Raw genomic sequence first — 72,089 nt, forward strand, 5'->3', positions numbered from 1 at the left:
AGACGAGGTTTCCATTTGGTTGATACCATTCCATTGACTCCATTCCAGACATTATTATGAGCCGTCCTCCCCTCAGCAGCCTCCACTGGTAAAGGCTGTAAGGCCATTGGAAATTTGGTAGAAGGTGCTCTTTGCAAAGGGTGGACTATGACTGGCATTAAAACAAAAAGTATAATGTCCACAACTTAGTAAGTGAAAAATGTAGAAAAAATAATAATTGGGCTGACTTTTCACATCAAGGCATTTTTGAAGGGGGATGATGTAAAAAGCCTTTATTGTCTTGTCATTTTGGTTTGTCATGTTTTTATACGGTATTATAAAAAACAGAACCCGAAAGTGTTTGGGTTTGGTACAAGCCTTCATTAGGGTGTAAAAGGATCAACAAGTTAATCTCTCCATTTTTTTTCAAGAGTGCCTTGATGAGGAAAAGTAAGACCCACAATAAATGTTCCGTCATTTTCAGTTTACTAAGTGGTGGATATTATCCACTTTGTTTTTTGGCCATATTTTGTGGAGTATTTGGAAGTTATATTGACAAGTATAGGTTAGAATATGAGATGGGGAAATAGATAGGAGAGACCACTGCCACCAGGGGCATACCTGGTCATGGCGGGGGCAGCAGGACAACCACTACAACATCCCTCGGCACACATAGAGTAGGAGGCCCCTGTGACATGTGACCTGATCAGGGAAAACTCTGTGTCCTAGTCATAGGCATGACAATTAACTAGCTGAATGATGCATACAATCAACCCATTTACCTGTGATTATAATTTTGCTTGCATTGTGGCTCAGTCTTTGCCAGTATGGAGTATAGCTAGCTGTCTCAGATAAAGCCCACCACTCCACCAGGAAGCTGCTTAGTGATGGGGACTCTAGAGCTGTCCATCGTACCTCCAGTCTGAAATCATCCAATGCTGTGACACTGACATCCACTAGAGCCGTGGGTGCTGGTGATCATACCATCAGTAAGTTATACTCTCATTTTACAGAGGATATGCATTAGACACAATACAACTAAAATGATGCAAAAGTTTCTGGGCATTTGTTCAAATTCATATCAATATATACACTGCCACACAATGCTATCGTCTTAATATGTCGCAATGCTATTGACGTCAATGGTCAAATAGAGTCAGAGTCTGTGTACCTGTGTCCGTGGTGCTGGGGATTGTGATGGTAGCTGGAGGAGAGATGCCGGCAGGGTTGGACATGCTCAGTGTGCAGGAGCAGCGCTCAGGGGGAAGGGTCAGATGACAGGAAGTGTCAGACACACTCAGGGCATTGCAGTCCCATGTATGCAGTGCATTCTGGGAACCCTCAGTACAGCAGGATACGTTAAACCATGGGACTGAGCATTTCACTTGACTCCTGGGTGGGGACTGCAAGACACACAAGGACAACAACAACTCAAACTGAATGTTTATAGAAGAAGGGTTAGGGTTTCCATATAGACACTTTACAATGGAATAGACCTGAGAGAGCAGAATAACTAGCCCTAGTGTCACCTCAGAGAAAGTTGGTGGGAGGAGCTTTAAGAGGATGGGCTCATTGTAATGGCTGAAATGGAAATGAGTCAAACGTGGTTTTCATATATTTAATGTGTTTGATACCATTCCATTCCAGCCACTACAATGAGCCCGTCCTCCTATACCTCCTCCCACCAGCCTCCCCTGTGCCACCTTACCTTCCACAGCAGAGTCACTCGTCTCAGGTCTGCTCCACCTACAAGCTGAACGGTCCTCCATAGCTGAGGGACAGTAGAGGGTGCTAGAGGGGAGAACACAATCAGACCTCACTAGTATCTAGAAAACACTCCTAACCACATCCATTCAAAAACCTTGTCACACATGTAAGGTGATGTATAAAAGATTCATGGACAATAATGTGCTCATTTAAGCAGACAATTTCTGCTCTTATCTACATATGATTTATGGTCTGCCCAGACAACATTTCCCACAAGCCTGTGGAGCCAAGGAGGAAGCACACTATGGCCAACTTGGCTTGGTTTTCATTTTCACCTAGCGTGTGACTTTTAAAGGGGCAATCTGCAATTTAAACAATAACAAAGTGGCCACCAGGCTTTCTTTAAACAATTGAGTGATGGGGCTGGAGAAACGTAACCACTCTCAAATTCATAGACAAGAGCTATGGACTGACTAGAACCAATTTTTTAAATCATTTTACTCCAGTGCTAGCCTCCCTACACTGGCTTCCTGTCAAGGCAGGGGCTGATTTCAAGGTTTTACTGCTAACCTACAAAGCATTACATGGGCTTGCTCCTACCTATCTTTCTGATTTGGTCCTGTCGTACAAACCTACACGTACGCTACGGTCACAAGACGCAGGCCTCCTAATTGTCCCTCGACAACAGCTGGAGGCAGGGCTTTCTCCTATAGAGCTCCATTTTTATGGAATGGTCTGCCTACCCATGTGAGAGACGCAAACTCGGTCTCAACCTTTAAGTCTTGACTGAAGACTGATCTCTTCAGTGGGTCATATGATTGAGTGTAGTCTGGCCCAGGAGTGTGAAGGTGAACGGAAAGGCTCTGGAGCAACAAACCGCCCTTGCTGTCTCTGCCTGGCCGGTTCCCCTCTTTCCACTGGGATTCTCTGCCTCTAACCCTATTACAGGGGCTGAGTCACTGGCTTACTGGTGCTCTTTCATGCCACCCCTAGGAGGGGTGCGTCACTTGAGTGGGTTGAGTCACTGATGTGATCTTCCTGTCTGTGTTGGCGCCCCCCTTGGGTTGTGCCGTGGCAGAGATCTTTGTGGGCTATACTCGGCCTTGTCTCAGGATGGTAAGTTGGTGGTTGAAGATATCCCTCTAGTGGTGTGGGGGCTGTGCTTTGGCAAAGTGGGTGGGGTTATATCCTTCCTTTTTGGCCCTGTCCGGGGGTATCATCGGATGGGGCCACAGTGTCTCCTGACCCCTCCTGTCTCAGCCTCCAGTATTTATGCTGCAGTAGTTTATGTGTCGGGGGCTAGGGTCAGTTTGTTATATCTGGAGTACTTCTCCTGTCTTATCCGGTGTCCTGTGTGAATTTAAGTATGCTCTCTCTAATTCTCTCTTTCTTTCTCTCTCTCTCTCAGAGGACCTGAGCCCTAGGACCATGCCTCAGGACTACCTGGCATGATGACTCCTTGCTGTCCCCAGTCCACCTGGCCGTGCTGCTGCTCAAGTTTCAACTGTTCTGCCTGTAATTATTATTATTTGACCATGCTGGTCATTTATGAACATTTGAACATCTTGGCCATGTTCTGTTATAATCTCTACCCGGCACAGCCAGAAGAGGACTGGCCACCCCTCATAGCCTGGTTCCTCTCTAGGTTTCTTCCTAGGTTTTGGCCTTTCTAGGGAGTTTTTCCTAGCCACCGTGCTTCTACACCTGCATGGCTTGCTGTTTGGGGTTTTAGTCTGGGTTTCTGTACAGCACTTTGAGATATTAGCTGATGTACGAAGGGCTATATAAATAAATTTGATTTGACCATTAACGATATCAACATTATAGATTTAACCATGTTTTGAGGATATACAGTGTTTGTTTACAATTACATAGTTTAAGGAGTTAAACAAGCTTATATTTGGGTTCTTATGGGGTTAGTTGAACTAAGCTCATGAGGCATAAGTTAAATTCGTAAAAAATCTCTGGGTATATATCATTAATTTAAAATGCAGTTTGCCCCTTTCATGTGCTAAGGGGAAGCTACACTGCCACTAACTCCCTCTCCAACCAACGGTCATGAAATGATCATGAATACAACTCTTCAGGGATGGTTGAATTTCCTCTTCCCTTCATTTGAATGTTTTTGTTGACTTTATTTAACTAGGCAAGTCAGTTACTTATTTACAATGACAGTCTACCCCAGCCAAACCTGAATGACACTGGGCCTATTGTGCACCGCCCTATGGGACTCCCAATCACAGCCGGATGTGATGCAGCCTGGATTCAAACCAGGGACTGCAGTGACGCCTCTTGCACTGAGATGCAGTGCTTTAGACTGCTGCGCCACTCAGGAGCTAGAATGTACTAGAAATCAACTTCTGTTCTAGCTTAACAGGTAAAATGATTCTACATGAGTAATTTGAAAAGCCACACAGATCTATATGAGGGGAATAGGAGGAACTGGGGTTTATCAACAGTTTTAGATGTTGACGTGATAAAAGATATTCCCAGATCATTGTTCCTTGAATGTTTCATAGTCCTAGGAACAAAGCACACTACGCTGACAATATAATGTTCTACTCTACATCCCTTCTTTTCTTTTTCTACTAGAAAGCACATCAAACTCTCTCATGTCACATGGTTTCCCTCTCCTCGCTTTCTTTTTTTCTTATTTTCTTTTTCCTAAAGGAGTAGGGCATTGGAATCCATGCTGCAGCAGTATACAGTGGGCTCCAAAATTACTGGCACCCCTGACTGGCAATGCACAAACAATACTTAAAAAATATAAACAATATAATTATAGAGATAAACTCAAAATACCAACATGTGAGAATACTGTACTTTATTAATGTTTCAATGGAACCCACCAAAATAAATGATTGATTTAATAAATAATCTATGACCTCCAAATCAAATCATGGCACCCTTAAAGATTATTGTAAATAACATCTACCAAAATTAAACCTGGAATTAAATTCCACTTATTTAAGTTTATCTAAGTCTTAAGGAACTACGGTGCCTTGCGAAAGTATTCGGCCCCCTTGAACTTTGCGACCTTTTGCCACATTTCAGGCTTCAAACATAAAGATGTAAAACTGTATTTTTTTGTGAAGAATCAACAACAAGTGGGACACAATCATGAAGTGGAACGACATTTATTGGATATTTCAAACTTTTTTCACAAATCAAAAACTGAAAAATTGGGCGTGCAAAATTATTCAGCCCCTTTACTTTCAGTGCAGCAAACTCTCTCCAGAAGTTCAGTGAGGATCTCTGAATGATCCAATGTTGACCTAAATGACTAATGATGATAAATACAATCCACCTGTGTGTAATCAAGTCTCCGTATAAATGCACCTGCACTGTGATAGTCTCAGAGGTCCGTTAAAAGCGCAGAGAGCATCATGAAGAACAAGGAACACACCAGGCAGGTCCGAGATACTGTTGTGAAGAAGTTTAAAGCCGGATTTGGATACAAAAAGATTCCCCAAGCTTTAAACATCCCAAGGAGCACTGTGCAAGCCATAATATTGAAATGGAAGGAGTATCAGACCACTGCAAATCTACCAAGACCTGGCCGTCCCTCTAAACTTTCAGCTCATACAAGGAGAAGACTGATCAGAGATGCAGCCAAGAGGCCAATGATCACTCTGGATGAACTGCAGAGATCTACAGCTGAGGTGGGAGACTCTGTCCATAGGACAACAATCAGTCGTATATTGCACAAATCTGGCCGTGGAAGAAGGTCCTCTGGTCAGATGAAACCAAAATTGAACTTTTTGGCAACAATGCAAAACGTTATGTTTGGAGTAAAAGCAACACAGCTCATCACCCTGAACACACCATCTCCACTGTCAAACATGGTGGTGGCAGCATCATGGTTTGGGCCTGCTTTTCTTCAGCAGGGACAGGGAAGATGGTTAAAATTGATGGGAAGATGGATGGAGCCAAATACAGGACCATTCTGGAAGAAAACCTGATGGAGTCTGCAAAAGACCTAAGACTGGGACGGAGATTCGTCCTCCAACAAGACAATGATCCAAAACATAAAGCAAAATCTACAATGGAATGGTTCAAAAATAAACATATCCAGGTGTTAGAATGGCCAAGTCAAAGTCCAGACCTGAATCCAATTGAGAATCTTTGGAAAGAACTGAAAACTGCTGTTCACAAATGCTCTCCATCCAACCTCATTGAGCTCGAGCTGTTTTGCAAGGAGGAATGGGGAAAAATTTCAGTCTCTCGATGTGCAAAACTGATAGAGACATACCCCAAGCGACTTACAGCTGTAATCGCAGCAAAAGGTGGCACTACAAAGTATTAACTTAAGGGGGCTGAATAATTTTGCACGCCCAATTTTTCAGTTTTTGATTTGTTAAAAAAGTTTGAAATATCCAATAAATGTCGTTCCACTTCATGATTGTGTCCCACTTGTTGTTGATTCTTCACAAAAAAATACAGTTTTATATCTTTATGTTTGAAGCCTGAAATGTGGCAAAAGATCGCAAAGTTCAAGGGGGCCGAATACTTTTGCAAGGCACTGTATATTGAGCCATTAAATCACTTCCTGTTTCACTAGGATATAAAAATAAGGTAACACACATGCAGTATCCCTCTGTCATCCAACACCATGAACGAAACAAAAGAACTAGCAGTTCAAAAGATAGATAAATCTGGTAATGGCTACAAGAAATATCCACAAACGATTGAATATACCACTGAACACTGTCAGAGCAATTATTATTTTTAAATCTAAAGATACGAAACAGTTGAAAACCTCACGGGTAGAAGACGCAAATGCATTTTGCCTCCCAGGATGGGGATGAGGATCGTGAGAAAAGCAAAAAATCCCCAAGAATCACTGTGAAAGAATTGCAGGCCTTGGTGGCATCTTGGGGTCACCAGGTTTCAAAAAGCACCATCAGACGCCACCTCCACAACCACAGGCTCTTTGGAAGGGTTGCCAGAAGAAAGCCCTTTCTGACCCCAAAACACAGACGCAAGCGCTTGGAGTTTGCCAAACGTCATTTAAATCATGACTGGAAGAAGGTGCTCTGGTCAGATGAGACCAACATTGAACGTTTTGGTCAAATACAGCATCAGCATGTTTGGCGTCGAAACAGAGATGCATACAAGGAGAGGCACCTCATACCCACGGTGAAATATGGTGGTGGGTCAGTGATGTTTTGTGTGGGTCAGTGATGTTTTAATTCCAGAGGTCCAGGGGCACTGATTAAGACTGATGGCATAAGGAATTCCACCAAGTACTAGGCAATTAAGGCTGGAAATCTGGTTGCCTCTGCCAGAGGGCTGGGACTTGGCCGTAGGTGGACTTCCCAAGAACACAATCACCCAAAACAGACCTCAAGATCCACACAGAAATGGTTCTGTGACAACAAAATCAATGTTCTGCCATGGTCATCTCAGTCGCCAGACATCAATCCAATCGAAAACCTATGGGCTGAGTGGAAGAGGGCAGTTGATAAGCGCAAACCCAAGAATGTGAAGGATCTTGAAAGGATCTGCATAGAGGAATGGTCCAAAATCCCTCCAAATGTGTTTCTTAACCTTGTCAAACATTACAGGAAAAGACTCCATGCTGTTATCCTTGCCAGAGGTGGTTGCACTAAGTACTAAATGAGGAGTGCCAATAATTATGAAACCTTGACTTTGGGGAAATGTATTTTGCATTAAATAATTGTATGATTTTGGTTGGTTCCATTGAAACATTAATAAAGTACATTATTTTGAGTTTATCTCTATAATTATATATTTTAAAGTATTGTTTGTGCATTGCCAGTCAGGGGTACCAGTAATTTTGGATCACACTGTATGTGTTTTCGGTCTGGAGGACACGGCTTAGACCACTAGATCTCTCTCTTTCTCTCACACACTCACTCACTCTCACCTGCCACCTCTGTACACTGCTGTTGTGTTGGGCTCCAGTCGCTCCAGTGGCTGAGAGTACTATTGTATCGGTAACGCATCATCACTGTATATAGAGTGGAGGCGGAGAAGAGACACGTTGAGGCAGAAAAGAGACCCTGCTCTCTCTCAGGTCTCAGGTCCACCTTCACTGTCTTGGGCTCAGGCTGATGGCAATATATAGGGAAAAAACAGATAACAACTTAACGCCAAACACCCGCTGAAGATATACATATATTATACATATCACACTGTATATATTACATAGTCCTACAGTAACTGATAGATTGGAGATGACAGTGGGCCACACACCTGCTCCTCTGTGCTGTACTGCACCTGGAAGACCAGAGCACCATTGGAGATATGTTTTCTGGTCACCGGAAAGCTGGTATTGGTAGTCCACTGCAGCTTCAGGCATCTGGGTTTGCCTCTCACTGCTGACACATTGGAGAGGACAGGGGTGGGCAGCTTCACTGGGGGGAGAAAAAGACAAAGGGTTAGATGTAAAGTAAGATGTGTGTAAAACATGTGCATACAGGTGGAGGATCTTAATTTGAGCCAGTTTGCTACAGCAGGAAAATAATCCTGTAGCAATAGGAAATGTGAATTATTATGTGGTTTGTAATTAATGGACATTGTAATTAATGGACAACTCAGAAATTTCAAAGCGGAACTTACAAACTTCAGAAGCCATTTTAAACTTAAAATAAACTACAAGGTTTACATTTCCAATATTCTCCTGCAACAGGGTGATCAAATTAAGATCCTTCATTCTGTATAGTCTATTGTATGACACTGTGTATTACCTGCGTCTATGGCATTGAGGCAGAGGCTGGGTGAGCTGGCTGTTGTGTAAGGGCTGTCGGCCAGGACCCTGATGCAGTAGCAGCGGCTCAGATAGGTCACGTTAACAGAGCAGTGGGTCTGGGTAACAGTCTGACACAGTTGGGACTGATGGATCACAGGGTCATCGCATCCGGTTCTGCAGGCACAAACACACAGGCATGCACACGCACACAAAATAATTTTGATTGCTTCCTGAATAGTTTCCTGCACAATGAATCTCCACTGTGTCAGCCTCAGAACAACCCAATCCGAACCTCAAATCACATTACACTGCAGTCAGGTGTTTCGCCTGATGTTGCCTGGTGATGAAATAAAATGATCTATATGTAAAGGTTCATGAGTACCAACTTTGAGAATATATTATTCTACAGATCTGTGTAATAAACATGTTACAATGTCATTTTTAAGTACAAACCAGGGAAATAACAATTACAAACTCAAATATGACTCACACATGACTCACACAATGATAAAGTTGAAACACCAGAATGGCTTTGGGTAGACATTAGGCAACTTATGCTGGGAGCTTTGCCATCAATATAACTAATGAACTCTATGAATTATATTTTAAATCTTCTCATTCAACCTGTGGTCATGGAGAAAACAAAGGCATGCTGATGTCAAGGTGTAGAGTACTCTTTGAAATAGAACAGAGGAAGCTGGTGGGAGGAGCTATGGGACGGGCTCGTTGTAATGGCTGGAATGGAATTAATAGAACGGTGTCAAACACATCAAACATATGGAAACCAGATGTTTGACTCTGTTCCAAGAATTCCATTCCAGCCATTACATTGAGCCTGTCCTATAGCTCCTCCCACCAGCTTCCTCCGAAATGTAATGAATCATTCTGTGGTTGCGCAACTGCTGGAATATGTCAGCCTGCCTTTGTTTACTTCAATCAGGGCACACTGCATGTTGAAGGATATATTGGCATTCAAGTACTGCCTCTTCCTCTGTCTAAGGGACCTCATACAATCACAAACATTAACTTGTGTCGTAGATGTTGTAGCACGTGTCTTACATGTTGACCTGCAGTGTGAAGCGCGTGTCTGAGGGAGAGCCTTGTCCAGGTGTCCAGTAGCAGGTCACATTGGAGTAGGCAATAAAGACACACTGAGGCTGGCTAGGGCTGAGAGGGAATTCTGCATGGACCAGAGGGGAGAGAAAGGATACAGGTGATTCAAAGTGTGTAGAAATAATGTTTAATTAATGCTCACATATGGAAACAGCACATTCAAAATCATCTGCTTTGATCTATGCTATTGCTTGCCATTGGCTGAACAAACCACAGTCTCAAATCAAATGCAATGTCATTTGACACATGCGCCGATTACAACAGGTGTAGGCAGCCCTTACAGTGAAATGCTTACTTACAAGCCCTTAACCAACAATGCAGTTTTAAGGGGAAAAAAGTGTTAAGGAAGTATTTACAAAAATAAACTGAAGTAAAAATGTTTTTTTAAATAACAGTAGCGAAGCTTTATACAGGGGGTACCGGTACATAGTCAATGTGTGGGGGCACCAGTTAGTCGAGGTAATTCAGGTAATATGTACATGTAGGTAGAGGTAAAGTGACTATGGATGGATAATAAACAGAGAGTAGCAGCAGCGTACAAATGGGGGTGGGGGGACAATGCAAATAGTCTGGGTAGCCATTTGATTATGCTGTTCAGGAATCTTATGGCTTGGGGGTAGAAGCTGTTAAGGAGCCTTTTGGACCTAGACTTGGCGATCCGGTACTGCCTGCCGTGCGGTAGCAGAGAGAACAGTCCATGACTAGAGTTGCTGGAGTCTTTGGCAATTTTCTGGGCCTTCCTCTGACACTGCCTGATATAGAGGTCCTGGATGGCAGAAAGCTTGGCCCCTGTGACATACTGAGCCGTCCGCACTACCCTCTGTAGTGCTTTGCGGTCGGAGGCTGAGCAGTTGTCATACCAGGCGGTGATGCAACCAGTCAAGATGCTCTCGATGGTGCAGCAATATAACTTTTTGAGGATCTGAGGACCCATGCCAAATCTTTTCAGTCTCCTGGGGGGGAATAGGCGTTGTCGTGCTGTCTTCACGACTCTTGGTGTGTTTGGACCAGAGGTCGACCGAATAATCGGCATAGCCGATCGGCATTTCCGATCAATTAGGGCCGATTTCAAGTTTTCAAAGAAATCAGTAATCAGCATTTTTGGATGCCGATTATGGCCGATTACATTGCAATCCACGAGGAGAATGCATGGCTGGCTGACCACCTGTTATGCAAGTGCAGCAAGGAGCCAAGGTAAGTTGCTAGCTAGCATTAAACTTATCTTATAAAAAACAATCTTAACATAATCACTGGTTAACAACACATGGTTGATGATATTACTAGTGTAACTAGCTTGTCCTGCGTTGCATGTAATCAATGCAGTGCCTGTTAATTTATCATTGAATCAAAGCCTACTTCATCTTCACCAAACAGGTGATGATTTAACAAAAGCGCATTTGCGAAAAAAGCACAATCATTGCACAAATGTACTTAACCATAAACATCAATGCCTTTCTTAAAATCAATACATATGTATATTATTTTAAACTTGCATATTTAGTTAAAATAAATTCATGTTAGCAGGCAATATTAACCAGGGAAATTGTGTCACTTCTCTTGCGTTCAGTGCAAGCAGAGTCAGGATATATGCAGCAGTTTGGGCCACCTGGCTTGTTGCGAACTGTGTGAAGACCATTTCTTCCTAACAAAGGCCGAAATTAATTTGCCAGAATTTTACATAGTCATGACATAACATTGAAGGTTGTGCAATGTAACAGCAATATTTAGACTTCGGTTTGCCACCCATTCGATAAAATACGGAAAGGTTCCGTATTTCACTGACTGAATAAACATTTTGTTTTCGAAATGATCGTTTCTGGATTTGCCCATATTAATGACCTAAGGCTCGTATTTCTGTGAGTTTATTATATTATAATTAAGTCTATGATTTGATACTTGATAGAGCAGTCTGAAAAATGATAATCGGTCAACCTCTTAGTTTGGACCATGACAGTTTGATGGTGATGTGGACACCAAGGACCTTGAAGCTCTCAACCTGCTCCACTACAGCCCTGTCGATGAGAATGGGGGCGTTCTCGGTCCTCCTTTTCCTGTAGTCCACAATCATCTCCTTTGTTTTGCTCACATTCAGGGAGAGGTTGTTATCCTGGCACCACACTGCCAGGTCTCTGACCTCCTCCCTATCGTTGTCTCTCTCAAGAAATACCAACAAATTATAGTCCTTTCTGATATACTCCTGGATATTACTGTGCATTCCTATTTAGCCTTATATATAATTTCTATGAAGTCATAGTGAGATTAGCTAATCTATTTTTGAAATTAGATCTATATCCTGAAAGCCAATAAAAGATTAAGAAACAACATACATAGTAATTACTCAAAAGGCAATACATTCCAAAAAATATTGCATTCCTCCACAACCAAGCTCTCAATTAAGGTCCTGAATTTGGGATAGTTCAGGATTTTGGCACACCAAAAATACTGACCTTGATTGACTATTAGAGTGATGTAAATTTGGTATGCTACCTCTCCACACGTGCTCTTGACACTGTTAAATATATCAGTGTAGGCTTGACCTCACTAACCAACCTGAAGTAGGTTGCAGAAATCTATATTATTAGTTCTGCAGGGTATACTACAAAGCAGGAGCAATAAGTTAGCCAGATAACTTTGATAAATAGCGAGAAATAATTGATGATTTTCCAGTTCAGTTAGAAAGCTAAACTTAGATATGTGTTTTTTGTTGTTGAGTCAATTAGAGATTGCCCATTTCAAGTTTATCTTTCAAAAATATCTGTTTTTCCCCCCAGAATATTTAGGCTAGTTAGCTGGCTAACTCCTTGATCCTGCTTTGTAGTATGCCAGGTATACTATACTATGAAGGACGCTAGATCTACTCAGGGTTTTCTAAAGCTAGACAGCTTCAATTAGCTTCACATTCCAGCTCAGGCACCCTCTCCGGCGCCAGTTGTCTCATCATTGGGGCGGCAGGAAGCCTAGTGGTTAGAGCGTTGGACTAGTAACCGAAAGGTTGCAAGATTGAATCCCCGAGCTGACAAGGTTCAAATCTGTTGTTCCGCCCCTGAACAAGGCAGTTAACTCACTGTTCCTAGGTTGTCAGTGAAAATAAGAATTGGTTCTTAACTGACTTGCCTAGTTAAAAAAAGGTAAAATAAATAAATAAATACAAATTATGCGCACCTGTGCCTCATGACACTCACTCGGACTCCATCACCTTCCTGATTTCCTCCTCTGTATCTGTTTTCCTCAAGTGTTATTGACTCTGTTTCTTATCTGTACGCTTTTCGTGTTTCTTGTTTTGTACTATGTTCTATTTGTTAATACATTTGCACTCCCTGTACTTGCTTCCCGATTCCCAGAGTATATGTTACACATCTGTACTACGACCGGTGGATACTGAACGCTGAACTCTTCATTAAGACAATGCTGAAACATGAATCCATGGGTGGGTCAGTGTCACATTTGTTACTAAATAAAAATTAAAGGAAATGTATCTTGCAAATTCAGCAGGCTATGGTGTAAAACAGGATTTTAGAAGTGGCATCTTTATTTTAATGCCGGACATTTTCCCCTCTCCTATCAATAAAATAATTGTATTAAATCATACATATGTATTAAATCATGCAAAAGTTTTACTGTGCGTGAAGTTCTAAATACATTTTGTCATTACTAAATGACAGCTGCACCACTGGGAGCATCTTGATTGGCTTCATCACCACTTGGTATGGCAACTGCTGTCAACGTTGAAAACACTGTATATAAAAGTACTGTGTGTGTGAGTATCCCTAACCTTGCCTACAGACAAAGAGCTATGAACACATTAGTGGTACACTAATCAGAGCCTTATTTGGCTCGGCAACAGAAATAAGGCTTGATGTGTAATGAAATAAACATTTTAAACAACAGGCGACATCCTTACAACAGGACACATGAATGTTCTTGCAACGTTAGCATGAAACATGTCCAGAACATTATCTTCTATTCGGAGAACATGGCAACCATGTTCTGTGTATGTTTGGTGGGATTTTGATTGAATATTCTCCTAATCCTCAGAACTGGACACATGAATGTTATTGCAACATTCCCATGAAACATGTCCAGAACATTAAAATCTTAAATTCTGAGAACATGTTAACCACATTCTGGGTAAGTTATATTTTACATTATGGGAAAAGTCTCTGTAAACATTCCTTGCACATCAAATGAACATTCTTATGAAAACGTTAGTTAATGACCTAATGAGACTCAAAGGAACGTTCTCTAAAGTTGTGGGAATGTTTGTTGTTAGCTGGGTAGGTACCAGCATGCCAATTATTACATGACCTAGTATTTAATCAAGATCTCTTAAATATGTCCTTTTTAAAAAACTTTCATAAGAGAAACAAGACTTGTTCCAACTTCCAATGTATGTTGATAAAACACACTAAAAAGTTATACAAACTCTCACCTGTAGCAGTGCAAATATTTAGTCCAATGTAAAGAGCCACAAGTGCTAGACTCCTGTCGTCCATCCTAGAGTTACGATGAATTCCTATGCCTCCTCCTGCTGTCACTAACGGTGTCCTCGGAGTGTCACACAACAGAGCTCTGAATATACAGTGAAGACCTGTGACAGTTCCAGGAACATAGCTCGTATAACGAGCCCCTCATACCAGTTATGACGATGCTCTTCAGCAATCTCTCATATTTCAGCAACATGCGTGCAATCAGCCGCTAGCCTAAACGTGATTGTTTGACAATCAGATTAAAACATCATAACTGGTAGAGTTTAATAAAAATGTATTAGGTCTAAATGACACATATTTATGACTATTTCCACAAGAGATCATATTGAATTAAGATATTACATATGGAAATATATGATTAGGCACACACAAAAATGTGGAGGTCCGGTACAGGGAAGAAATGAGTTATATTTTTACCATTGTTCATGAGTATCTTTAAAACAGGTTAACACGCCCCACAAACATTAAAACAGGTTATCACGCCCACAGACATTAGACAACTATACAGAAAGCCCTAACTTGCTGAAATAAAAAAATAAAATCAATGCTGAGAATAGTCAGATTAACCGATAACCGCTATGGACACGGGCATGGTGGTGTAGCTGACAGATTGAAGTGTTGGGAACCAAGAGGCTGTGGGTTCAAAAACCCAGGTGCGAACTGTTGAATAATAATACCTGTAGAAATGAACATGCACAAAGTAACAATCTTGGTCAACGTGTGTCACATATGTAAATTGAAAACACTTAAGTTAAAAGCACAGAAATGTACAGTAGATCCAGGCAGGGGCGTAGCCAGATTTTTTTGGGTGGGGATAGGCCGAGAAACATTTGGATAGCACAGTAACAATGATGCACACTCTAGCAACTCGTTCTGAATTTCGGGGCTCATAAGCGTGGCATTGCGAGGTAGCTCATTAAGCCTGTTTTGTATTTCTGAGTCATACTTTGAGATGAAATTGAAGATTTCTAAAAAGTGACCAATGATGATTGCCTCTATTCGGTTTCTCTATGCCCTCTGAGTGGAATATCCTGCTCTGCACACATTAGGACCATATCTATGACCTCTTTAACATGGGCACGGTTTCTTTCTATAAAATCCATGTTTGCATCACCATGTATTTGGTTCAACACAGTCCCACAACTTCTAGGCCCATGGTTCGCCTTGTAGGATTCAAATTTTGCAAGGGCACTAGCATGTCATTTGCTATTCTCGTGTTTGCAGCAAGCATTTCTTGTGAGTTTCCAGTTTGTAAATCCATCTCATACAAATCTGAATTCGACATGTCCCAGGAAAGTACCTACAAAACTTACAAGAAATTGCATTTTTTTTTTTACTATACTCAATCCACACGAACTGGTCATACCACCTTGAAGAGAAGCAGTGTGATTTGCCGTTTATCATACTTGAAGGGAACTTTGCTAGCTTTGGTTGACAGGCTGGTTCATCAACAGCAGACAAATCTGTCTGTGGACCTACTGCAGGTTCACCCCCACCCGCAGCATCAAGACCGAGAGGACACGGTGGGGTGGGCAAGCATGCCTGGCTCAACGTGGCATTGGCGGTTGTGATGGCGATTACGGTTGTTTCTATCCTGGGGCCACCTGTTAATGTCTCATTCTGGAGGCTATCGGTAGATTAATCCAAATTATTTTCTGGTACACACTCTTTTTCCTCCAGACGTCTTTTTTTTTTTAACCTAGCGATCGACATTTGGTTTGCCATTGCTAGAACTAATAAATTACCTTAGCTGGTGAGTCAATTCGAGTAAGCTAGCGTGGTAGAGCTTGCTAGTTTATGCGCTACAAAGTTTATCCACGCGACGTTGTTCAGGTAAACCACAGTATGATTTTTTATTTAACCAATAGTCGGAAGCCAATTTGATTGTTGCGGCCTATTTCTTTGTTACATTATATTATAATTACCCATAGAAAAATACATATCACATGCGTTTCTTTTAAACATGTAATAACATAAATACAAATAAAAATGTTATATTGAATAATACTAATAATAACTTTTTTGGGGTAGGCCTGAGATCAAATTGGCCTACCTGTGGCTACGCCGCTGGATCCAGGTGAACTTGAAGCCTGGTTATACCATAGGCATAGTAGAAAGGCCACTACTCTGGAGATCTGTTTGGGTTTTTCAGCTACTGGGTTATTTAGTATCGGTTCTATGTTAACCAAGTTGCTGCTGAATAACCTATACCCAAATGGTTATATACACAGTGGGTTATTCAACTACTATTATGGCACCACATAATCACAGGAATTATTTTTTGTATTGCCTATGTGGATATAATCTTGGTTAACCCAGAACTAGAAACTCTTGTAATTTGGTCAGATAAGTAGTCTGTCCATGAAGACAACATTGTACCCAAATTAATAAGTTTGATTCAAGTCTTGTGTGCAGTTTTGCACACAAGACTATGATTCAAGTACTTGTGTGTGTGGTCTAACTTTACCATCCTTTTGGGTTCCAAAAGTCCTCACAAGGAAAAAGTGGGGACATTTCACATTCCCCAAAAGGAAAAATGCTATTTTAGGTTTAGGGGTTAGATTCACAGGAGGTTGGTGGCACCTTAATTTGGGAGCATGGGCTCATGGTAATGGCTGGAGCGGGGGATTAGTGGAATGGAATCAAATATATCAAACATGGTTTCCATGTGTTTTATGCCATTATATTTGCTCCGTTCCAAATATTATTATGAGCTGTGCTCCCCTCAACAGCCTCCTGTGGTTAGATGTAGGGTTACAATTACTGTAGGGTTAGGGTTACAATTAGGGTTACAATTACTGTAGGGTTAGGGTTACCATTAGGGTTACAGGCTGACTACACCGCTCGTGTCACGTGCCCGAACGTTGCAAAATACATTTTGAAATCTATATTATTCAATTATTGCACCCACCCTGCTCGTGCGGGCCAATGAGCGTCTGCGTTGCCAAGGGCTAAAATAGAAGTCAGTTCTATTTGTGACACAGATCGCGCTGCAATTCCTGCCTCTCTTATCTCCTCATTGGTTATACCCACGTGGGTGACTGAAAGACGAACGAGGTCAGTGGTGGAAATGCACCTAATTTATGAAAGTTGCCAATCGCAAAATAAAGTCAAGAGAAGAAAAAGCCTAGAAAAGATGACTAGAAAAGATTTGGTTGACCATTTATGTGTGGATTAATTGTCGGAGTAGAGGACCTTGTGCATTTCAGGCAAAATAACAACTTGGTGTTTATATCACAGGACAAATAAGCTAGCAACAGCAAGCTAGCTAAATAGAACAAATTAGCTAGCAAGTGCAAGCTAGCTAGCTAAATTGCCATAAATGTTTTAATGCTTTTTGACATGTCCCCAAATTAATGTAATTGGTTCAGAGTTTATTTGATATTTTAATCTGCGTGTTGTGATCGTGTTTGCGTGGGGACAAAATACATTTATGCACGATGGCGCATGCGCGCAGCCAGTTTGGGTTCCGTGTTAGGCATTACGATTAGTGTCAGGAGTTAGGGTTGTGTTTAGTTTAAGTGTTAGGGGTTTAGGGAAAATAGGATTTTGAATCAGTATACATTTTTTGATCACTTGGATAGTAAAAAAAAAGTGTGTGTGTGTGTGCAATGACTTTCAATGTCAACATGTGTATTTTTAATAGATTATTTTTTGTTTTTTTACAAAATATAATAATTACAAACCAACATAAACAGAAGAAGTATGATATAAATGCTAAAAAATAAACAAAAGCTGTGTTTCTACTCCCTTTCCTGCCCCGATAGTCAACATCCAGAACCTTCTGTAAACGGTTGGAGAAAACACAGATCTAGAACAGCTTAGGTCAGAGCAGGGAGTAGAGGATGACCCCACCTATAAAAAATAAATAAAGACATGGAGTTTTACTGCTGTCAGGGCAGAGAGCACAGGGGACGTATTCTCTCCGGGCCCACCTGAGCAGGGGTTGTGAAGCAGGCAAGCTCTCTTCAGACTATGTGACAGCCGAGATCCTCTCGTGGCAGGATACTGTAGCGCATCACTGAAATCTGGGGACTGTATAGCTAGCTATATATCACAATCTCCATCTGCAACATTGTTAATATTGCATCCTTCTGAACACACACGTTTTGGGTTGATGTCCTTCAATGCCATTGGGCTTTTTCAATGACTGTTACCCCCAAAGTTGCATGTGTGATTCGGGGTAATATCCAACACTTAATCACACAACAGGAGTTGAGATACATGGAAGAAGCCAGAGGCTACAAAACCTGAGTAACTGTGTATTCAGTGACTTACCATCAGTAACATGTACAATAATGCGCAAAACACAGGCTAACGTGCCTATCATGGTTGTCAGGCAATTGTGAGAGTTTGGTTCTGTACAAGACCTTTCAAATGTCAACATAAACTAGAAAGAACACAAAAGTACTCCCATCACAAACTCTGTTTTCTCATTGCAAACCTTCCAAGACATTTCTGAACAACAAGGAACAAGAAAATAAAAACAGTGACAATCTCAAAAGCATTGTTTCATGGTATTCTTATACAGATCTTTCCTTTTAAACAGACTGTATACAAAACCTTCAGTTTCAGTTGTGGATGTTCAAGAGGTGGAACCACAGTGAACTAGGGAGACTGATCCTACCTAAGAGGTCCACAGTCAGAGTGGTGAAGAGACATACAAGTGCAGACTGAACACTGCTCATAGAAACAGCCTTTTCAGATCTGATAGCGGGAGAACATCTCTTGTGGACATACTGCTATAATATGACATCCAGGTCATGCTGTCTGTCTGCTGCTCAATGTTCCCAGGAAATGTTGGGAAATCAGTGAGGGATGTTACATCTGTCTCAAGTTCTGCTCTGGAATAGGAGGAGGCCACTGCAAAGAACATCAGGACAGTTGCTTTGGCCTTGGAGCTATCAACAAGCCCACCCGCTTTTTCAGTACCAACATTACCTAAGAATTCTCTAAGAACTGGGAACATCCCTGTAGAACGACTGGCCTTCCAGAACAGACAGGTAGGTAAGCCATTGTGCTTATGTGCAGTGGGAGTCCCCCCTAGTAAACACTATGATACAGGTATGCACATCTCCCTGTAAAAACATAGTTTCTCTCCTGGGGAGTTTCACACCAACACATGAGTAAGCTCTGGTCCAAGTTTACTTCAACAGGCAATAATTAGAAGTACAGACAACCCAGGTGTTATTGGAATGTTCTCCAGAGTAAAGACACCCTTCTTCCTCCCCTTACTGTGTGAGAGAGCGGGGGTGCTGGACGGGAGAGGGGCACAGGGCTGAGGGACACAGGTAACTGCTGATGGCCCCAAAGTCAGAAGTGATAGAGACTGAGGGGGCAATGGCGGGTGAGGTCTGGGGGATGGAGGGCAGGGAGAAATCTATCTGCAACCCCTGGGAGTCCCCATCCTCTGGCCCCATGGACAGGCCATCTGGAAGGAAAGGCCCTAGCTGCAGCTGGTAGAAACCAGAACCCAGGAGAGGAGGCTCCGCTGGGGGGCACGGGGAGCTGCAGCAGGGCAGTGAGGAGAGGTGGAGCTGGGCAGGGGGCGAGGTGGGACTGTGGCCCGGGCTGGAACAGTTCAGAGAGGGCTCCTGCTGCAGGTTCTCCAGAGGGTGGAGTGGAGAGAAGTGGCTGAACTGCTGCTCCCTCAGTGGGCTGGGGCAAGGAGCGCCACACAGCTCCAACACCTCCATCCCCATCTCAGCATCTAGACAAGCAGAGAAGAATTACTAAAGAGACTCGAACAAGCACTACCTCAACGGTAACAGACAGAGCACGTGGCACTAACAGGTTTCCATCCAACCATTTCATGCTGATTAATTACCTGACACATTAAAAAAACCTCTTGACCGGCCTGATGGATACAGCACATTTGCTGTGTAAAATTTCCCAATGTCGACAAAACAAAATACGCTAGACAAGGGTGGATATGTTTGTCTGTGAAATAAATTATGCGACAATTGTGGTGGAAACGCATTTATGAGCAAATGTTACGTTGTACTACCACCACAACGTGGAAAATCCGTTAATAGGGAGATTAAATAAGTTATGAACTTCATTAAAAAAAAACTCAACCATCGAGACACAATACCACATAATGACTAGCGAAAACATGTTTTAGAAAGTTTAGCAGATTTCTTGAAAATGAAATACACTACATGACCAAAAGTATGTGGACACCTGCTCAAACGAACATCTCATTCCAAAATCATGGGAATTAACATGGAGTTGGTTTCCACCCTTTACTGCTATAACAGCCTCCACTCTTCTGGAAAGGCTTTCCACTAGATGATGGAACATTGCTGAGGGGACTTGCTTCCATTCAGCCACAAGAGCAATAGAGAGGTCGGACAATGAGGCCTGGCTCAGAGTCGGCGTTCAAACCCCTCTTTTACGATACTGCTACTCTCCGTTTATCATATATGCAGAGTCACTTTAACCATATCTACATGTACATACTACCTCAATCAGCCCGACTAACCAGTGCCTGTATATAGCCTCGCTACTGTTTATAGCCTCGCTACTGTATATAGCCTCGCTACTGTATATAGCCTCGCTACTGTTTATAGCCTCGCTACTGTATATAGCCTCGCTACTGTATATAGCCTCGCTACTGTATATAGCCTCGCTACTGTTTATAGCCTCGCTACTGTATATAGCCTCGCTACTGTATATAGCCTCGCTACTGTATATAGCCTCGCTACTGTTTATAGCCTCGCTACTGTATATAGCCTCGCTACTGTATATAGCCTCGCTACTGTTTATAGCCTCGCTACTGTATATAGCCTCGATACTATATGTAGCCTCGCTACTATATGTAGCCTCGCTACTGTTTGTAGCCTCGCTACTGTTTATAGCCTCGCTACTGTATATAGCCTCGCTACTGTTTATAGCCTCGCTACTGTTTATAGCCTCGCTACTGTATATAGCCTCGCTACTGTTTGTAGCCTCACTACTGTATGTAGCCTCGCTACTGTTTATAGCCTCGCTACTGTTTATAGCCTCGCTACTGTTTATAGCCTCGCTACTGTTTATAGCCTCGCTACTGTTTATAGCCTCGCTACTGTTATTTTTCACTGTCTTTTTGACTGTTGTTTTTATTTCTTTACTTACCTATTGTTCACCTAATACCTTTTTTTACACTGTTGGTTAGAGCCTGTAAGTAAGCATTTCACTGTAAGGTCTACACCTGTTGTATTTGGCACACGTGATAAATAAACTTTTATTTGATTAATCTCAAAGGTGTTCGATGGAGTTGAGGCCAGGGTTCTGTGCAGGCCAGTCAAGTTCTTCCACACCGATCTCGCCAAACCATTTCTGTATGGCCCTGACTTTGTGCACGGAGATATTGTCATGCTGAAACCGGAAAGGGCCTTCCCCCAAACTGTTGCCACAAAGTTAGAAGCACAGAATCGTCTAGAATGTCATTATATGCTGTAGCAGTAAGATTTCCCTTCACTGGAACTAAGGGGTCTAGCTCGAACCATGAAAAACAGCCCCATATCATTATACCTCCTCTACCAAACTTTACCATTTGCAATATGAATCGGAGCAGACAGCGTTCTCCTGGCATCCGCCAAATACATATTAATCTGTCGGACTGGAAAATGATGAAGCGTGATTCATCAGTCCAGAGAACGTGTTTCCACTAGTCCAGGATTGAACCCACAACCTGCTCTATCAACTGAGCTACAAGGAACAATCAGCTCTTTACAAAATGTTATGGTTTCAGACTCAAAGTACAATATAACAAAGCTGGTGAACATGGTAAGCACATCAAGGTAAAGTCTACACTTGTTGTATTTGGCGCATGTGACAAAAAACATTTCATTTGATCTGTTATAGAATTAATAACATAATTTAAATAAAATATTCATTAAATATTTTAGGTTAAACTATTGTGAGGAAGCCAAAACAAAACTTTAAAATCTAACCCTCCAATGAGACTTTTCATGAGCCCTAAGTTTTAATTATGGTTTGGTAGATTTCCTGCAACTTCCTGACCTAAGAAGCATAATGCTTGTATTTGGTATTTAACCTTCTTATTTATTTACAATGACAGCCTACCCCAGCCAAACCCGGATGACACTGGGCCAACTGTGCGCCGCCCTATGGGACTCCCAAAACATTTTGTGTGAACTGGTTGAATCTGACTGCCTATTAAACACTGTGCACCCAGGACTCCAGTGGGGTTAGTATGTGCTAGGTAGGTCAGGCACAGTTAGAGTCTTTGCCCGGTGGCCCTGCCTGGTTAGAGTCTTTGCCCGGTGGCCCTGCCTGGTTAGAGTCTTTGCCCGGTGGCCCTGCCTGGTTAGAGTCTTTGCCCGGTGGCCCTGCCTGGTTAGAGTCTTTGCCCGGTGGCCCTGCCTGGTTAGAGTCTTTGCCCGGTGGCCCTGCCTGGTTAGAGTCTTTGCCCGGTGGCCCTGCCTGGTTAGAGTCTTTGCCCGGTGGCCCTGCCTGGTTAGAGTCTTTGCCCGGTGGCCCTGCCTGGTTAGAGTCTTTGCCCGGTGGCCCTGCCTGGTTAGAGTCTTTACCCGGTGGCCCTGCCTGGTTAGAGTCTTTACCTGGTGGCCCCATCTGGTTAGATTCTTTACCTTGTGGCCCTGCCTGGTTAAAGTCTTTACCTAGTGGCCCCATCTGGTTAGATTCTTTACCTTGTGGCCCTGCCTGGTTAAAGTCTTTACCTAGTGGCCCCATCTGGTTAGATTCTTTACCTGGTGGCCCTGCCTGGTTAAAGTCTTTACCTAGTGGCCCCATCTGGTTAGATTCTTTACCTTGTGGCCCTGCCTGGTTAAAGTCTTTACCTAGTGGCCCCATCTGGTTAGATTCTTTACCTTGTGGCCCTGCCTGGTTAGAGTGGCCTGTGTGCAGTGAGCTCAGGGCTTTAAGAGAAAGCGGGGCGTTCGTCTGCGACGGGGACGGCCCTCCTCCTCTGGAAAGCCATGCCAACACAAAGGTAGAAACACCACAGGCAAACACACAAACCAATGGGAAAACACAGATGCACACAGGTGGGATAAAACAATACATCAAAATGCTTCAAATCATATGTTCATGAATACAACACATCAAATTGAGGCAAACAATGTAATCAAGACAAATAATAATAAGACAAAGAGTGGGGTGGATATGAAATGGTGAGAGGGTGGATGGCATGTATGACTATTACTTATGTATCCAGCTAACTCTTGTTACCTCTTAAAACAAGCTGGAGTGTTTGTGGAGTGTTGGTTTCAGGTTTTTTTCTTTACAAACATGTTTTTTTTTTATTATTTGTTATATTTTTCTCTCTATCATCACTGCATTGTTGGGAAAGAGCTCTCAAGGTAAGAATTGCACTGTACTATACACCTTTTGTATCCTGTGCACATGGCAAATAAACTCTGAAACTTGAATGATCTGGGGCAAGGATCAAGGCCAGGGCTGTGGTATAGGACTGGGGCTAGAGAAGGGGCTACGGGCAGGGCTGTGGTATAGGACTGGGGCTAGAGATGGGGCTACGGGCAGAGATCAAGGCCAGGGCTGTGGTATAGGACTGGGGCTAGAGAAGGGGCTAAGGGCAGGGTCCAAGGCTGTGGTATAGGACTGGGGCTAGAGAAGGGGCTAAGGGCAGTATCCAGGGCTGTGGTATAGGACTGGGGCTAGAGAAGGGGCTAAGGGCAGGGTCCAGGGCTGTGGTATAGGACTGGGGCTAGAGAAGGGGCTAAGGGCAGGGTCCAGGGCTGTGGTATAGGACTGGGGCTAGAGAAGGGGCTACGGGCAGGGATCAAGGCCAGGGCTGTGGTATAGGACTGTGGCTAGAGAAGGGGCTAAGGGCAGGGTCCAAGGCTGTGGTATAGGACTGGGGCTAGAGAAGGGGCTAAGGGCAGTATCCAGGGCTGTGGTATAGGACTGGGGCTAGAGAAGGGGCTAAGGGCAGGGTCCAGGGCTGTGGTATAGGACTGGGGCTAGAGAAGGGGCTAAGGGCAGGGTCCAGGGCTGTGGTATAGGACTGAGGATAGAGAAGGGGCTAAGGGCAGGGTCCAGGGCTGTGGTATAGGACTGGGGCTAGAGAAGGGGCTAAGGGCAGGGTCCAGGGCTGTGGTATAGGACTGGGGCTAGAGAAGGGGCTAAGGGCAGGGTCCAGGGCTGTGGTATAGGACTAGGGCTAGAGAAGGGGCTAAGGGCAGGGTCCAGGGCTGTGGTATAGGACTGGGGATAGAGAAGGGGCTAAGGGCAGGGTCCAGGGCTGTGGTATAGGACTGGGGCTAGAGAAGGGGCTAAGGGCAGGGTCCAGGGCTGTGGTATAGGACTGGGGCTAGAGAAGGGGCTAAGGGCAGGGTCCAGGGCTGTGGTATAGGACTGGGGATAGAGAAGGGGCTAAGGGCAGGGTCCAGGGCTGTGGTATAGGACTGGGGATAGAGAAGGGGCTAAGGGCAGGGTCCAGGGCTGTGGTATAGGACTGGGGATAGAGAAGGGGCTAAGGGCAGGGTCCAGGGCTGTGGTATAGGACTGGGGCTAGAGAAGGGGTTAAGGGCAGGGGCTATGGGATAACCAGGGAAGGGGTTACCTTGCTTGTCCAGAGCTATGATTGGTGGATGTGAGGGGAGCTGAATCTGGGAGCACCCCTCCATCTCCCCAACCTCTCCATCCTGCTCTCCATCCTCCCTGGAAAACACAAAACAGAAGGAAATGGCTTGTGAAGGAAAAACCGTTCCAACTACACCTGAACTTGTCCAAGAAGAAAACAAATTTCCATTCTCAGATTCAAACCATTCTGTTATTGTTATGAGTACTGAACACGACCCAGGACTCCCAGCATGATATCAGCTAAACATATCAAACATCTCTAGTCTGAAAACAATGACAATGGGGATGTTATATTGAGATACACTACTTCTGCTTGTCAACACCTGTTATTTATTACATTCACCGTACAGTGCGTCTACACCTGGTACTAAAATGTGTCCGCTGTGTCCAGTGTCAGGATTTCCTTTTCCTCTCTATTTAAATAAGCTATTATTCTGGGAATGATGCCAGGCTAAGGAGATGATCATGACAACAACATGATGGTAGTGTCATAGTAGTGCCTGCAATTCTAAACTTTACTCAACTTGATGGTAGTATTTGCCAACTCAGGTGGCATTGAAATGGGGCTTGACTCTCAGGTCGAGACAGGGTCATATCTGCAGTGCTACTCACATGCTCCCTGACTGCAGACTGTACTTCTTGCGGCCCAGCTTAGTGGTCTGCTGGGTGAAGTACTCGTGGCGATCCGACTTCTTCCACATGTAGTAATACTCCACACACTCACCCACCGAACGCGTGCGTACCTGACATATAAACACAGTGCGGTTTACTGTTTGCTATGGTATGAATCAGTTTACTGTTTGCTATGGTATGAATTTTTTTGTCTGATCAATGGAGACAAGCAGGTTTGCACAGGCTATGCCAGTCTTGGCCATTACTTAAAAAAAGAGAATTTCAACTTTGTAGCAAATCAGGCTCGCCCCAAACCTGATGTTGGTAGTTTCTGTGCTGCTCACCTTATTGGCCTGAATGAGGTGGAAGTTCTTCCCATGAACTCGATAGCCATGTTCAAAGTTTCGACATTCCTCCTCGCTCCAGGCACACAGCTCCTCTACACAGAAGACAACAGCAGTTGTCTCTGAACAGACTTAAATGAATTGTTTTGGAGTTCTATTACAGGAGCTAACCACGTCAAGATGATTACTATTAATCCATTCACCCTTAGACCACCGCAGTGGGGCGGCGCACAACTGGCCCTGCGTCGTCCGGGTTTGGCCGGGGTAGGCCGTCATTGTAACGGACTTGCCTAGTTAAATAAAGGTTCATTTTTTTTTAAATCAAACAAACTCATCTGACTGCTTGATTTCCATTATCGAGCTACACTAAATTACCAAAAGTATATGAACACCTACTCGTCGAACATCTCATTCCAAAATCATGGGCATTAATATGGAGTTGGTCCCCCTTTGCTGCTACAACAGCCTCCACTCTTCTGGGAAGGCTTTCCACTAGATGTTGGAACATTGCTGCAGGGACTTGCTTCCATTCAGCCACAAGAACAATAGTGAGGTTGGGCACTGATGCTGGGCAATGAGGCCTGGCTTACAGTCGGTGTTCCAATTCATTACAAAGGTGTTCGATTGGGTTGAGGTCAGGGCTCTGTGAAGGCCAGTCAAGACCTTTCACACGGATCTTGACAAACCATTTCTGTATGGACCTCACTTTGTGCACAGGGGGATTGTCATGCTGAAACAGGAAAGGGCCTTCCCCAAACTGTTAACACAAAGTTGGAAGCACAGAATGGTCTAGAATGTCATTGTATGCTATAGCATTAAGAAGTCCCTTCACTGGAACTAAAGGGCCCGAACCACAAAAAACAGCATCAGACCATTATTCCTCCACTACCAAACTTTGCAATTGGCACTATGCATTGGGGCAGGTAGCGTTCTCCTGGCATCCGCCAAACCCAGATTTGTCCGTCGGATTGCCATATGGTGAGGCGTGATTCATCACTCCAGAGAACCACTGCTCCAGAGTCCAATGGCGGCGAGCTTTACACCACTCCAGCCGACGCTTGGTATTAAGCCTAAACCCGCATTAAGCCTAAAACATAGGCAACAAATGTAAGTTGGTAGATTTGTCAGCCTACACTGGAGAGGGCACAATAGGCTACATTTTAACCTACACTCTAGAGCTCTGCTACCTGACCCCCGACATTACACATTGGGTTAAGGGCCAGGTAGGGGCTGTTTTTTCAGCGATAACTAGGGTATAAGCAGGGCTCAAATATCACTAAATTGATCACTAACATTTTGAAGCTGAGCCATTTGCTTGTGCTCTGCTACGCAGTACAGAGACTAAGATCATAACATGGTGTCAGAAGTGCTTCAACCTCGTCAAATATAAAACAGGAGACATTATTTAACAGAAAATAATAAATGTTCCTTGAGTTGTCTGAGTTTAGAGTGACGAAAGTAGGTAACTGCGAACTGCTCTCTCATGACTCTTCATTGATGACTGAGCCATTGCTATGGATACTCACAGACTCAAAGAGCCATGAGCAGAGCGAGCTGCGCGCAGGGAGCGTGTGACAGACAGAGAAGAGCAGCTAATGGATTTACTAACAGGCTCAGGCTTACAATGAATGCCCAAGCAGGGCTTTACTACACCAGCTTGGATGTGTGCGGCAGAAATGCAGGATCCAAAACTATTTGTAGCGTTAGTCAAGATGACAGTAGGCCTAGGACAATACCAGTATCGCAATAACGAAGCAGAACGAACTCTCTGGTCCTTTAAAAACTTGCTGTATGTAAAATATTATGTGCTATAAATTGGAATATAAATTCATGTGATTCTGGATGACAACATTTATTTATTTATTCTTTTATTTTACCAGGTAAGTTGACTGAGAACACATTCTCATTTACAGCAACGACCTGGGGAATAGTTACAGGGGAGAGGAGGGGGAGGAATGAGCCAGTTGTAAACTGGGGATTATTAGGTGACGCGATGGTTTGAGGGCCAGATTGGGAATTTAGCCAGGACACTGGGGTTAACACCCCTACTCTTACGATAAGTGCCATGAGATCTTTAATGACCTCAGAGAGTCAGGACACACATTTAACATCCCATCCTACACAAAGGGCAGTGTCCCCATTCACTGGGAATTGGGATATTTTGTTTTTAGACCAGAGGATATAGTGCCTCCTACTGGCCCTCCAACACCACTTCCAGCAGCATCTGGTCTCCCATCCAGGGACTGACCAAAGCAAACATAATGATGTTTGTTTCCAAAATTAGGGCTGTTTTCCTAAAGAAGTTACACCCGCTTCATGTTTTGTTTTCTTGCCACGACACTAACGAGTATCGCGATACTGGTATCGTCCCGGCACTAGATGACAGATTCAAAAAGGTTTTCAGAGTAGGACTGCTGATATGAATATGATTACAAACCCTGAGATTTAGCTGAAATATTTGACCTAGGCAAATATGTGTATTTTTAAGTGGTTGGTAACAAGGGTTCGTGGTGGGTCTATCAAATAATTGCATTTCGAAGGGAAAGCAAAGATTAAGCTTCAAAGAAACCAAAGAAGTTCCACGGTCCCACACAAAATGTTTATTTTTAATTCTCTGAAATGTAGAATACTAGCATCATTCAGAGACTAAACAGCTGTAGAGAATTAACACACAGGGGTGGTTATTGAGTTTTAGAAACTGGGTAGTTTGAGCCCTGGATGCTGATTGGATGACAGCAGTGGTATATCAGACCATATACCACGGGTATGACAAAACATTTATTTGTACTGCTCTAATTACGTTGGTAACCAGTTGACAATAGCAATAAGGCACCTCTGGGGTTTGTGATATATGGCCAATATAAGGCCTCCCGGGTGGCGCAGTGGTTAAGGGCGCTGTACTGCAGCGCCAGCTGTGCCATCAGAGACTCTGGGTTTGTGCCCAGGCTCTGTCGTAACCGGCCGCGACCGGGAGGTCCGTGGGGCGACGCACAATTGGCCTAGCGTCGTCTGGGTTAGGGAGGGCTTGGTCGGTAGGGATGTCCTTGTCTCATCGCGCACCATCGACTCCTGTGGCGGGACGGGCGCAGTGCGCGCTAACCAAGGTTGCCAGGTACACTGTGTTTCCTCCGGCACATTGGTGCAGCTGGCTTCCGGGTTGGATATGCACTGTGTTAAGAAGCAGTGTGGCTGGTTGGGTTGTGTATCGGAGGACGCATGACTTTCAACCTTCGTCTCTCCTGAGCCACGAACCCACCACGAACCCTTGGGAGTTGTAGCGATGAGACAAGATAGTAGATACCACTAAATTGGGGAGAAAAAGGGGTAGAAATTCAACAACAAAAAAGATATGGCCAATATACCGCGGCTAAGGGCTGTATCCAGGCACTCCACGTTGTGCCGTGCATAAGAACAGCTTTAGCCGTGGTACACTGGTTACCACACCCACTCAGGCCTTATTGCTTAAGAAGACTCTACAGGGATCGTGGTTGCTTCACTGTCTGTCCTCAAATTTGAAATTCCAATGAATAATTCGATGCCGGCCTCACGAGTGGCGCAGCGGTCTAAGGCACTGCATCACAGTGCTTGAGCTGTCACTACAGACCTGGGTTCGATCCCAGGCTGTCACAACCGGCCGTGACCGGGAGTCCCATAGGGAGGCGCACAACTGGCCTAGCGTCATCTGGGTTAGGGGAGGGTTTACTTGGCTCATCGCGCTCTAGCGACTACTTGTGGCGGGCCGGGGGCACCTGCAGGCTGACTTCGGTCGTCAATTGAACAGTGTTTCCTCCGACACATTGGTGCAGCTGGCTTCCGGGTTAAGCGGGCGGGTGTTAAGAAACGTTGTTTGGCGGGGAATGTTATCGGAGGACGCATGAATCAACCTTTGCCTCTCCCGAGCCCGTTGAGTGTGCGGCAATGAGACAAGGTCATGATTGGATCGCAATTGTATATCACGAAATTGGGGAGAAAAGGGTAAAATACCAAAAATATAAAAATTTGAATAATAATTTGGTGCCATTAATGAGTCATTGATATGAGTTAATAGACTCTTGAAAGATTTGTCTAAATGAGGACTATAAGAGATCCGAATAAAATCAAAAAGAGTTGTTGTCACGAGTAAGATGACATATAACCTACTATATAGCAGTAATAAATGTGTCGTGGGCGGTCTTACCGCTGAATACTTTCACATTAAAACGCATTCGTCTCAGTGCCTCCTCTGGATTAAAGCTGCATTTCACCAGCTCATACAGAGCCTGAGAGATGGAAAGAAAGAGAAAAGAAAGCAAACAGTTGTGACAGAAGTCTGTGACCTCAACCACAGTATGAACTGTGCAGAAATCACTCGACATGCAAGCAAAGTTAATAGATTTACATGACAATCCAGCCCTACTAAGTCCCACTCTGTTTCTGCTTTACCACCCAGATTCAAGTTCATTCAGTCGTATGTACAAGATACATATGGAATACACCGTCCAACTAAATGATTACTGGGAGGTTCCTCCTCAACAATGCAACAACAATAAGAAATACAATTGAAGTCAGATGTTTACATACACTTAGGTTGGAGTCATTAAAACTACGTTTTCAACCACTCCACACATTTTTTGTTAACAAAATATAGTTTTGGCAAGTCGGTTAGGACATCTACTTTATGTATGAATGGTTAGCAGACAGATGACTTAATTTATAATTCACTGTATCACAATTCCAGTGGGTCAGAAGTTTACATACACTAAGTTGACTGTGCCTTTAAACAGCTTGGAAAATTCCAGAAAATGATGTCATGGCTTTAGAAGCTTCTGATAGGCTAATTGACATAATTTGAGTCAATTGGAGATGTACCTGTGGATGTATTTCAAAGGCTACCTTCAAACTTAGTGCCTCTTTGCTTAACATCATGTAAAAATCAAAAGAAATCAGCAAAGACCTCAGAAAACAAATGCAGACCTCCACAAGTCTGGTTCATCCTTGGGAGCAATTTCCAAACACCTGAAGGTACCACATTCATCTTTACAAACAATAATATAAGCACCATGGGACCACGCAGCCATCATACCGCTCAGGAAGGAGACGCGTTCTGTCTCCTAGAGATGAACGTACTTTGGTGTGAAAAGTGCAAATCAATCCCAGAACAGCAGCAAAGGATCTTGTGAAGATGCTGGAGGAAAAAGTATCTATATCCACAGTAAAACGAGTCCTATATCGACATAACCTGAAAGGCTGCTCAGCAAGGAAGAAGCCACTGCTCCAAAACCGCCATAAAAAAGCCAGACTACGATTTGCAACTGCACATGGGGACAAAGAGCGTACTTTTTGGAGAAATGTCCTCTGGTCTGCTGAAACAAAAATAGAACTGTTTTGCCATAATGACCATCGTTATGTTTGAAGGAAAAAGGGGGAGGCTTGCAAGCCGAAAGAGAACCATCCCAACTGGGTGGGTCTTCCAAATGGACAATGACCCCAAGCATACTTCCAAAGTTGTGGCAAGGACTACAATGTCAAGGAATTGGAGTGGCCATCCAAAAGCCCTGACCTCAATCCTATAGAAAATGTGGGCAGAACTGAAAAAGTGTGTGTGAGAAAGGAGGCCTACAAACCTGACTCACTTACACCAGCTCTGTCAGGAGGAATGGGACAAAATTCACCCAACTTATTGTGGGAAGCTTGTGGAAGGCTACCCAAACCGTTTGACCAAAGTTAAGCAATTTAAAGGCAATGCTACCAAATACTAATTGAGTGTATGTAAACCTCTGACCCGCTGGGAATGTGATGAAAGAAATAAAAGCTAAAATAAATCATTCTCTGTACTAATTATTCTGACATTTCACATTCTAAAATAAAGTGGTGATCCTAACTGACCTAAGACGTAATTTTTTGTATGTAAACTTCCGACTTCAACTGTAATAAAAGATAAGAATACGAACATAAAGTAAATGACCCAACCCACTACATTACTTGTTCATTGTCTTTGATTATGTCCCCGTTGATGAGGGTGTCTACAGCCCCGTCCTGACCTGCCCGTCTCTGGGCACTTAGCAGGAACTCCTTTACAGCCTGGCCTGGCAACATGTCTGGGGTCCACAGGAGCTGGTCCTCATTCTCATAGACTGGGAACAGGAGATGGAAAGATAGTGATAGAGACACAGGTATAAGGATGTGTGTGAGACTGAGGCAAAGTGTCAACACACTAATCCAAAATGTACACTGATTCTGAAAGGGTCAGTTGGGGGTTACCTCTCTCCTGGTATGAGTATGGGCTGAGAGGAGGGATTTTGGCTTGGTACATTGAGCCCACCATGATGTCCTGGAAAAATAACAACCACAGTGTCAGTCACAAAGGCACTACAGAAAACAGGTTATATTTCCCTAAATAGTAATTGTAGAATATTTGAGCTCTGTTCAGTAGGCCCCAGTGTCTCACCTTGCGTTCATCATTGGACGGAATGGAGGTGTTGTCGTCATCATCATCTGAGACATCTTCTGAGGAGCTGACGAAGGTGCCTTTTTCTCCATCTGCCATGGAATGGGCTGGCACATGGGAACATTTATTACATCAATATGTAGCATTCTCATAACACCACCAGTTAACAACTTCAAGGTACAACAAATTAGTTTTGGCATAAAGGGGCCCTCAGGCCATTTAAAAAAATATATCGATGTGATATGATAAGGGGATTCTCCTGAGTGGTGAGCTGGGTGGGTGGGGGTCTGTTTACAGGAAGTGGTAGCTGTGCTCCAAAAGTAGGAGTGTGTCATACCCATTATATAAAAGGTAACTGCCGGAAACAATTGAGTAAATGGGGATACAAAGTATATTGAAAGCAGGTGCTTTCAATACAGGTGCTTTTCATTTTTGCCATTGAAAAAAATATTGCGATACTGGTATCGTCACAGCCCTAATACTCTATTTGACATTATTGGTCATACCTCTTAGGTGGCGGCGGAAGATGAGGTCAGAGGCTTGGGAGGTGACAGAGAGAGTGAGGTCATCAGCTGATGACTCCTCTTCATCCTCTCCTGAGAACAGATCTTTAGCAATCTGGTCCTGGAAGAATGGAACAGTCCATTACTGTCTCAATGGAATAGTTCACTACCTTCTCTAAGCATCACACTCAGTGAAGTAAATGGAATTTATGATACATAAACGTGATTTAGTATTTTTCATGTTTTCTGAGTGTTTGTAGACTAGACAGGGCATCTAGAGCCCATCTTAACTCAATTCCTTTAGGGCCAAGTCGTAATTACTCATACAAGAGTCAATAGACATCATGTCAACTCCAGAACATGTATCCTATAATGCTCTTGAATGCAGAACTGCACAGCTCCTCGAAAATCACAGTATACTCTATGCTGGTTTTCCTTCTTGCCTTTTAACTACCGATTGATTTCTGCTTGGAAAACCAGGTTGGTGCACCACTAACCAATTATACCACATCGGTCACCGGTGTTACGGCTTTCTAGGTGTGAAGGAGAGTCGGACCAAAATGCGGTGTGTAGATTGCGATCCATGTTTAATAAAATGAAGCAACACGAATCTAAATACAAACACTACAAAAAAACAATAAACTTAACGAAAACCGAAACAGCCTATACTGGTGTAAATAAACACAGAACAAGGACATCAGGACACTAAGGACAATCACCCACAAAACACTCAAAGAATATGGCTGCCTAAATATGGTTCCCAATCAGAGACAACGATAAACACCTGCCTCTGATTGAAGTGGTTCTCAGACAGCCATAAACTTAACTAGAACACCCCACTAAGCTACAATCCCAATACAAACACACCACATTCAAAAACCCATGCCACACCCTGGCCTGACCAAATAAATGAAGACAAACACAAAATACTTCGACCAGTGCGTGACAATCGGCTTCATTAATAAGTGCATCGACGACGTCACCCCCACCGTGACCATGCGTACAATACCAAACCAGAAGCAATGGATTCCAGGAAACATCCCGCTATGCCCTACAACGAACCATCAAATAGTCAAAGCGTCAATACATGACTAAGATCGAATCCTCCTACAACAGCTCTAAATGCTTGTCGGATGTGGCAGGGCTAGCAAACTATCACAGATTACAAATGGAAACCCAGCCACGAACCGCCCAGTGACACGAGCATACCACAAGAGCTAAATGAACCATGCATGAGAGCACCAACGCTCTCCATAGCCGATGTGAGTAAAACCTTTAAACAGGTTAACATTCACAAGGCCGCAGAGCAAGACGGATTACCAGGACGCATACTCAGAGTATGCGCTGACCAGCTGGCAAGTGTCTTCACTGACATTTTTAACCTCTCCCTGACCCAGTCCGTAATACCTACATGTTTCAAGCAAACCACCATAGTCCCTGTGCCCAAGAACGCCTAGGTAACCTGCCTAAATGACTATCGCCACATAGCACTTACATCTGTAGCAATGAAATGCTTTGAAAGGCTGGTCATGGCTCACATCAACACCAGCATCCCAGAAACTCTGGACCCACTCCAATTTGCATACAGCCACCAACAGATCCACAGACGCCGCAATCTCTATTGCACTCGGAACTGCCCTATCCCACCTGGACAAATGGAATGCCTACGTTCCAGCGTTCAACACCATAGTCCCCTCCAAGCTCATCACTAAGCTAAGGACCTTGGGACTGAACACCTCCCTTTGCAACTGGATCCTGGACTTCCCAATGGGCCACCCCAGGTGGTGAGGGTAGGCAACAACAACAACAACAATCTGCCATGCTGACCCTCAACACGGGGCCCCTCAGGGGTGCGTGCTTAGTACCCTCCTGTACACCCTGTTCACCCACGACTGCGTGGCCATGCACCACTCCAACACCATAATTAAGTTTGCCACTGACACAATGGTGAAAGAATCTTCATCAATATACACACAATACCCCATAATGATAATGCAAAAACAGGGTTTTAGACATTTTTGCAAATATATTAAAAATAAACTGAAATACCTTATTTACAGAAATATTCAGACCCTTTGCTATGACACTTGAAATTGAGCTCAGGTGCATTCATCCTTGAGATGTGGTAAATTCAATTGATTGGACATGATTTGGAAAGGCACACACCTGTCTATCAGTGGCAGCTCCTCAGAGGAGAAAAGGGAGGACCATCCTCATCAGTGAATTTCATCAAAATAAAAATGGTAAAACAATGAAAAAGTTTTCCTTTTTAAATAAACCTATACTAAATATATTCACGTCACCAAACAATTGATTAAAACACACTGTTTTGCAATGAAGGTCTACAGTAGCCTCAGAAGCACTCTGTAGGGTAGCACTATGGTGTAGCCGGAGGACAGCTAGCTTCCGTCCTCCTCTTGGTACATTGACTTCAATACAAAAACTAGGAGGCACTTGGTTCTCACCCCCTTCCATAGACTTACACAGTAAATAATGACAACTTCCGGAGGACGTCCTTCAACCTATCAGAGCTCTTGCAGCAATGAACTGACATGTTGTCCACCCAATCAAAGGATCAGAGAATGAATCTAGTACTGAAAGCATTAGCTACAGCTGGCTAGCACTGCAGTGCATAACATGATGAAGTGAGAAGTTGACTCAAAGTGAGAGAAAGACAATAGTTGAACAGTTTTCAACAAATACATTTCTTAAAAAATGAAGATAGAGAGAGAGTGTCATTTTTCTTCAGTTTCACTTACTTAGCTAGCAAATGCAGATGGCTAGTTTAGCTACTCAAACACCTGGCTCAACCAGAGGGATGTTATGTTAGCTAGCTGGCTATGACTATCCAACAAAACACTGGAACTCTTCCAAGTCAAGGTAAGCTTTTGGTTTTATTAATTTATTGCCACTGGGGCCCACCGGTGTAACTGCTTACTGACTATGCACTGCAACATTACTGCATGATTAGCTAATATGGGGACAACGATGTAGATGGTTTGGCTTGGAAAGTTATTTTTTAGCCTGGTCACATACAGCTGATGTGTTGTTCATTGAAGTCCACAAACGAATGGCAAAGGTGAGAGGAGGTGAGTGCATAGAGGCGAGAAGGAATAACAATGCTATGAACGTGAACTGCGTTTATGCGTGATCAGGGGTGTATTCATTCCACCGATTCTGTTGAAAAACGTTTCTTAAACGGAAGCAATCGAACCAGGGATAAAAAATAATTTGTTCAATTGAAACTCTCGTTTGCAACTGTTGGACGAATGATTACAACCTAGATAGCTAGATGCAGGCAAGAGTGTGCAAGGCAGTATTGAAAGTCACTGTCTGTCAATGTGTCACTGTCTGTCATCTCAAATTTCTCTTTGGACCTGTGTGCACCTACGTTGTAAAATTTAATTCATAGGCTAGGTTGTAGCTAACTCATGATGGGTATAGGGAAATTTGAGTATCATGTAGTAGTCTAAACATATCAATGCTACATTAAGCTGGGTGAATGGTACATGAATGACAGTCATCCAACATGCTGTAATAGAAATAAGGCCATGCTCATGAAAAGAAAAATCTTCCTCCCTCATCATAAATGGTACTGACCGCCACTGCTGTTTATATAAGGTCCCACTGCCATGAAGTCGAAGGAATTGCACATAGAGCTCAGAGACAGGATTGTGTCGAGGCACAGATCTGGGGAAGGCTACCAAAACATTTCTGAACATTGAAGGTCCCCAAGAACACAGCGGCCTCCATTATTCATAAATGGAAGAAGTTTGGAACTGCCAAGACTCTTCCTTGAGCTGGCCGCATGGCCAAACTGAGCAATCAGGGGAGAAGGACCTTGGTGAGGGAGGTGACCAAGAACCCGATGGTCACGCTGACAGAGCTCCAGCTCTGTGGAGATGAAAGAACCATCCAGAAGGACAACCATCTCTGCAGCACTCCACCAATCAGGCCATGATGGTAGAGCGGCCAGACGGAAGCCACTCCTCAGTAAAAGGCACATGAAAGCCCGCTTGGAGTTATGGCAAAAATTACCTAAATGACTCCCAGACCATGAGAAACAAGATTCTATGGTCTGATGAAACCAAGATTGAACTTTTTGGCCTGAATGCCAATCGTCACGTCTGGAGGAAACCTGGCACCATCCCTACGGTGAAGCATGGTGGTTGCAGCATCATTCTGTGGGGATGTTTTTCAGTGGGCTGGGAGACTAGTCAGGATCAAGGGAAAGATGAACGGAGCAAAGTACAGACAGATCCTTGAAGAAAACCTGCTCCAGAGAGCTCAGGACCTCAGACTGGCTCGAAGGTTCACGTAACAGGACAACAACCCTAAGCAGACAGCCAAGACAAAGCAGGAGTGGCTTCAGGACAAGTCTCTGAATGTCCTTGAGTGGCCCAGCCTGAGGCCAGACTTGAACCCGATCGAACATCTATGGAGAGACTAGAAAATAGCTGTGCAGTGACGCTCCCAATCCAACCTGACAGAGCTTGAGAGGATCTGCACAGAAGAATGGGAGAAACTCCCCAAATACAAGTGTGCCAAGCTTGTAGCGTCATTCCCAAGAAGACTCAAGGCAGAAATCGCTGACAAAGGTGCTTCAACAAAGTACTGAGTAAAGGGTCTGAATACTTATGTAAATGTAATATTTCTGTTTTTTTATTATTTTTTTTATAAATTTGCAAAAAACAGTTTTTGCTCTGTCATTATGAGGTATTGTGTGTAGATTGATGAGAGGGGAAAAAAACTGTTGAATCAATTTTAGAATAAGGCTGAAACAACTAAATGTGGAAAAAGTCAAGGGGATACTGAATACTTTCTCAATTCACTGTATATGCAATGACTCTCTTGCAAAGGCTTGATGTACACTCACTGGACTCTAACCACACACCCACACATACTACACTAACACTCCAACACACACGGACAAAGACACAGGCATATTGACACCACACACACATGCTGCTGCTACTCTATTTATTTTCTATACATAGTCACTTTACACCTACCTACATGGACATATTACCAATTACCTCAACTAACCCGTACATTGACTTGGTACTGGGCCACTTGCATATATCCTCGTTATTATGCTACTTTTTCCTTTAGTTTATTTAGCAATTTTTTGTACTTTAAAATAAAACTCTACATTGTTGACTAAGGTCGTATGTAAGCTTTCGGAGCATATGACAAAGCATATGACAAATAAATTAGATTTGATTTACTAACATATTAATCAATTAAGTACTACGAAGAAACAAAACAAAAACAAAAATCAGCCAGACTGGAGGGCCTGAGTTGTTCACCCCTTCTGCAATGCTTTCCTGGCTGTGTTTACAGTTTTATCTGTGGATTACTCCAGTCTCAGGTATGTCTAGTTATACCCAGGTCTCACCTTGTCCAGTGTCATGTCAGGCAGACTGGCTGCTAGCTCGTTGGGCTCCCTGTCCTGCTGCAGGAGGGGATCAGACACCTCATACCCACACAGAGACAGCAGGTCCTCCAGGGGAATCTCACTGCCCTATAGAGAGAGACAGAGAGAGAGAAAGCGAGAGAGCAATTATTTTTCATGGAGGGCCACATTAGAATATATTTTTTCCATCGCGGGCCAGAATCATATTACAGGATTGTACATCATGTGTATGACTGTTTTTTTACATGCACACAATTAAACCACATCCATGTTCTCCTTTTGTAGGCATTTTCATTATTAAACATGCAATGAACTACACGGAGGGAAAAGTACATTGTGCATTCAGCACCACGGACAGAACTCTTAACGGGTATTGCACTCTAGTGACTGGTGGGCCGGGCGCATGCACGCTGACACAGTCGCCAGGTGTACAGTGTTTCCTCCGACACATTGGTGTGGCTGGCTTCTGGGTTAAGCAGGCATTATGTCAAGAAGCAGTGTGGCTTGGTTGGGTCGTGCTTTGGAGGATGCATGGCTCTCAAGTTGTAGCGATGAGAGAAGACTGTAACTATCAATTGGGGAGAAAAAGGGGTAAATATATACAGTGCCTTGCGAAAGTATTCGGCCCCCTTGAACTTTGCGAACTTTTGCCACATTTCAGGCTTCAAACATAAAGATATAAAACTGTATTTTTTTGTGAAGAATCAACAACAAGTGGGACACAATCATGAAGTGAAACGACATTTATTGGATATTTCAAACTTTTTTAACAAATCAAAAACTGAAAAATTGGGTGTGCAAAATTATTCAGCCCCCTTAAGTTAATACATTGTAGCGCCACCTTTTGCTGCGATTACAGCTGTAAGTCGCTTGGGGTATGTCTCTATCAGTTTTGCACATCGAGAGACTGACATTTTTTCCCATTCCTCCTTGCAAAACAGCTCGAGCTCAGTGAGGTTGGATGGAGAGCATTTGTGAACAGCAGTTTTCAGTTCTTTCCACAGATTCTCGATTGGATTCAGGTCTGGACTTTGACTTGGCCATTCTAACACCTGGATATGTTTATTTTTGAACCATTCCATTGTAGATTTTGCTTTATGTTTTGGATCATTGTCTTGTTGGAAGACAAATCTCCGTCCCAGTCTCAGGTCTTTTGCAGACTCCATCAGGTTTTCTTCCAGAATGGTCCTGTTTTTGGCTCAATCCATCTTCCCATCAATTTTAACCATCTTCCCTGTCCCTGCTGAAGAAAAGCAGGCCCAAACCATGATGCTGCCACCACCATGGTTGACAGTGGGCATGGTGTGTTCAGGGTGATGAGCTGTGATGCTTTTACGCCAAACATAACGTTTTGCATTGTTGCCAAAAAGTTCAAATTTGGTTTCATCTGACCAGAGCACCTTCTTCCACATGTTTGGTGTGTCTCCCAGGTGGCTTGTGGCAAACTTTAAACAACACTTTTTATGGATATCTTAAAGAAATGGCTTTCTTCTTGCCACTCTTCCATAAAGGCCAGATTTGTGCAATATACGACTGATTGTTGTCCTATGGACAGAGTCTCCCACCTCAGCTGTAGATCTCTGCAGTTCATCCAGTGTGATCATGGGCCTCTTGGCTGCATCTCTGATCAGTCTTCTCCTTGTATGAGCTGAAAGTCTAGAGGGACGGCCAGGTCTTGGTAGATTTGCAGTGGTCTGATACTCCTTCCATTTCAATATTATGGCTTGCACAGTGCTCCTTGGGATGTTTAAAGCTTGGGAAATCTTTTTGTATCCAAATCCGGCTTTAAACTTCTTCACAACAGTATCTCGGACCTGCCTGGTGTGTTCCTTGTTCTTCATGATGCTCTCTACGCTTTTAACGGACCTCTGAGACTATCACAGTGCAGGTGCATTTATACGGAGACTTGATTACACACAGGTGGATTGTATTTATCATCATTAGCCATTTAGGTCAACATTGGATCATTCAGAGATCTTCACTGAACTTCTGGAGAGAGTTTGCTGCACTGAAAGTAAAGGGGCTGAATAATTTTGCACGCCCAATTTTTCAGTTTTTGATTTGTTAAAAAAGTTTGAAATATCCAATAAATGTCGTTCCACTTCATGATTGTGTCCCACTTGTTGTTGATTCTTCACAAAAAAATACAGTTTTATATCTTTATGTTTGAAGCCTGAAATGTGGCAAAAGGTCGCAAAGTTCAAGGGGGCCGAATACTTTCGCAAGGCACTGTATATATAAAACAATTAGTGTTAAGTCTGATGGGCATTGACTAGAGCAGTGAAGTCATGTATAGTTTCTGATGTTGCTATATGCAGGATTGCTGAGAGGTGAGTGTCAGTAAGAGATGATATGTGCCTTGACTTGTTATATTTCATCACTGAAAATGTCTGTTAATGAGGGTGGCGCAGTGCTAGCTGTGCCACCTGACACTCTGGGTTCGAGCCCAGGCTCTGTCGCAGCTGGCCGCGACCTGGAGGTCCATGGAGCGACGCACAATTGGCCTAGCGTCATCCGGGTTAGGGAGGGTTTGGCCAGTAGGGATATCCTTGTCTCATCGCGCACTAGCGAATCCTGTGGCGGGCCGGGAGCAGTGCACGCAAACCAGGTCGCCAGCGGCACATTGGTGCCGCTGGCTTCCGGGTTGGATGTGCGCTGTGTTAAGAAGCAGTGCGGCTAGGTTGGGCTGTGTTTCGGAGGACGCATGGCTTTTGACCTTCGTCTCTCCCGAGCCCGTACGGGAGTTGTAGCGATGAGACAAGATAGTAACTACTAACAATTGGATACCACGAAATTGTGGAGAAAAGGGGGTAAAATTTTTACAAAATATTTTTTTTTTTTAAATGTCTGTTCACGTACATAGGTTGACCCAAACAGTACAAACATCTTCTGAGCCTGACTCCTCCTTTGGAAAGTTTTGTTCATCGAGAGATGCATAGAACCTCGACAGTGACATTGCAGAACTATTCAAAACAATCTCTGCATCAGACTGAAGATTGATAAGCTCAAGTTGCAGGTCAGTGGGAGCATTATCCACATTAAAGGTGGAAGGAGAGGAAACCAACAGCATGTCATTTTCCAACGTTCTGATCCTCAAAATGATGAGAATTCTCACCGTTCAAAGCATGCCACAGCGATGTATACTTCTCCTGATAGGGAACAGACTAGTAGTGTCGGAAGGTGGGTGAGATTGTTGGCTTCTACTTGGTGGGTCAGGAGGAGTAATTTTCCCTTGAAGGCTTTTTACAAGGTTGTACATCTGATGTGCAAAAAGGCTCTTCCCTTGTAGTTTGGAATTCAGCTAATTCATGAGGGCCATGATGTCCACGGTGAAGGCAAAATCAGCCAACCATTCTTTATCTTGCAGTTGAGGGAAATCCACATTTACCTTGTCTTTCAACTGTTGTTCCATATTCTCTGCGATGTCCACAACACGCCGTGTCACTGTTTGTCTTAACACGGAAACATTTTAAACAGCTCTTTCTTGTCGGGGCAAAGTATTGCTGCAGTCAATTAAACATTATTTAATAAATTCGCCCTCGGCGAATGGCTTGCTATGTTTAGACATTTTGTGGGACGATTTAAAAAAAAACAATATATTTCACCTTAATTTAACCAGGTAAGCCAGTTGAGAACAAGTTCTCATTTACAACTGCGACCTGGCCAAGATAAAGCAAAACAGTGTGACAAAAACAACAACACATAGTTACACATGAGCTAAACAATAGTACAATCAATAACACAATAGAAAAAATATATTTACAGTATGTGCAAATGAGGTAAGATTAGGGAGGCAAGGCTTAGTGGCGAAGTAATTACAATTTAGCAATTAAACACTGGAGTGATAGATGTGCAGAAGATGAATGTACAAGTAGAGATACTGGGGTGCAAAGGAGCAAAAAAATAACAATATGGGGATGAGGTAGTTGGATGGACTATTTACAGATGGGCTATGTACAGGTGCAATGATCTGTGAGCTGCTCTGACATCTGATGCTTAAAGTTAGTGAGGGAGATATAAGTCTCCAGCTTCAGTGATTTTTGCAATTCGTTCCAGTCATTGGCAGCAGAGAACTGTACGGAAAGGCAGCCAAAGGAGGAATTGGCTTTGGGGGTGACCAGTGAAATATACCTGCTGGAGCGCCTGCTATGGGTGGGTGCTGCTATGGTGACCAGTGAGCTGAGATAAGGCGGGGCATAACCTAGCAAAGACTTATAGATGACCTGGAGCCAGTGGGTTTGGGACGAATATGAAGCGAGGGCCAGCCAACGAGAGCATACAGGTCGCAATGGTGGGTAGTATATGGGGCTTTGGTGACAAAACAGATGGCACTGTGATAGAATGCATCCAATTTGCTGAGTAGTGTTGGAGGCTATTTTGAAAATGACATCGCCAAAGTCAAGGATCGGTAGGATAGTCAGTTTTACGAGGGTATGTTTGGCAGCATGAGTGAAGGATGCTTTGTTACGAAATAGGAAGACGATTCTAGACTTAATTTTGGATTGGAGATGCTTAATGTGAGTCTGGAAGGAGAGTTTACAGTCTAACCAGACACCTAGGTATTTGTATACAGTACATAGATAGCTCTCGCAATTCCGTCGTATGCTGAATGCAGTTTTGTGAAAAGTCCTTGCTGCTTTTGCAACTGTGAAAGCAACTCTTTTGATACACTTGCCCTCTGCTCAAAAGACATATTCCTATATTTCTCTACATACTTTGTCTGGAAGTGTCGGGAGAAGTTGTGGTCTTTCAAGACAGCGATGCTCTTTGCACACTAAGCACACCGCTTTCCCTGATACCTCAATAAATACATATTTAGATGTCCACTCTTGCTGGAACACCCTACATTGTCTACTTTCCTTTTTTTTATCTTTGAAAAAAAATGTTTGCTCAATTTCTAGCTAGCTACTATTTGTAACTGTGACGTGTGTTAGCCTGTCAGTCACTGTCTGTCCTTGTGCAGTTGTTATTTATACGTGCCTTCAAAAGTGAGTTAAATAATGACACAAACGCGGGTATTCATTGGGCTTTTAATTTGAATAACAAATATCTTTTTAAAAACATTACTATAGCAAATTCTTCATGTGATCTGAGCATGATTCCCGCAGGCTGTATTGAATCAGGTCGCCATCACATTATGGAATAATTGACAATCTATTACATAGAATAATATTATTCACTCCTGGTCTAGAGGGATGCAGTGAGGTCAGGCTTTTGTCCCAGCCCAGCACTAAAGTTGTGGTTGCCTACTGCTGCCTCTAATGGGTCAACACACCACACCAGAGAAGCTGTACTCACATTTTGGGGACGTGCTGCCATCTTCATTGGGCGGCCCTGTGACTGCGAGGCCCCCAGGCTGTTCTGCAGCTCCACTAGGGCCCTGGACTCCTCATAGCCCTGCCTTAGGATCTCCACTAGGCTGCGTCTGTGATCTCCAGAGCCCATCGAACTAGCTAAAACACACACACACACAAAGGGTTACCATCGTGGAGGACCAGTAGGTGCTTGATCCCTGTTCATTCCATTATATACTGAACAACAATATACACGCAACATGCAACAATTTCAAAGATTTTAATTAGTTACAGTAAATATAAGGAAATCAGTCATTTGAAATAAATAAATAATGCCCTAATCTATGGATTTCACATGACTGGGCAAGAGCGCAGCCATGGGTGGGCCTTGGAGAGCATAGGCCCACCCACTTGGGAGCCAGGTCGACCCACTCGGGAGCCAGGCCCAGCTAATAAGGATGAGTTTTTCCCTACAAAAGGGCTTTATTACAGACAGAAATTCTCCTCAGCATTCCCACCCCTCCCCCTTGGACGATCCCGCAGGTGAAGAAGCAAGATGTGGAGGTCCTGGGCTGGTGTGGTTAAACGTGGTCTGCGGTAGTGAGGCTGGTTGAACGTACTATCAAATTCTCTAAAACGACATTGGAGGCGGCTTATGGTTGATAAATACATTACATTCTCTGGCAAAAGCTCTGGTGGAAATTCCTGCAGTCAGCATGCCAATTGCACGCTCCCTCAAGAATTGAGACATCTGTGACATTGTGTTGTGTGACAAAACGGTGTAATGATCATGCTGTTTAATCAGATTCTTGATATACCACACCTGTCAGGTGGATGGATTATCTTGACTAAGGATAAAATGCTCACTAACGGTGATGTAAACAAATTTGTGCACAAACAGTCAAGTGTCAACTCAACATGGCTTTTATTTTGTCAGGATCATTATGCGATTATAATAAAACATTATAAGGCCTGTCATACATGCTAATGACAAGCCCTACAATGCATTATAGCAGTATAATTAAGCGATAAGGCCCGAGGGGGTGTGGCATATGGCCAATATACCACAGCTAAGGGCTGTTCATATGCACGAGTGCCTGGATACAGACCTTAGCCGTGGTATCTCGGCCATATATCACAAAACTCTGAGGTGCCTTATTGCTGTTATAGAATGGTTACCAACGTTATTAGAACAGTAAAAATAAATGTTTTGTCATACCCATGGTATACGTATATCTGATATACAATGGCTCTCAGGCAATACATTATAGGCTTACCTGCTGTTGTGTAAAGTGTTACAAGTCTTTTTACTTGTTATGTAATTCAAAGTCGCCTTAAGACCACTCATGAATTAAAGAATGGTTGAAGTTAATACAACAGTGGACACTAATGGTATTAGAAAAACTGAATTCGACTTTTTGTCAAAATACAAAATCCATTCAAATAGAGTTGACCTATGAACCAACAGTCAAGAGTTAGTTTTCACCTCAAGCAAATACAGCTATGGTCTACTTAAAACTCTTTTGGGCGAAAACTCTCACAAACAATACATTAGTGACAGGTACGTTTATGGCCATTTTAACTTTGAAAAGCTTGGTCCACTCCACTTCAGGACGCAATGACCAGGGCGCTTTCCTGTAACTTGGTGCTGAACGTTCCTTCCTCTGACTCACAAATGGCACGCGAGAGAAGGAAATAGTTCTGGCTATTGCGTTTCCACCCGAAAAGACACCGACAGAGTATCTGAAATAATTCGGACTTCTCTCAAAGTTTGCAGTCAAAATACATTACTAACGGAGCACACCTGGACCATTTCTTCAGCACCACCGTCGAGGTGGTCTCGGATTGTGTTCTATAGCGCACTATCCGGCAAATTGGGAATGGCTCTTTAATGCGAAGAACGCGGAGAGGCGAGCCTGGGACAAAATGCCCCCATTTTACTTCATTAATTATCAACACATATTACATTCACAACCTTCTGTAACCCGTTGACACGATTGTAAACATCGATAGCTACCGTCTTGGACGACAGAGGCTCTCAAACTCAGAGCTGTTCCAGTATCATTTAGTCCTCACATTCCTACCCAAGCCCCTTTGCTCACTTACCTCCGCCATTCCGTTTCTGCGCAGGCTGAGGAATGCCCGGATGTTGTAGCGCTATGGCTCTATTCTACAGTATGTACAGCCTACAGACCTAGTTTACTGCCGCAACGTTTCAGCAACAATGATGACAGTAAACTACATGAAAAATGCTGAAATGAGAGAGGACGCCGTGTACTATTCACGTCTGGTATTGGTACAGGCTTTCATAAACTTGCCATCCCTCTAGCTCTTTGTGAAAATAACTAACAAAGGACAATGATTGAAGTTCAGATGTTTGTAAAGTTGCCCTTTGAACTTAACATCACATGTTTGTTCACCTATGACCCTGAATATTCATTGTAGCAAATCTGATTGTCATGGTCCAGGGGAGAGTGGGGTAAATTTAGCTGGTTTTTAAAAAATAACATTCAGCATTACTATTTCAAGGGAAATATAGTATTGTTTCTAACAAATATATCTACATATATCTCAGGATGTTGTGTATCCCTGGAAATAATCAGAATTCATGGAATCATAACAGTTTTGAAAATATACAGTACCAGTCAAATGTTTGGCCACACCTACTCATTCAAGGGTTTTTCTTTATTTGTACTATTTTCTACATTGTAGAATAATAGTGAAGACATCAAAACTATGATAACACACATGGAATCATGTAGTAACCAAAAAAGTGTTAAACAAATCAAAATATATTTTATATTTGATATTCTTGAAATAGCCACCCTTTGCCTGATGACAGCTTTGCACACTCTTGACATTCTCTCAACCAACTTCACGAGGTAGTCACCTGGAATGCATTTCAATTAACAGGTGTGGCTTGGTAAAAGTTAATTTGTGGAATTTCTTTCCTTCTTAATGTGTTTGAGCCAATCACTTGTGTTGTGACAAGGTAAGGGTAGTATACAGAAGATAGCCCTATTTGGTAAAACACCATGTCCATAATATGGCAAGAACAGCTCAAATAAGCAAAGAGAAACGACAGTCCTTCATTACTTTAAGACATGAAGGTCAGTCAATACGGAACATTTCAAGAACTTTCCTTGAAAGTTTCTTCAAGTGCAGTCACAAAAACCATCAAGCGCTTTGATGAAACTGGCTCTCATGAGGACCGCCACAAGATAGGAAGACCCAGAATTACCTTTGCTGCAGTTGATAAGCTCATTAGAGTTACAGCCTCAGAAATTGCAGTCCAAATAAATGCTTCACAGAGTTCAGGTAACAGACACATCTCAACATCAACTGTTCAGAGGAGACTGTGTGAATCAGGCCTTCATGGTCGAATTGCAAGAAACCACTACTAAAGGACACCAATAATAAGAAGAGACTTGCTTGGGCCAAGAAACACGAGCATTGGACATTAGACCCGTGGAAATCTGTCCTTTGGTCTGATGAGTCTAAATTTGAGATTTTTGGTTCCACCCCGCTGTGTGAGACGCGGAGCAGGTGAACAGATGATCTCCGCATGTGTGGTTCCCACTGTGAAGTGTGGAAGAGGAGGTGTGGGGGTGCTTTGCTGGTGACATTGTCTGTGATCTATTTAGAATTCAAGGCACACTTAACCAGCATGGCTGCCACAGTATTCTGCAGCGATACGCCATCCCATCTGGTTTGGGCTTAGTGGGACTATCATTTGTTTTTCAACAGGACAATGACCCAACATACACCTCCAGGCTGTGTAAGGGCTATCTGACCAAGGAGAGTGATGTAGTGCTGCATCAGATGACCTGGCCTCCACAATCACCCGACCTCAACCCAATTGAGATGGTATGGGATGAGTTGTAAATTTGTGCATTTTATTAGGTACCACATTAGCTAACGCCATAGCGTTAGCTAATCTTCCTGGTGTCCAACACCAATGAATAAGACATTACAAACAATTACAAATTAAGACTACAAAAATTTAACAAATAAACAATACAGACAATTACAATACCTGACAGGAAACACATTAAACATTCAGTTGGTGCTTTCTATTTCCTGTCCAGTCATATGGTCTTATAGGATTAGATGTGTTTTGCCTGAGAAATATGGATTAGTAAAGAGTTCCATTCAGCTATGACTCTATATAAAACTGTAGATTTAAGGTGATTTGTCCTTAGCTTGGGCTGTCTTAGATGCCCTGATCATATTGATCATATTCATATTCATACGGATAGAGCAATGAAGAGCTAATCTGGCAGCCCTGTTTTGAGCCATTTTGAGATTTTTTGTTATATCATTCTTTGCTGCAGATGACCTTATAACTGGACAGTGCTCTCAGTGTGATAGGACCAGGGATTGAATCACCTGATTCAGAGTACTAGATATTACAGACTCTGAACATTTTCTTGTAAAAGCAATTCCCTTGCCCATCTTAATAACAATATTATCTATGTGTTCTGACCATGATAAAGCTGCGTCCAACAAGACACCTAGTACTTTTGTTTTTTTCACTTGCTCTACATGCGTTCTATTCATCGCAAATTCAATTGGGGATCATCAGCAAGCATGTACAGTGGGGCAAAAAAGTATTTAGTCAGCCACCAATTGTGCAGGTTCTCCCACTTAAAAAGATGAGAGGCCTGTAACTGATCCGTTTAAAGGAAAGAATTAATGGGGCCATGTATCGTGAGATTTTGAGTGAAAACCTCCTTCCATCAGCAAGGGCATTGAAGATGAAACATGGCTGGGTCTTTCAGCATGACAATGTTCCCAAACACACCGCCCAGGCAACGAAGGAGTGGCTTCGTAAGAAGCATTTCAAGGTCCTGGAGTGGCCTAGCCAGTCTCCAGATCTCAACCCCATAGAAAATCTTTAGAGGGAGTTGAAAGTCCGTGTTGCCCAGCAACAGCCCCAAAACATCACTGCTCTAGAGAAGATCTGTGTGGAGGAATGGGCCAAAATACCAGCAACAGTGTGTGAAAACCTTGGGAAGACTGACAGAAAATGTTTGACCTCTGTCATTGCCAACAAAGGGTATATAACAAAGTATTGAGATAAACTTTTGTTATTGACCAAATACTTATTTTCCACCATAATTTGCAAATAAATTCATTAAAAATCCTACAATGTGATTTTCTGGATTTTTTTTCTAATTTTGTCTGTCGTAGTTGAAGTGTACCTATGATGAAAATTACAGGCCTCTCATCTTTTTAAGTGGGAGAACTTGCACAATTGGTGGCTGACTAAATACTTTTTTGCCCCACTGTATCTTGAACCAAATACAATACATTTAGTTTTAGAAATGTTCCACACCAATTTGTTCATATCAACCCACTCAGACACCATTCTTAGTTCACTACTCAGTACATCTGTTAGCTCATTACATTCTGATGCGGCGCTATACATTGTAGAGTCATCAGCATACATTACCACTCTTGCTTCGTTCATTACTGAAGGTAAATCATTAGTAAATATGGAGTAGAGCAGTGTGCCTAGGCAGCTTCCTTGAAGAACATCACAGTGTATATCTTTACTGTTTGAAAAGCTACCATTAAAGAACACTTTTAGCCCTTTCCTGGATAGATAGCTTTCCATCCAGGATAGAGCTGCAGACTTAACCATAACATTTGAGTTTACCTAGTAACAGTTCATGATCAATTACATAAAAAACAGCACTGAAATCTAGCAACACTGCACCAACTAACTTCATGTCATCCATACTCTTTAACCAATCATCTGTCATTTGTGCTAAGGACATATTCGAGAATGCCCGTCTTTGTATGCATGCTGTAAATCCGTTATCAGACCATTACATTAGAAATAATCCTTGATTTGTACAGATACAGTTTTTCCCAATAATTTACTTAACACAGGCAGCAAGCTTATAGGATGATTATTAGGACCATTGAATGTAGATTTTTTTATCCTTAAGTAGTGGAATAACCTCAGACTCTTTCCAGACTTCTGGTCACACCTCATACATCAAGCACGTCTTCAAAATATGAGAGATTGGGGTAGATATTTGGTTAGCTGTAACTCTAAGCAATTTGGCGTCAAGATTATCTGTACCAGGCGACTTGTCATCCGAAAGATACAACAGCATCCTTTCTACCTCTTCCCTTTCTACTTGGTGAAATTCGAACATGCATTGCCTCTCCTTCATGATATAATCTTTTATAAGGTCATATGACATGGAGCCATCAGTTGAAATCATAGCATTCTTCAACTTTTCTAATTTGCCTGTAAAATATTAATTAAAGTAGTTTGCGATGTCGTGTGGTTTTGTAATAAATATACTCCGTGATTCAACAAAAGAGGCGGACATATTCGAATTCCTACCCATAATAGCATTCAACGTTCTCCATAGTTTTTTCTCATCACCCTTTACTTCATCAATTTTGTGGTGATAGAATCCCTTCTTCTTTCCTTTGTTTAGTTTGGTCACAAGATTTCTTTATTTACAATAACTTTGCTTATCAAACAGAGTGCCAGATTTATCTGCTGCTTTTTTGTCATCATAACGCTGAATCATTACATTTCTCAGCTCATCATTAATCTATGGGGCACCGTTTGACCTCACAGTGCATTTTCTTAAAGGGGCATGCTTATCAGCTATACTCACAAATAATTTCATAAACAAATTTAGTGACATTTCATACTTCTAACCATTGCACATTCTTAATCTCATCCACAAATAAGTCCTGATTGAACCCTCTGTAGGACGTTCGATAGATTACCTTAGTGGCAGCCTTTACTATTTTAGTTTTCCTAGTGAGTGCAACCAAGTTATGATCACTACAACCTCATGCCACTGATACAGCATTAGAACAATGTTCAGGCATGTTAGTAAAAATGTGATTGATACAAGTTGATGATGTGATACCGGACCTATTAGTGAACGTTCTGATTGGTAATGTCATAACTTGGGTCAGGTTACATACGTACATTGGCAACAGAAATACATTTCTTTCTGATTGGATATTGGTTAAATCTATATTTATATCTCCCAAAAAACAATATATTTCCCAATTTTCATTAGATACCTTATCCAACATTTCGCAAATTACATCAAGATATTTTACATCAGCACTAGGTGGCCTATAGCAGCAACCAACTAGTATAGGTTTCAAATGTGGTCAATGCACCTGTACACATAGCGCCTCTAATCCATTCAACATTAAGTCCTTACGTTGTTTTGCTGGAAAATGACTCTGGATGTAAGAGTCCAAGTGAGTCTCTGATATTGCCAATATATGAATATTGTTTGACTGCACTAGACAGCATATTTCAGGAAATGTGTTCCTTAAACTGCATATATTCAAGTGAGCAATCTGGTAGATTTACAGTATTTATATGTCCAAACATGAATCAGCAGTTGGAATCTGAGAGTGAGATACTCAGTCAGTGTGTGTGTGTGGGGGGGGGGGTGAACAATATACAATTTGTGACTGATAGCACCTATGTTTTAGATTTTAGATTCTTCAAAGTAGCCACCCTTTGCCTTGATGACAGCTTTGCACACACTCTCTGTCAGGATTTGGCCAGGGTTGTTCCGGGTTTTGGTCACTAGATGCCCCCATTGTGCTTTTTGACCTTATGTTTTTTCCCTTGTTCCCCATTATTATTTGCACCTGTGCCTCGTTTCCCCTGATTGTATTTAAACCCTTAGTTTCCCTCAGTTCTGTGCTCTGTGTTTGTATGTTAGCACCCAGCCCTAGTGTTCTGTGTATTCTTGTCGTTTCCGGTGGATGCTCTTGTGGAATTCTGTTTTTGTTTTTGAGTATCTCTTGAGGCTTTTTTGTGCTATTCCTACCACCTTTTGGATTTGCCATTTTTGTATTGAAGGACTTCTCCTTTTTACTTTATTAAATACACCGTCTTAAGTACTGCTGTGTCTGCCTCATCTTCTGGATTCTGCTGACTATTCGTGGCTCAGTTGGTTAAGTGACTGTTTCTCACTCCGGAGACCCAGGTTTGTAACCGGGTCCTGACACTCTCTCAACCAGCTTCACTTGGAATACTTTTCCAACAGTCTTGAAGCAGTTCCCACATATGCTGAGCACTTGTTGGCTGTTTTTCCTTCCGTCTGCGGTCCAACTAATCCCAAACCATCTCAATTGGGTTTAGGTTGTGTAATTGTGGAGGCCAGGTCATCTGATGCAGCCCATCACTATCGATCTTGGTCAAATAGCCCTTACACAGCCTGGAGGTGAGTTTGGGTCATTGTCCAGTTGAAAAACAAATGATAGTCCCACTAAGCGCAAACCGGATGGGATGGCGTATCACTGCAGAATGCTGTGGTATTCATACTGGTTAAGTGTGCCTTAAATTGCAAATAAATCACTGACTGTGTCACCAGCAAAGCACCCCCACAATATCCCACCTCCTCCTCCATGCTTCATGGTGGGAACCACACATGCGGAGATCATCCGTTCACCTACTCTGCTTCTCACAAAGGCACGGCGGTTGGAACCAAACATCTCAAAAGGACAGATTTCCACTGGTTTAATGTCCATTGCTTGTGTTTTTTTGGCCCAAGCAAGTCTCTTATTATTATTGGTGTCATTTAGTAGTGGTTTCTTTGCAACAATTCGACCATGAAAGCCGGATTCACACAGTCTGCTCTGAACAGTTGATGTTACTTGAACTCTGTGAAGCTGCAATCTGAGTTGCAGTTAACTCTAATGAACTTATCCTCTGCAGCAGATGTAACTCTGGGTCTTCCTTTCCTGTGGCGTTCTTCATGAGAGAACGTTTAAAACCGAATCAAGTTTTATTCATCATTTGCGCTGAATACAACAAGTGTAGACCTTACGAAGAAATGCTTACTTTCAAGCCCTTATTAACCAACAATGCAGTTTTAAGAAAAAATAAAAAAAATAAAAAACTGAAATATAATAAATAATTAAGGAGCAACAATAGAATAACAGTAGCGAGGCTATATACAGGGGGTTCCGGTACAGAGTCACTGTGCGGGGGCACCAGTTAGTCGAGGTAATTGAGGTAATATGTATATGTCCAGTAGGTTGAGGTAAAGTGACTATGCATGGATAATAAACAGAGAGTAGCAGCAGCGTAAAAATGGGGGGTGGGGTGGGGACAATGCAAATAGTCCGGGAGGCAAATTGATTTACTGTTCAAGAGACTTATGGATTGGGGGTAGAAGCTGTTAAGGAGACTTTTTGACCTAGACTTTGTGCTCTGGTACCGCTTTCTGTGTGGGAGCTGAGAGAACAGTCTATGATTAGGGTGGCTGGAGTCCATGGCATTTCTTTGGGCCTTCCTCTGACACCATCTGGTATAGAGGTCTTGGATGGAAGGAAGCTTGGCCCCAGTGATGTACTGGGCTGTACGCACTACTCTCTGTAGTGCCTTGCGGTCGGAGGCCATGCAGTTGCCATGCCAGGCGGAGATGCAACCAGTCAGGATGCTCTCGATAGTGCAGCTGTAGAACCTTTCAGTCTCCTGAGGGGGAATAGGTTTTGTCGTGGCCTCTTTATGACTGTCTTGGTGTGCTTGGACCATGATAGTTTGTTGGTGATGTGGACACCAAGGAACTTGAAGCTCTCAACCTGCTCCACTACAGCCCTGTCGATGAGAATGGGGGCATGCCCGGTCCTCCTTTTTCTGTAGTCCACAATCATCTCCTTTGTCTTGATCACGTTGAGGGGGAGGTTGTTATCCTGGCACCACACTACCAGGTCTCTGACCTCCTCCCTATAGGCTGTCTCGTCGTTATCAGTGATCAGGCCTACCACTGTTGTGTCGTTGACAAACTTAATGATGGTGTTGGAGTTGTGCTTGGCAATGCAGTCATGGGTGAACAAGGAGTACAGGAGGGAACTGAGCACTCACCCCTGAGGGGTCCCTATTTTGAGGATCAGCGTGGTGGATGTGTTGTTACCTACCCTTACCACCTGGGGGCGGTCCATCAGGAAGTCCAAGATCCAGTTGCAGAGGGAGGTGTTTTGTCCCAGGGTCCTTATTTTAGTGATGAGCTTTGAGGGCAGTATGGTGTTGAACGCTGGGCTGTAGTCAATGAATAGCATTCTCACTTAATGTTTGCCTTTTGTCCAGGTGGGAAAGGGCAGTGTGGAGTGCAATAGAGATTGCATCATCTGTGAATTTGTTGGCGCAGTATGCAAATTGGGGTGGGTCTAGGGTTTATGAGATAATGGTGTTGATGTGAGCCATGACCAGCCTTTCAAAGCACTTCATGGCTAAAGATGTCAGTGCTACGGGTCGGTAGTCATTTAGGCAGGTTACCTTGGAGTTTTTGCGCACAGGTGGTCTGCTTGAAACATGTTGGTGTTACAAACTCGGTCAGGGACAGGTTGAAAATGCCAGCGTATGCTCGGAGTACACACCCTGGTAATCCATCTGGCCCTGCGGCCTTGTGAATGTTGACCTGTTTAAAGGTCTTACTCACATCGGCTACGGAAAGCGTGATCACACAGTCTTCCGGAACAGCTGATGCTCTCATGCATGCTTCAGTGTTGCTTACCTCAAAGCGAGCATAAATGTTATTTAGCTCATCTGGTATGCTCGTGTCACTGGGCAGCTCGCACTTTGCCTGTTTGATGGTTCATCGGAGAGCATAGCAGGATTTCTTATAAGCATCCGGGTTGGAGTCCCACTCCTTGAAGGCAGCAGCTCTAGCCTTTAGCGTTCGTGTGGATGTTGCCTGTAATCCATGGCTTCTGGTTGGGGTATGTATGTACCTTCACTGTGGGGACGACATCAGCGATGCACTTATTGATGAAGCCGGTAACTGATGTGGTGTACTCCACAATGCCATCGGAAGAATCCCGTAACATATTCCAGTCTGTGCTAGCAAAAAAGTTCTGTAGCTTAGCATCTGCATCCCCTGACCACTTCCTTATTGAGCAAGTCACTGGTACTTCCTGCTTTGGTTTTTGCTTGTAAGCAGGAATCAGGAGGATAGAATTATGGTCAGATTTGCCAAATGGAGGGCGAGGGAGAGCTTTGTACACATCTCTTTGTGTGGAGTAAAGGTGGTCTAGAGTTTTTTTTCCTCTGGTTGCACATTTAACATGCTGATAGAAATTAGGTAAAACGGATTTAAGTTTCCCTGCGTTAAAGTCCCCGGCCTCTTGGAGCACCGCTTCTGGATGAGCATTTTCCTGCTTGCTTAATAGCTTGTTGACTGCCATCTTAGTGCCAGCATTGGTGTGCAGTGGTAAAAAGACAGCTATGAAAAATATAGATGAAAATTCCCTTGGTCAATAGTGTGGTCTACAGCTTATCATGAGATACTCAGCGAGCAAAACCTTGTGACTTTCTTAATAATAGATTTAGCGCACCGGCTGTTAGTCACAAGGATATCCTTGATCGGAGGTAATTCATTTTGTTCTCCAATGATTGCACGTTGGCTAATAGGACTGATGGTAGAGGGGGTTTACTCACTCGCCGACAAATTCTCAGAAGGCAGCATGACCTCCTCCCCCTTTTTCTCAGTCTTTTCTTCAAGCAAATGACTGGAATTTGGGCCCGTTTCCAGAGAAAGCAATATATCTTAGTGGTTGATGGTTTTTGCACCTGCACTTGAAGAAACTTTTCTAACCCCTTTTCTAAAAACATCATTTCATAAAATACCTAAAAAGTGTCAACTGTAGCCATTTATTCATCTTTAAAGTGTATTCGCCTTCATCCACAGACTGTAACGTCCACTCCTGCTCCCCCTCTCAGGCGCTCAACGTCACCGGTCTCCCAACCACTGGTCCTGGCAACCCATCCTTACGCACACCTGGCAACCTTCATTGCGAACACCTGCACCTCATTAGGCACACCTGGACTTCATCACCTCCCTGATTAGTTCCCCTTTATATAGTACTCCATTGTTATCACCCACCAGGCAATATTGTTTGTTTCCATGTTTAGAACCTTTTCTTTTCTTGTTTTGTATTGTTCAATTTCCTTTGTCATTAAACTCACAAATTGCACTTGCTGCCTGACTCCCTGCATTTACATTACACAATTACACGTACCAAATTGTTTTTTTTGTGTCAGCAATTAGACATTGTTCTTAGGGGTGGCTAGATACCCCATATTAAATGTTTTGCTATTGGATTAACTGGTTCTTAAAATAACTACATAAATTGAGAAGTTATCATTATGATGTGTTTTGGTGATTTAAAGCAAATGTACTCATTATATTTCACAGTACAAGTATAATTTGGAACAATAGTTGTGTGGTGAAAGATGTCTACGATTTCTAAGTGCCAACTTACTAAACTCAAAAAAAGCAAAAAAACAAACTTCCTCTCGCTGTCAACTGCACTTATTTTCAGCAAACTTAACGTGCAAATATTTGTATGAATATAACAAGATTCAACAACTGAGACATAACCTGAACAGGTTCCACAGACATGTGACTAACAGAAATGGAATAATGTGTCCCTGAACAAAAGGGTGGGGGCATTGTCATGCTGGAGGGTCATGTCAGGATGAGCCTGCAGGAAGGGTACCACATGAGGGAGGAGGATGTCTTCCCTGTAACGCACAGTGTTGAGATTGCCTGCAATGACAACAAGCTCAGTCGGATGATGCTGTGACACACCGCCCCAGACCATGACAGACTCTCCACCTCCAAATCGAGCCCGCTCCAGAGTACAGGCCTCGGCGTTCGACAATAAAAGCGTATCCGACCATCACCCCTGGTGATGTCTGGTGACTCGTCAGTGAAGAGCACTTTTAGCCAGTCAAATCAAATCAAATCAAATTTTATTTGTCACATACACATGGTTAGCAGATGTTAATGCGAGTGTAGCGAAATGCTTGTGCTTCTAGTTCCGACAATGCAGTAATAACCAACAAGTAATCTAACTAACAATTCCTAAACTACTGTCTTATACACAGTGTAAGGGGATAAAGAATATGTACATAAGGATATATGAATGAGTGATGGTACAGAGCAGCATAGGCAAGATACAGTAGATGGTATCGAGTACAGTATATACATATGAGATGAGTATGTAAACAAAGTGGCATAGTTAAAGTGGCTAATGATACATGTATTACATAAGGATGCAGTCGATGATATAGAGTACAGTATATACGTATGCATATGAGATGAATAATGTAGGGTAAGTAACATTATATAAGGTAGCATTGTTTAAAGTGGCTAGTGATATATTTACATCATTTCCCATCAATTCCCATTATTAAAGTGGCTGGAGTTGAGTCAGTGTCAGTGTGTTGGCAGCAGCCACTCAATGTTAGTGGTGGCTGTTTAACAGTCTGATGGCCTTGAGATAGAAGCTGTTTTTCAGTCTCTCGGTCCCAGCTTTGATGCACCTGTATGGACCTCGCCTTCTGGACGATAGCGGGGTGAACAGGCAGTGGCTCGGGTGGTTGATGTCCTTGATGATCTTTATGGCCTTCCTGTAACATCGGGTGGTGTAGGTGTCCTGGAGGGCAGGTGATGTCTTCACGATGCTGTCTGTGTGAGTGGACCAATTCAGTTTGTCTGTGATGTGTATGCCGAGGAACTTAAAACTTGCTACTCTCTCCACTACTGTTCCATCGATGTGGATAGGGGGGTGTTCCCTCTGCTGTTTCCTGAAGTCCACAATCATTTCCTTAGTTTTGTTGACGTTGAGTGTGAGGTTATTTTCCTGACACCACACTCCGAGGGCCCTCACCTCCTCCCTGTAGGCCGTCTCGTCGTTGTTGGTAATCAAGCCTACCACTGTTGTGTTGTCCGCAAACTTGATGATTGAGTTGGAGGCGTGCGTGGCCACGCAGTCGTGGGTGAACAGGGAGTACAGGAGAGGGCTCAGAACGCACCCTTGTGGGGCCCCAGTGTTGAGGATCAGCGGGGAGGAGATGTTGTTACCTACCCTCACCACCTGGGGGCGGCCCGTCAGGAAGTCCAGTACCCAGTTGCACAGGGCGGGGTCGAGACCCAGGGTCTCAAGCTTGATGATGAGCTTGGAGGGTACCATGGGTCTGGTCCAGCGACGGTGGGTTTGTGTCCATAGGCGACATTGTAGCTGGTGATGTCTGGTGAGGATCTGCCTTACAACAGGCCTACAAGCCCCCAGTCTAGCCTCTCTCAGCCTATTGTGGACAGTCTGAGCACTGATGGAGGGATTGTGCGTTCCTGTTGTAACTCGGGCAGTTGTTGCCATTCTGTACTTGTCCCACAAGTGTGATGTTCTGATGTACTAATCCTGTGCAAGTGTTGTTACACGTGGTCTGCCACTGCGAGGACGATCAGCTGTCAGTCCTGTCTCCCTGTAGCGCTGTCTTAGGCGTCTCACAGTACGGACATTGCAATGTATTGTCCTGGCCACATCTGCAGTCCTCATGCCTTCTTGCAGCATGCCTAAGGCACGTTCACACAGATGAGCAGGGACTCTGGGCATCTTTCGTTTGATGTTTTTCAGAGTCAGAAGAAAGGCTTTTATAGTTTTCTAAGTTTTCATAACTGTGACCTTAATTGCCACCGTCTGTAAGCTGTTAGTGTCTTAACGACTGTTCCACAGGTGCATGTTCATTAATGGTTTATGGTTCATTTAACATGCATGGGAAACAGGGTTTATACCCTTTATAATGAAGATCTGAGAAGTTATTTGGATTTTTACGAATTATCTTTGAAAGACAGGGTCTTGAAAAAGGGACGTTTCTTTTTTTGCTGAGTGTATGACCAATCGGGATCAGACAGGAATCAGCAAGTCAAAAATGTCCAAGCAAATCTTTTACTACATGCCAAAAAGAGAGAGAGAACGTGAAGAGAAACATGCTGAAGTAGACAGTGTATTGTACATGCTCTGTAAAGGGACAAAACAGAGAGCAATGGGGGAGAAAGAAAGGGATTTCGAAGAGAAAGAAAGGTGTCATTGTGCATGAATTCTCAATCTTTTTCTACATTGTTTTCCTTGTGCAGTGCGATCAAAATTGCAGCATATAGGATAAGAATTCAATCAATTAGGATCAGACAAGATGTTTCTTAATGTACTGTAATAACTCAATCATTTTAATCATAATTTAGTAAATTGTCTTGCACACTATGACATAGCCACAGAATGTTGTGTGTGGTGGCCACATGCTGCCATTTGTCACTGTGACAGGTGCTGACATAAGGGTTCATCTATAGAGCTGCTGAGACTATATTGCCCATGGAATAGGGTCACAGTGACACACACACACACACACACACACACACACACACACACACACACACACACACACACACACACACACACACACACACACACACACACACACACATAGCCGGTACAATTAATCCAGACAACTACACAAGGGGTTAATTAATCAGGAGTGAAAGATGTTTCTCATTAATTTATTTGTGCTGTACAAGATACCTACAGATTACACTGCTCTGTCAAATTGCTATGTATACAAACGTGAATAAATCATAACACGTATGTGGTCCTTCTCCCATCCCTCCCCTCAGTCTCATTGCCCCTGCAAACGGCTTTCATCAGTAATGAGAGGGACACAGGAGATAAAGGATGAGGAACAGAGACATAGCCAAACATCTGCTGCCTTCATTGATATACATATACTACAGGTCAAAAGTTTTAGAACACCTACTCATTCAAGGGTTTTTCTTTAGTTTTACTAGTTTCTACATTGTAGAATAATAGTGAAGACATCAAAACTATGAAATAACTCTTATGGAATCATGTAGTAACCAAAAAAGTGTTAAATCAAAATATATTTATATTTGAGATTCTTCGAATGGCCACCCTTTGCCTTGATGACAGCTTTGCAAACTCTTGGCATTCTCTCAACCAGCTTCATGAGGTAGTCACCTGGAATGCATTTCAATTAACAGGTGTGCCTTGTTAAAAGTGAATTTGTGGAACTTCTTTCCTTCTTAATATGTTTGAGCCAATCAGTTGTGTTGTGACAAGGTAGGGGGGTAAACAGAAGATAGCCCTATTTGGTAAAAGACCAAGTCCATATTATGGCAAGAACAGAGAAAAAAACAAGGAGAAACGACCGTCCATCATTACTTTAAGACATGAAGGTCAGTCAATACAGAACATTTCAATAACTATTCTTGAAAGTTTCTTCAAGTGCAGTCACAAAAACCATCAAGCGCTATGATGAAACTGGCTCTCAAGAGTTCCCTCTGCTGCAGAAGATAAGTTCATTAGAGTTACCAGCCTCAGAAATTGCAGGCCAAATAAATGCTTCAGAGTTCAAGTAACAGACACAGTCTTACTTGGGCCAAGTGTCACGACATCTACCGAAGTCGATGCCTCTCCTCGTTCGGGCGGTGCTCGGCGGTCGACGTCAACGGTCTTCTAGCCATCATTGATCTATGTTTCATTTTCCATTGGTTTTTGTCTGGTTTTCTTACACACCTGGTTCCAATCCCATTCATTAATTGTTGTGCATTTGACCCTCTGTTTCCCCTCATATACTTGTCAGAGATTGTTCATTGTTATGTTCATGTTTTATGGATTGGTGTGCGAAGGGTTCTTGTACCCACATTTATTTTATTATGGACTTTGGTTTTTGAGTTTGTTTTTAAGTTATTAAAATACTCCAATTATACCAAGTTTAATTCTCCTGCGCTTGACTTCCCTGCTACCTACATACACAACATGACACCAAGAAACACAAGCAATGGACATTAGACTGGTGGAAATGTGTCCTTTGGTTTGGAGTCCCAATTGGAGATTTTTGGTTGAACAGATGATCTCTTCATGTGTATTTTCCACCGTAAATCATGGAGGAGGAGGTGTTATGGTGTGGAGATGCTTTGCTGGTGATACTGTCAGTGATTTAGTTAGAATTCAAGGCACACTTAACCAGCATGGCTACCACAGCATTCTGCAGCAATACGCCATCACATTTGGTTTTGGCTTGGTGGGACTATCATTTGTTTTTCAACAACACAATGACCCAACACACCTCCAGACTGTGTAAGGGCTATTTGACCAAGAACGAGAGTGATGGAGTGCTGCATCAGATGACCTGGCCTCCACAGTCGCCTGACCTCAACCAAATTGAGATGGTTTGGGATGAGTCGGACCGCAGAATGAAGGAAAAGCAGCCAACAAGTGCTCAGCATATGTGACCCGATTCAAGAAACTAGGCATATGTTGCAAGTTACGACATCACAGGAGAGTTGTTTGAACGTAAAAAAAATATTTTTATCAAAATGCGTTTTTTGCAGAATTTCCTTCTCAAACATGTGAACTTTCATCTGCCTTAATAACAAACTTGTAGGCCATCTGTAAATATGAATACAATTGTTAAATTACGAGCCAAGTTGGTTTAGCCACAGAAAGGGAGAGCAACCTTCCTGCTAGCCATGATTGCCTGAGATAATGAGTGGGCTGGACATGCCGAGAGATGAGTTTGGATTGGTCTACCATATAGCACGCATCTGTCTATTGGAGCTGGTCAGTATGTTTAGGTAATCGTGTCAAACGCGGCTTTAAAAAAAACATTATCACATAGTAAAACTGCATAAACCTAATGTTAAGTTAAAGTGTAGATAGCTAACGTTAGCTGGCTGGATCGCTAGCTAATGTTATGTGTATGCGTTCCACTTTCTGGAGGACCGAGTTTTGAAATCAGTGGAATTCAAGTTTGATAGCTAAGGAGTTGGAGAAAACGTCCGGGTCTGGATTACATCATCAATAAGGCAAACATGCATGGCATCAGACAGGAGATGTGTCCAACCACGATGTATACAGGTAAGATTTTCAGATATTACACGTTTCTAATTTTGACAGAGTGTGGTTTCATTTAAAATGTACTGTTAGTTGCCTGGGTTGCTAGCTAACTTTATCTGTATGATCTTATTCTTCGTATCTCAGACACACTTGCTTGACTAGTTATAGCCATATAACCTTGTTGATTAGCTACCTGCAGGGTAGTAACGTAATGAGTTGTGATTATGGTCTATTGTTTAGCTAGCTAGCTACATGTCTTTACAAAAGACTCCACTCTAATTTTGGCAAAGTATTTTCATTTCAAGTTAAAGTTAGCTAGCTAACGTTAGCTGGCTGGCTCGCTAACTAGCATTATGTCATGCGCTGGGATTCACTGTTTACCTAGCTAGCTATCTAGCTACATTTCTTAACAAAAGACTCTCATCTTAGTGTGCCAGAGCGCAGAATAACTGATTAATTTTTGAATGCTCAACACCCGTTGAATATGTCTGTTGTCAGTAAACGTTGGCAACAAAGCGTAATTCAGTTGTTGCCAGCAGCACAGTTACAGTCACCAACACTCTGGATAACATGAAACAATCCTAACCAGCTCTGTTAGGGCAAGTAAAATGGTCAGAGTGGGGTGTTCTCTCATTATGTGTCTGGAAGTAGCTAGCCAATGTTAGCCAGTTAGCTTGGGTGCTTGACTGTATCTGTGAGGTCAGAGCTTTCGGAACAACCCTACTTATTGGCCAGAGTGTCCAGTGTGCGGTCTGAACACGAAATCACAGATAGAGAGATAGGGAAAGTAATGTTCAGTGAGCTGTTCTCTCTCTCTCTTAGATGTCTGGAAGTAGCTGGCAAGTTAGTACAGAACGGTTGGATCAACCCTTAAAGATATGGGTGGGGCTAAGGCTTAAGAGGGTGTGAACGATGTTGAATGGGTGTAGACAAAGAAGGGCACTGCAATAGTTGTACCAAAACATTGAAAGACATTTTTCTAAAAAGTGAGTTTACAAGTTGATCAACTTTCAAAGCAGAATTACTGTCCCATTGTTTCCTCAAATGCAGTGTATCATATACCATTTTGTAGATCTGAGTCTCTACTTTTATCCAATGTAAAAAAACGAAATTCAAATGTTGCTACATAAGACCGAATCCAGGTGGTGAGTCACATATATGGGAACTCTTTCAAGACTGTTGGAAAAGCATTCCAGGTGAAGCTGGTTGAGAGAATGCCAAGAATGTGCAAAGCTGTCATCAAGGCAAAGGGTGGCTATTTGAAGAATCTCAAATATAAAATATATTTGGATTTTGATACTTTTTTGGTTACTACATGATTCCATGTGTTATTTCATAGTTTAGATGTCTTCACTATCGTTCTACAATGTAAAACCTTGAATGACTTTTGACCGGTAGTGTACATAATTCTGGTCTTCTATACGTCCATCAAATGAAAAGAGTCGGCCACTTCATTCTGCTGCTCCGTGTTTCCATTAGCCAGAGGGTGGGGAAAGGGGAGGGTCAAGTTAGGGATGATGCTGGTGGCAGCCAGGCTGTGCAAATTAGTGGGCGTGTCCCAGGGCTTGATCAGTACAGTATGTAGAGTATTCCTTAATAGGAAGCTCCACCCTCACACACACACTGGATGCTTTCAATTACTCCTGGTGAAATAACTTTAAAAGGGGTTATAGGCTGGGACGTGGAGAGGCATCTTTTGCCTTGCCAGGGGTCCTTAATTAGTTTTGTTTGTTTCTTTGTGTGTGTGTGTGTGTGTGTGTGTGTGTGTGTGTGTGTGTGTGTGTGTGTGTGTGTGTGTGTGTGTGTGTGTGTGTGTGTGTATGTGTGTGTGTGTGTGTAAGAGGAGGCTGGTGGGAGGGGCTATAGGAGGACAGGCTCATTGTAATAACTGAAATTGAATAAATGGAACGGAGTCAAACATGTGGTTTCCATATATTTGATGCCGTTCCATTTATTCCCTTCTACTAGCCTCTTCTTGTGTGTGTTTCAGGCTGTCCAGATCAATTAAGCTTTTGGGGCAGATGCACTGTTTGTTACGTGTGTAAATGTTGACTACAATTTGGAAGGAAATTGCCCACAGACACCAGAAACAAGTTAATTGGTCTTGACCTATGGGGACAGATTTATTATGAGAGGGGAGAATCCAAGGACAAAGCACTGCCCTAACAATATAGACCATGCTCGCAGTAGGACAGCAGAGGTGCCTTATTGTATTATCTCTGATAGTAGAGTCCCATATGAAAGACTGGGAATGGAGTTTGCCTGGCAGGACACAGAGGATTGGGCAGGTAAGCATTTTTCATCATTAATCTTTTTCTGGAGGCCAGTGGCGGTTCTAGCTTGTATGGCTCCCTGGGCGAACCCCCCTCCTTCAGCACCCTGTCACGTTCGTTGAATGGAGGAGACCAAGGCGCAGCGTGACATGAATACATGTTACTTTTAATAAAGACGGACACTAAACAAACTATACAAAATAACAAAACAAACGTGAAGCTGTAATATAAATGTACAGGCAACTAGACATGGACAATAACCCACAAATTACCCCAAAAAATATGGCTGCCTAAATATGGTTCCCAATCAGAGACAACGATAAACAGCTGCCTCTGATTGAGAACCAATCTAGGCAACCATAGACATACAAAACACCGAGATAGTAAACAACCCCATAAACATACAAAACCCCTAGACAGTACAAAAACACATACATCACCCATGTCACACCCTGACCTAACCAAAATAATAAAGAAAACAAAGAATACTAAGGTCAGGGCGTGACACATCCCCTAGAATCATGGCGCCCACACCGACAAGGTTAATTGACCCACAGTCCCACACGGTGACATGATATCATTGACGTGCAAATGAGCGATAGAAAACCGATCGCGCAAATGTCACCAGTCCAAATATTTGGGTGCGGGCGTCCCATGCCGCCCTCCGCAAGATGCGCATGTCGCCTATACCTAAATCTGGAGGCTGGAGGCAGCTCTCCAGAGTGGTCACTAGCTAGCACAGCCACAAAGTCATAAAATCTGATTTTAAACCGAACTCTAACTTTAAACCACACTGCTAACGCCAATGCCTCATCATAACCCAAAATTAAGACCAAAAAGTTATTTAAAAAAAAATATTTATTTATTTATATAGCCAATTTTTACTTTGCAGCTGGCTCATCTAGCGGAAATCGCTCAGTTCTGTCTCCAGGGTAATATTCGTGACAATAGACGTCAACCTTTGAGGTTTAAAGGTTATATACGTACCTGTAGGGTTTTACCCAGACAAATGGCTAGGAAAAACTCCTGGAAAACTGTTGGCCCTTGATGGAAGAGACAAAGGTTTCAGTAAACCTCATTCAAAAAATCAACATATTAAAATGACAGTCAAATCAGAAATGAAACCAAATTCCAATTCCAAAATGTCCTAATTGAAAAGCATTGAGGATCATTTGAATATCATTGTACTTCCTGAATTGACTGGAATTTAAATGGAATTGAGCCCAACCCTGGTTCACAGGTTGGTACTGATGTCAATGTTATCTGTGGTATGGATTCCCCCATCCTTCCTTCCCTCCAGCTCAGCCCATCTGTGCCACCAACCACCTCTACTCAGAGCCCAGCGCAAATTAGGTCTGATTTTAATAACCCAATGGGACTGAACTGTTGCATTGTTTTACTATTAGGGAGGAAGGGTGTTTGTTGAAAGTTAATTTAATAGATTGCTTTGAAAAGTGTGTGTGTGTGTGTGTCAACGTGGGGGTTGTAGGGGCATTGCATACCTATATAAAAAAGTTAGAGGAGTCAAGTGTTGCTCCAAGACACTCTTGCAGCGACATACTTTGTGATGGACCATTGTTGGATGAGAACCTACTGAGTCCAGCTCAGACAGAATTCCTCTCACTGGGGACGGTTGATGTCCTGTCAGAATACACCCCGATGTTACAGGAGAAAACCATGGAGGAACACAAAAATGCAGGTAAATGTGTCTGATACTATAACATCATAATTTACACCATAACATGTTCTCTGGAAGTTTTCCTTTCATATTCATATACTCACTGTATGTAGACTTTTAGTTATTTTTTTCTACTGTATTATTGACTGTATGTTTTTGTTTATTCCATGTGTGTTGTTGTATGTGTCGAATTGCTATGCTTTATCTTGGCCAGGTCGCAGTTGCAAATGAGAACTTGTTCTCAACTAGCCTACCTGGTTAAATAAAGGTTAAATAAAAAAATTAAATACAAATATTTACAATGAACTCAGTGTGTGTATATGACCTCTGTTGAGTATAACAAATTAAGCATTTTCTTTATTTACGAAATGATTATATAAAACATTTTTCTGGATCAAACTTTTAAACTTAATACCTATGAGAAGATGCTAAGACTAAAACATTTGTTTTTATTTAGAAAATTCAAATATTCAAATGATATGTCCTTCCTTGATTACTGCTAATAGAGAGATTATGAAGTTCCATATCATGAACAAACTGTTACAAAAATGAACTTCTTGAGATCTTTTCAGAGGCGGTGTCACACAAAGGTCATTCTCAGTCCAGTACTTTAACACCAGTAATTCCAGTAGAACCAGGGTGCAGTGAGGAGTCATGTCCACAGGGGGCAGCATGGCCCAGTGTTGGCTGTGGAGAGCCTATCAGAGACCTTGTGGTGCTACAAGTGTGCACAGACCAGCAGTGGCACACAGGGTGCCTGTCCTGTGAAGCATGCCACTGAACCCTGGTAGAGTATGTCAGCTGCTTCCTGAGGGATGGGAGGACCTTGTATAGGTCAGATTATGCCTGGTGAGTCTTCAGCTTAATTTTTTAAATTTTTTTATTCAACCAAACAAGTCAGTTAGGAACAAATTCTTATTTACAATGACGGCCTACCCTGGCCAAACCCTAACGACACTGAGCCAATTGTGCGCCCCCCTGTGGGACTCTCAATCACAGCCAGTTGTGATACAGAATTCGTAGCGATGAAGAGCTAACTTGTAATGTCAACTTTGTGGTTATATGTAGTGTCTTCAGAAAGTATTCACACCTTTGACTTTTTCCACATTCCACACAGCCTGAATTTTAAAATTTATTAACTTGAGATTTTTTTGTCACTGGCCTACAAACAATACCCATAATGTCAATGTTTACAAATTAATAAAAAATGAAAAGTTGAAATGTCTTGAGTCACTAAGTACTCAAGCCCTTTGTTTGGCAAGCCTAAATAAGTTCAGGAGAAAAAAATGTGTTTAAATTGCATGGATTCAGCCTGCATGCAGTAGTGTTTAACATGATTTTGAATGACTACTTCATCTGTGTACCCCACACATACAATTATGTGTAAGGTCCCTCAGTCGTGCAGTGGATTTCAAACCGTTTCAACCACAAAGACTAGGGAGGTTTTCCAATGCCTCGCAATGACGGATACCTACTGGTAGATGGGTAAAAAAGACAGCAGACATTGAACACCCCTTTGAGCATGGGGAAGTTATTAATTATACGTTGAATGGTGTATCAATACACCCAGTCACTACAAAGATACAGGCGTCCTTCCGAACTCAGTTGCCGGAGAGGACGGAAAGCGCTCAGGGATTTCACCATGAGGCCAATGAGTGAAAAGATGGAAGCATGTAGAGAATAAAAAATATTCCAAAACATGCATCCTGTTTGCAACAAGGCACTCACTAAAGTAATACTGCAAAAAAATGTGGCAAAGCAATTAACTTTTTGTCCAGAACACAAAGTGTTCTGTTTGGGGAAATGTATGCTTGTAATCGTTAAGTACTGGGGAGTTTTTCAGGATACAAAATAAACAGAATGGAGCTAAGCCCAGGTAAAATCGTAGAGGAAAACCTGGTTCAGTCTGCTTTCCACCAGACACCGGGAAATCAATTCACCTATCAGCAGGACAATGAAGGACACAAGGCAAAATCTGTACTGGAGTTGCTTACCAAGAAGACGGTGAATGTCTGAGTTACAGTTTTGACATAAATCTACCTGAAAATCTATGTCAAGGCCTGAAAATGGTTGTCTAGCAATGATCAACAACAAATTTGAAGAATTTTGAAAAGAATAATGGGAAAATGTTACACAATTCAGGTCTATAAAGTTCTTCGAGACTTACCCAGAAAACCTCACAGCTGTAATCGTTGCCAAAGGTGCTTCTACAAAGTATTGATTCTGGGGTGTGAATAATTTTGTAACTGAGATATATCTTTGTCATTATCGGGGATTGTGTGTAGATGGGTGAGAGAGAAAAAATATATATATTCAATCCATTTTGAATTCAGGCTGTAACTTAAGAAATAAGTCAAGGGGTATGAATACATACATATGTATGTATGTATATATATATATATATTACACTAGCATGTGGACACCCCTTCAAATTAGTGGATTAGGCTATTTCAGCCACATCTGTTGCTGACAGGTGTATACAATTGAGGACACAGCCATGCAATCTCCATAGACAAACATTGGCAGAAGAATGGCCTGTACTAAAGAGCTCTGTGACTTTCAACGTGGCACCGTCATAGGATGCCACATTTTCAACAAGTCAGTTCGTCAAATTCGCCTGCACAGAGCCCTGACCTCAATGATGAATTGGAACGCAGATTGCGAGCCAGGCCTAATTGCTCAACATCAGTGCCTGACCTCACTAATTCTTTTGTGGCTGAATGGAAGTCCCTGCAGCAATGTTCCAACATCTTGTGGAATGTCTTCCCAGAAGAGTAGAGGCTGTAGCCATGTAGTGTATAGGGCTATCTGTGGACCCATTGGCTTCCATGCTTTTGAAACAAAAGCTTGTCCGAGGACATTGGACACGAGCTTGGTTAGAGATGGTTGCTATCCAATGGAGCACTGCGATTGGTTACCCAAAATTCTGGGGTGTGGCTTAGCGAAGGGTCAATTCTGCATGTTCTATATGGGTACATTTATCAAAAGTTACAGATCAATGAGACAAAACAAAATGTAGTGCCACTATACAATGGCCACATGCAGTGTCAGATCACAGGGTAACCTGCCTAAATGACTACCGACTTGAAGAACTCACGTCTGTAGCCATGAAGTGGAGTCACCATTATCCCAAAACCCTAGACCCAGTCAAATTTGCATACTGCCCCAACAGATCCACAGATGATGGAATCTCTACTGCACTCCACACTGCCCTTTCACACCTGGACAAAAGGAACATCTATGTGAGAATGCTATTCATTGACTACAGCTCAGCGTTCAACACCATAGTGCCCACAAAGCTCATGACTAAGCTAAGGACCCTGGGACTAAACACATCCCTCTGCAACTGGATCCTGGACTTCCTGACGGGCCACCCTCAGGTGGTAAGGGTAGGTAACGACACATCCGACATGCTGATCCTCAACAAGGGGCCCGCTCAGGGGTGCATGCTCAGTTCCCTCCTGTACTTCCTGTTCACTCATAACTGCATGGCCAGGCACGACTCCAACACCATCATTAAGTTTGCCGATGACACAACATTGGTAGGCCTGATCACCGACAACGACGAGACAGCCTATAGGGAGGAGGTCAGAGACCTGACCATGTTGTGCAAGGACAACAACCGCTCCCTCAACATGATCAAGACAAAGGAGATAATTGTGGACAATAAGAAAAGGAGTTGCGAGCATGCCCTTATTCTCATCAACAGGGCTGTAGTGGAGCAGGATGAGAGCTTCAAGTTTCTTGGCTTCCATATCACCAACAAACTAACGTGGTCCAAGCACACCAAGACAGTCGTGAAGAGGCCATGACAAAACCTATTCCCCCTCAGGAGACTGAAAAGATTTGGCATGGGTCTTCAGACCCTCCAAAAGGTTCTACAGCTGCACCATCGAGAGCATCCTGATGGGTTGCATCACTGCATGGTATGGCAACTGCTCGGCCTCCGACAGCAAGGCACTACAGAGGGTAGTGCGTACGGCCCAGTAGATTTTAGGGCCAAGCTTCCTGCCACCTAGGACCTCTATACCAGGTGGTGTCAGGGGAAGGCCCTAAAAATTGTCAGACTCCAGCCACCCTAGTCATAGACTGTTCTCTCTGCTCAAAGGCACTTTAGTTGTGCAATCCTGTGACGGGCAGATAATGTGAATGTCGACATCACCCCACAAGGGGGCAATACAGTCTCAACATAGGGAAACAAAGGTGCAAGATCCAACATACAGTTTACACAACAGCACCCTAAACTCCATCTAGGCAGTGTGAGAAGTGTAGACCTACATATTTGGTGGACTCTGTACAATATTTATTGGCTGTGGGCTGTACTTAGATTGGCTGCAGAGCACAGTTGTAATTTGGTTAAATTTGGACCTGTCTTCTTTGCATGCCCTTTTATACGAGACCTCTCAATGTCACTGCTCCCACTACCATTGCATGCATTCTTCCATAATGTTGTTCCACAATTGTATCACTTACTGGTGGAAATGATGCGTCTCTTCCCACTCAAAACAAACAAATACATGTTCTCTCATTTTTATGTGTAACTTTTTAAATCATTCATACTCCTCCTGTATGAAGAATAGAGTGCTATCTCATCTCTCTCTGTCGCTTTCTCTTTCATCACATGTCCTCCCACCTTCCTCTTTTTCACCTCCTCTTCCCCATTCCCTCTCCCTCCTCTTAGGTGCCCCCATTCCTTGTTCTCCCCACATGCAGCCTCTCTCTCACTCTGCCTGTGCTAGTATAAACAGGATGTTAATGCCTCTGTGGGCCGCAGTCAGAAGAGCACAACACTGATGATCAGATAGTAGCGTAGAGAGCTCAGCTCCCACTGTTCCCCTGCTCTCCCATTCCTAGTGCAGATTAACTAGGATTTAAAGGTTCCATTCTGCTGGCCACTAAAGCAACACAGCACAGGTCACCCAGCCAACCGCACGCTCATGCTTCCTCTGGCCTGGCCATTGTTGCCCTGACGATCGAGCCCCCCGCTCAGATCACTATCGGTCATTCCATGTTTATTACGAACAGTGTCACAGCAGGCCAGGGGCACACTGGTGCACATAGCCTACATATAAACAGTCACTCCAATACCAGGACTATCACCACTAACAATCACTTATAAGACGAAGACATCCTTTGTGTGACTAGGAAAGAGACATCAAACATTTGGACAGATTTGACTGATCACCATCAATCTGTTGATGAAGAGACAAAGGGATTAAACCTTTGGACATCTTACAAAAACTCAGTCATGTCCATTCTTTAGTAACCACACATCATATGGCAGATCAGCTGCTTGTGGTTTGAAGTGGTTTTTGAGTCACTGTGCCACAGCAGAATTCATGTCACCATGAAGTGCAAAAAACTCTAATCTGAAACAAACATTTCCAAACAAGTGAGCCCCACTTCAACAACCTGAGGGGTCATCATAAATGATTAAGGGTGGCAATAAAATGGTCATGGTTCTGGGGTCACTATTGAGGAACAGTGATGATATTACAGTAATGGCACAGCAATGTATGGTAGCCATTTTACGGGCTCCCGACCAACTCTGCTGTTTTGTGGGTTTTTTGCACATAATGTTTCCACCATCGTTTCCTATGTCCGAAAAAAGCATCTGGATATCAGAACAGCGATCACTAACCTCGATTTGGATGAAGACTTCAACAAGTCGGAGGCACAGGACATACAGCTCAACCCCGGAACAGGCCCTAAATCCCAGGACTCGAAAGAGAAAAGAGCCTCTACCCTCTGTTCTGTTGGCCAACGTACAATTATAGGAGAACAAACTGGACGAGCTCTGTTCAAGACTATCCTAACGGGATGTGAAGAACTGTAAATATCCTATATTTCTTGGAGTCGTGGCTGAACAAGGACATGGATAATGTACAGTACCAGTCAAAAGTTTGGACACACCTACTTATTCAATGTTTTTCTTTATTTTTAATATTTTATTTTACTAATTATAGTGAAGACATCAAAACTATGAAATAACACATATGGAATCATGTAGTAACTCAAAAAGTGATAAACAAATAAAAATATATGTTATATTTGAGATTCTTTAAAGTAGACACCCTTTGCCTTGATGACAGCTCTACGCACTCTTGCCATTCTCTCAACCAGCTTCAACAATCTGAGGAGTCCTCATGAATTAATAATGGTGGTGATAAAATGGTTATGGGATCACTAGTGATGATATCGTTGAATGGCGCTGGAGCGAATGGCTGAAATGTTACGTGCTCCTAACCAACTGTGTAATTTTAATATTTTTTGTGATGTTTGTAAATCTTTCTTATTTTATACATAATGTTGCTGCTACCGTCTCTTATAACATCAGAACAGCGATTACTCATCTCAAACTGGAAGAAGATTTTTTCTTTAACGGGTCTGACGCAAAGGATATACTGATTTCTCGGGAATGGGCCCAAATCCCTGTCATTTGAGTGAAGAAAAGACTGAGAAAAAGAGGGAGGCTGGTGCACGATGTCTAATATTAAAGTCTTGAGGTATTGCTCGCCTAATTCTATCCTCCTGATTCCTGCTTACAAGCAAAAACTAAAGCAGGAAGTACCAGTGACTTGGTCAATACAGAAGTGGTCTGATAAAGTGAATGCTAAGCTACAGTTTACCACATCAGTCACCACCTACATTAATAAGTGCATCGGCGTCCTCACAGTGACCGTACGTACATATCCCAGCCAGAAGCCATGGATAACAGGCAACATTCGCACTGAGCTAGAGCAGCCACTTTCAAGGAGCAGGACACTAATCCAGACGCTGATAAGTAATCCCTCTACGCCCTCCGACAAATCATCAAATAAGAAAAGCTTCAATACATTACTAAGATCGAATCCTAATACACCATCTCTGACGCACGTCACGTGGCAGGTTTTCCAAACTATCACGGATTACAAAGGGAAACTGGGCCGCAAGCTGCCCAGTGACGCGAGCCTACTAGAGGATCTAAATGCCTTATTGCTCGCTTCAAGGCAAGCAACAACACTGAGCCATTCATGAGAGCACCAGCTGTTATGGACGACAATGTGATCACACACTCTGTAGCCATTGTGAGTAAGACCTTTAAATAGGTTAACATTCACAAGGCAGATGGATTACTAGGACCATACTCAGAGCTTGCGCTGACCAGCTACCAAGTGTCTTCACTGACATTTTCAACCTCTCCCTGACCCCGTCTGTAATAACTACATGTTTCAAGCAGACCACCATACTCCCCATGCCAAAGAATGCCAAGGTAACCTG

The 72,089-nt window shown here is 42.9% G+C and overlaps 1 protein-coding gene across 2 annotated transcripts; it reads right to left on the reverse strand.

The window, feature by feature from the left end:
- Nucleotides 1-17,625: 17,625 nt before the first annotated feature.
- On the reverse strand, nucleotides 17,626-45,506 carry mier2 (mesoderm induction early response 1, family member 2). Of its 2 annotated transcripts, XM_064989766.1 has the most exons (13): nucleotides 45,276-45,504; nucleotides 43,174-43,328; nucleotides 37,858-37,983; nucleotides 32,463-32,580; nucleotides 31,957-32,063; nucleotides 31,770-31,839; nucleotides 31,491-31,642; nucleotides 29,707-29,788; nucleotides 25,530-25,624; nucleotides 25,186-25,316; nucleotides 24,554-24,651; nucleotides 22,839-22,936; nucleotides 19,624-19,711 (listed from the first exon to the last, which is right to left on the reverse strand). In XM_064989766.1, exons 2-12 carry the CDS (start codon nucleotides 43,318-43,320, stop codon nucleotides 22,881-22,883), a joined length of 1,182 nt encoding a protein of 393 aa, XP_064845838.1. In that variant the 5' UTR covers nucleotides 43,321-43,328; nucleotides 45,276-45,504; the 3' UTR covers nucleotides 19,624-19,711; nucleotides 22,839-22,880. The 2 variants fall into 2 exon arrangements, with proteins under 2 accessions (XP_064845839.1, XP_064845838.1); XM_064989767.1 differs by lacking the exon at nucleotides 22,839-22,936 and having other exon boundaries at nucleotides 17,626-19,711; nucleotides 45,276-45,506.
- Between the last annotated feature and the right edge of the window lie 26,583 nt (nucleotides 45,507-72,089).

The sequence above is a fragment of the Oncorhynchus masou genome, chromosome 15 (assembly GCF_036934945.1).
Source record: "Oncorhynchus masou masou isolate Uvic2021 chromosome 15, UVic_Omas_1.1, whole genome shotgun sequence".
NCBI lineage: Eukaryota > Metazoa > Chordata > Actinopteri > Salmoniformes > Salmonidae > Oncorhynchus > Oncorhynchus masou.

What these genes read in the sequence shown, in the direction of transcription:
- mier2 (XM_064989767.1), bottom strand. Translation starts at nt 43,320, where the DNA reads ATGGGCTCTGGAGATCACAGACGCAGCCTAGTGGAGATCCTAAGGCAG. An exon ending in CTTCCGCCGCCACCTAAGAG is followed by an intron (nt 32,064 to 32,462) that starts GTATGACCAATA and finishes CCCATGTGCCAG; the next exon opens with CCCATTCCATGGCAGATGGA. An exon ending in CGTCCAATGATGAACGCAAG is followed by an intron (nt 31,840 to 31,956) that starts GTGAGACACTGG and finishes TTATTTTTCCAG; the next exon opens with GACATCATGGTGGGCTCAAT.